This window comes from Hemicordylus capensis, chromosome 1 (assembly GCF_027244095.1).
Source record: "Hemicordylus capensis ecotype Gifberg chromosome 1, rHemCap1.1.pri, whole genome shotgun sequence".
In the NCBI taxonomy this organism is placed as follows: domain Eukaryota; kingdom Metazoa; phylum Chordata; class Lepidosauria; order Squamata; family Cordylidae; genus Hemicordylus; species Hemicordylus capensis.
Genome location: NC_069657.1, coordinates 275,946,292 through 276,018,380, shown reverse-complemented (window position 1 = coordinate 276,018,380; position 72,089 = coordinate 275,946,292). Strand labels below are relative to the sequence as shown.

At 43.3% G+C, this 72,089-nt stretch overlaps 1 long non-coding RNA gene across 3 annotated transcripts; it reads right to left on the bottom strand.

Moving 5' to 3' along the window:
- Window positions 1–29,498: 29,498 nt before the first annotated feature.
- On the bottom strand, window positions 29,499–44,282 carry LOC128339807 (uncharacterized). Of its 3 annotated transcripts, none has more exons than XR_008313226.1 (3): window positions 44,154–44,282; window positions 33,171–33,339; window positions 29,499–29,711 (listed from the first exon to the last, which is right to left on the bottom strand). It is a non-coding gene; the product is annotated as an uncharacterized LOC128339807 (long non-coding RNA). The 3 variants fall into 3 exon arrangements; XR_008313225.1 differs by lacking the exon at window positions 44,154–44,282 and adding an exon at window positions 37,107–37,148; XR_008313224.1 differs by lacking the exon at window positions 44,154–44,282 and adding an exon at window positions 36,686–37,096.
- Between the last annotated feature and the right edge of the window lie 27,807 nt (window positions 44,283–72,089).

Below are 72,089 nucleotides of genomic sequence, written 5' to 3'. Positions count from 1 at the left end.
GCAGTAATCCTTTCAAGGACCCCCATCAGAAGAGTGTTGAGGCCCTAGCACAGTAGTGTAAGGAAGACCTCTTGGAAATTAACTACCACAAAACTAAAATCATGGTCTTCGCCAAAAGGCCCCAAATCCACTCTTAGTGGCTAGATAGCAGACTATCCTGTCACCCATTGTTCTTGCTCCATTAACCTTATGTGATGACTACCCTAGTCTGACCTCCTGCATGCTACAATGCTTTCATCCAACACAGCACACCATCCAAAAGACATGTGCTCCCCCTGCACATTTTTGCGCTATAGTTTTGCCTTTTTATATATAGTTATATAGTCTTGCTGTATTTACCACTTAGGCTTTTGTGCATTTATGCCTTTTTGTGTCTTTTATCCCTTTTTATGCCTTTTATACCTTTATGTCTTATATGCCTTTTAATGTTATTTTATCCCCTTTTATGCGTTTAAATGCTTTTTAATGTTTCCTAGGTCTTTTAACATATCATTATGCATTGTACATTTTACTGTGAAATCTCAACCCCTGTATTTTATGCGGGTCTATGACCATAATAAAGATGATTGATTGATTGATTGTTTGATTGATTGATTGATTGACATCATTACCAACCATGCCCTTGAGCTATCCCTATGTGTCCCTACACCTGTAGCAAATTTGGTCCAAATCAGTTAGGCAGTCCACAAGTTAGCCCACTTACACCTCAAACGTTTATGTGTCTACCATCTTGAATTGGGGTGGATGACATCATCACAAACTATGCCCTTGAGGCGTCCCTATGTGTCCCTACAACTGTACCTGATTTGGTTAATATTGGTCCGGGCATTGTGAAGTTGATAGGGTCACACACACACAGCCAGGTGCTCTCATAAGCCTACTGGAAAATAAGCTAAAAAGTGATAAGCTGTCTTCTCTGCCAAGTTTAGCAGATATGACAAAATAAATCCTATGATTTGAGCACAAAATTCATAATTGACCTAGCAAATAGTTAAGCCAAGGCTGTTAAACCATATACCATCACCTAGGGATTAATGAATGGCTAGGAAAGTTGATGGTCTGAAACAAAGCTTTAGACCATTAACTCCAGCTATGTAATTAACATCTGAGCAAAGGTCTTGTCCTTGCTTCATTATTACTTTTGTACCTCATAGGACACAATTATGTTACATTTTTGTATTTTTTTGCTCTGAAGTATCACCAGCATATTGAGATAGATGGCACTGAAACTGAACAATGCTGCCATGGTACTTAGTATTCCTGACTTACCTACTATCAGCAGTAGCTAATCAGAATGATCTTTTTCATCTTCAGCAATAATAACATTTTAAAAGCTTCTGAAATAGAAAACCATGAAGTGTTTGCTTTACCTCTAATATTGATTCTGCACTTGGACCCTTCAGTGCTGCTGAGGCACTATGCTTCCACAATCAGCTGGAAGTAGAACGAAAACAGTAGTTCCATGCAGCACTTAATATAGCACTATATCAGGGCTGCTCAACTTCAGCCCTCCTGCAGATGTTGGCCCACAACTCCCATACCCCCTGGCTATTGGCCATGGTGGCTGTGGATTATGTGAGCTGTAGTCCCAAAACAGCTGGGGGAGGGCAAAGTTGAGTAGGCCTGCACTATATTCTTATTAAAATCCTATGCACTATATTCTTATTAAAATCTCACAGATAACATTTTAGTGGCAAATGTGCTGACCAAAGGTGCATATGTGCTTCTAACAAAACCATGTGAACAGCCAGGGGCAGAGTTACCAGTGTTCCAAGCGGTCCTTGAAACCCGAGTCACTCCACCTCTTAGGGCCACTTCACTCAGCTCCCCCTCCAGCCAGCTGCTTTTCCTCCTCTTCCTCCTGCTCACCCCCTATAATTGCCACTGTCTATCCACCCACCCACCCACCTGTCTCATTCTTCACCACCAATCGGCCTGCTTCTCCTCCTACACCCACCACTGCCGCTTGCCAGCCCATCCTGCTTCCGGCTCCCAGAAGCAGGCAGCTCAAAGTGGACAGGAGGCTGGAGCAAGGGTCATGTGCCCGGGGTGTGTGTGTGTGAATGCAGACCCCCCTCCCCTAGCTACAGCTCTGTGCACAGCACTAGACTCCCTGCTTCTGAAGCATGAGTGCCCTTGCACATGAGTGCAACTATTTCCACCACATTGCCACCTGTGGAAATGCATTCTTGAGGGCTGTGCAACTGAGGGGCATGTTTCTCCTGTCAACAAGCACTTCCAAAGCAAGGGGGAAATGTAAAAAATAATCTCATCTGTAGCGGATTAAAGCCGTTGTCTCAGAGCAAGCTCATGTGAGGGAAAGAAGTGCTGAATCATCCCTGCTGAGCTGCCTGGCTAGGCTTCTCCTAAAACTATTCTGTAATATCAGGAGGTTCAAAATGCTACCCCTACCACCCCTTTTATCTACAGAAACTCTCTGGGCTTGGGGTGGAATAACCCAGAAAACCCCCCTCTTAATTTGGTTCTTGGACAAGTATAAAATCTTCCTTGTGCAAGCCTACACATAGTGAGAAAACTGATAGCTGCTGAACATTTGAGGATTTGTTTGCACAGAAATCCCGCTTCACCCCCCACCCCTTTCTGAGTTAAAAACCAACTCAGAGAGGCTTGTAAAAAGAAAATAATAAAATAATAAAATAAAGTAATTTAATAAAAAAACTGTTTTATTCAATTACTACAGACTGCTTCCATCTTAGGCTTTCTCAGCTTTTAGATACAGTTAAGAATACTTGGTAGGATTACAAAAATAGGTTTTCTTAATGCATGCTTAAATGTTTATAGAGTCTTTTGCAATGCCCTAGGTAGGGTGGACATGGGCTAGTGTTTCTTATTTCAATTATGTTGCAGGTAAACTATAATAGAACAGTATCCAGAATCCACACACACAAAGCAATATAACATCCCTAACACACAGTCTAACTAGACAAACTGTTCCCTGTGCTAAACTTCCCGAAGTCATAAGCCCTGGCTCCTTGCCTTGAACTCACCAAACTCCAGATGAGAATTCAAGCTTCCTGCCATCCTGTCTTTCATGGATCTGCAGAGTTATTCTCCTGCAGCCAACTTCCATGGCCACATATCCTCCTGCGCACCTCCAGCCTAGCTTCTTCTAACAAAAAACGACCTGGCAAAAGCTCTCTAGGTCCCACCCACTTGCTGTGCTGATTGGCTGAGCCCTGGAGTTCACCAGCCTGTCAGTCAAGAAAGGGTTATCTTCCAGTTAACTCTTTAGAAGGAGGGGAGACTGGTTACTACATCATCTCTTCAGTTCATTTCATCAATGCCCACACTTCAGAAGCAAGAAGACTAGCATGCTTTTGTTACCAACATGCATGCCCCATTGGTCAAGATGTTGGCTAATATGTTTCCTCAAGAGTGATATGGGACTCACCTCTCAGAAAGTAGTGATGGGGTAAACTCAACCAACTGGGCTTTCAATTTGGCTCTGAAAACCTAGTCCCTCCCTCAATATTCCTCACTCCTCCTTCCCAATCTTTCTCCCCTGTTGAGCATCCAAATCCTTCCACTGATGTGCGTATTCCCTCCCAATCCCATCTTCTCTCCTTCTCCAACTGCCCGCTTAACTGGCTTGGTACTCTGGTGAAAGCAGTGGAATCAAGAAAGGTCTCTCTGGGCAACATACCAGGAGCACCAGGAAAGAAGAGTTTTCCTAGGTCTACTGACTGCAGTCTTTAATCAGCATCCCTGTTTCATGTGTTTTACAGTGGCTCCCTCTCTCAGCTACCAGCAGCCCCTTTGTTTGTCAATTCCTCTTTCTTTGTCACCAGAATTATAAATATTACCCTCTTCCTGTTCTTTCCAAGAGACTTTAATGCATTCACTTTAATTTTTATTAACACAATTGTGCTCTATCAAAACCATGAAAAAACATTTTCTTTCTGATCATGCCAATAGGGGAAACCCACATAGGGCACACCTGGAAATTCACACATGTCAACAGGGAAGCATAGGATCACCATGCTTGCCAAGACAGAACCTTAGGATCATGACACTTGCCAATATGTAACATCCTTTGTCATGGAGCATACAGGAAAATACCACCCAGACAAAACACTACCTAGACCTTATTAGGAGCAGTAATTCTGGAAGTCATCAGAAAAACTCCTGGAGGGGATCATCTGCCAGGTTCCCCCTTGCCTCAGGACATGTTTTTGCCTATAAGAACCTCCTTAAAACATGGGATCATGCTCTTGCCATTGCATCTGTCACTGCCTGGGTGTGCCAATGAGTTTGCCTTGTGTGAGTGCATTGGCACCCAGCGAGATCTAGGTTTCCTCTTTCTCTCTCGCTTACACCCCCAAATCTCTATCCCTGTTCCTAGTATAGCAACTTGGTAATGGGCCTAACCTGTTGAGGGGTGTGAGAAGAAACATTAACGTTCTCACACAGCAGAGTATCCTCTGGTGGTAATGAAGTTTAGCCCAAGAAATTATCTGAAGACAGTAGGTTGAGTTAAAGAAAACAAAGTTTAATTAAGAAACTAAATAGCACATACTGAGAGAGAGAGATAGGACCACATGCCCAAACAGGCACTAGCATTCATCATCATCATCATCATCATCATCATCATCATCATCATCAACAACTGAACAGTTCTAACTGACTCTTACCAAAAGAGACCTATTAACATGACTCATCATGCTTCTAGTGGCCAGAAGAGGTTACTGCGATGCTAAGAACAATGCTTTAGAATTCTCACTTCTAACATAACCAACCACTTATTCATTTCCTGTACCCTTATTACCCCACAAAAAAGCCTTTGCTTTCAAAGTCACGTCTTCATCCTCTTTCTTTCCCTTCCAAGTGTGTCCATATCACAGCCGCCTCCTGCACAGTTCTTAAAGGTATTTTTATTGCTGTTCATAGGTCTGCACTCTTTTGACGCTAATTTCCCCCACTTGAGCCAAAACATAGTCAAAGAGGGTGGTAGCTGACATGCCTCCCACAGACCTCATAACTGAGACCTCATCACAGATTCATATAAAGGCATTAAATAGTAGTAGCAGTAGTATTTTCAACCCCGTTCATAAGATCCATAACTTGGCATTTACCCTTTTCATAGCCAACATATGCTGTGTCAATATTTTCACTGAGCTATCCACCATAACCCCCATATCCCTTTCCTGTTTAGTCACCAACATCTTAGACCCCAGCAGCATATACATGAAGCTGAGATATTCCATCAGACAGACGGTCCTAACAACTGAGATCATGGATTGGTGGATGACTGCCTGGAATCCATCAGCCCTCAACAATGGTAGGTGCAGTCAATTTTGATAGCACCAGTCACTTGTCTGATGGTAAGTGTGTGGTGAAGGAGCACATCTGGGTGTCAGCTGCAGTCTTTCTTTCTTATGTAAAACCACTTCCTCTCTCCTCCATGGACAAACTTGACCCAGAAGGCAATCTATATGCAGATCACCCTTGCTGGATTGAGGCATTTATTTATTAATCAAACACATGTTTTATAAATGTACTTTAAATGAAATTGATAAAAAGAGCTATTCTCATCTGGGAAAGAGGTTTGCATTCAAAAAGCCTTGAGATCTTCAAAGATTTTGCATGCCCTTCAGAAGCAGTAGGAGCAGAATGGCTGAAAAACTGAGGTATAAAAGAAGTCAAGGAAACAGTGGAATATCATCACTGGCATTGCTCTGCATTTGATTTATCAAAACATGTTGTTTAGTTGAGCAGGTAAGATATGACATGCTACTAGAGAACTCTGCAAAGCCGCATATTGTACAATGTCATCTGTCTGGCCTTCTGGTCTTGTGTTTATTCTCCATGTTAAACACGTTTTATGTATCTTGTTTACAGAATATCTATGATAACTTTCTACTGCTGACACTGTCATAATCTAGATGTATTTTCTATCTGCACAAGATGACTAGATATGTGGGATTTGCTCTGCATGGAAATTTGACCTCTGAATTTGTCATTGATTGGAAAACCCATTGCTTTTTGCCTAACTAATGGAGCTATCAATGCACATTAAATAAGCAAGTCATGCCTTTAAAAACAGGGGAAATAGTAGAACTGTCTGGACAGATTGGAGCTTGGGGAGTGAAATCACAGCAGGTCCCTTTCCCCAACAAACTCCATTTCCCCAAATTTTATATTTATATAAAAAGTTTATATTTAAAAATGGAGGGGTTACAAACAGCCTGCAGATGGGAAATCGAGACAAGAGAAGGCTGCTAGGCAGCCTTCTCCCCTCCTTAGAGAAAGAGAATCCATAGTGAGTGGGTTCTCCTGATTCTCACATTTTGCATCTGCAGTCCCTTTATACACCCCCCCTGCATCTAAAGAAGAGTGTTAGGCTGGGAAGACAGCAAACATATTTTGAAGAACAGCTTCAATCTCAGAAGCTTCAAGTCTACTTCTGCAAAGTGTACAAAGTGTGACAGAAGTTAATCTTCTATTAAAATAAGGGACTTCAAAGACTAATAACTGGAAAACTATGCAATGATCCTCCCCCCCCCCACAAACCAAGTACCACTGAATTGACCTAATTTTGAATTCACTGGAAGGAAGGAAGGAGTTTAAAGGGATGAGGCAGGCAGGAGAGGGAGGGGGGAGGGAAGCAGAGAGAGAGAGAGAAAGAAAAAGTGAAATCAGAATCAATTTTCAAATTGCTGTATCTGCAAGATATTTTGAAGGGTGCTGGAGATTGTTACCTAATTATCCTATGCCAGATTTAAAACAGATTTGGAAAAACAGTTTTGATGTTATGCCCAATAGAACATTTAGGGCTTGTAATAGTAGAATGCTGCTTTTCTTCTCATCTTAACGATACAGGCCACTTCATGCTTGTATTATAACACAATAAATAAATCCAAGACAAATAGGAAATGAGGTACTCTATACCACCAGTAAATGAGAATGTCCGTCAAGAATATCAGAGGGATAAACAATTCCTTTGGGTTACAGCTGTTCTGAATACAGTGTGCTCTTACTACTGCATGGGAGGCAAATTGGCATTTATTTCCCTTAAGTCTTTCTTCAAGTATTCTTTTGATAATGACAGAATGTGCTCTGGTGCATTGATCTGATGTAAAACTAATTCAGTTTATATACACTTTTCATCTCCACCATGCATAAATGAAAATACTACATTAACAGTTTCTACAGAAAATAATTTCGAACAAGGTTTCCCCAGGTAATTGTTATTAATTCAGATCAAACTTATTTAAACTAATCAATTTAATCATCTGTTGATGGATTGCGTTAGTTGATCAGTTGTTCAGTGATAAATGCTTGGGAAAATATCTACAAAATATCTGCTTTAGAAACATGATTTCTAAACTGGCACTTCATAATATATGGGAACGCAGTACACAGAACATAGATACAATGAGCATAGTTCTACTGGATTCCACCCCTTATAGGAAACACCCCCCCCCCCAGATTTTAGTAATTTTATACCACCTTTCATTAAAACAACCTCAAGGTGGTTTACAAAACATTTAAAACAATATATGACTATAAAACAGTTACAAAACAACACTCATATAAAAGCCAGGGTAAAAAGCCAAGATTGCACTTGCTTTCTAAAAACTGTGATGGAGATTGAGGAGCAGATGACCACCAGGAGAGCATTCCAAAGTCTGGGGGCAATAACTAAGAAGACCCTTTCCCACGTGCATGACAGCTGAGCCTCCCTCATTGTCGGCATGCAGAGCAGAGCCCCCCCCCCCGATAACCTCTTCAAGTGGGCAGAAACCCTTGGGAGCAGGCAGTCCCTCCGGTACCCAGGGCCCAAATCATTAAAGGCTTTAAAGGTGAAAACCAACACCTTGAATTGGGCCCAGAAACAAATGGGCAGCCAATGTAGCTTTTTCAAAATGGGTGTAATATAGCAATAGCAATAGCAATAGCACTTACATTTATATACCGCTCTATAGCCGGAGCTCTCTAAGTGGTTTACAATGATTTAGCATATTGCCCCCAACATTCTGGGTACTCATTTTATCGACCTCGGAAGGATGGAAGGCTGAGTCAACCTTGAGCCTTGGAAGGATGGAAGGCTGAGTCAACCTTGAACCTATGATCCCAGAGGGCAGCTCTGGATAAATCCCTAGCAGTTGCCTTTTGCACTAGCTGCAGTTTCTGAATATTCTTCAAGGGCAGCCCCATGTAGAGTGTGTTAAAGTAATTTTGCCGTGATGTGACTAAAGCGTGGGTAACCGTGCCCAGATCTGCCTTCTCAAGAAAGGGACGCAGCTGGCATACTAGTTGAAGCTGTGCAAAGACACCCTTGGCCACTGCCTCCACCTATCATCCAAGACCCTCTGAAGCCAGGACACCATCACGCACTCTATTACCTTGCCCAAAAAGGGAAGATTAGAAACAGGTCTGCAGTTGTCCGGGTTGGAGGGATCAGTGCCTCCTCGAGGCATGCTGGTATCTTGCCCTCCCTTAATGAATCTTGATTATAGCCTCCAACCATCTGCCTGTTCCCTCCTTGGCAGGTTTCATTAGCCATGAAGGGCAAGGGTCAAGAGCGAACAATGCTGCCCGCAGCCTGCCTGGGATCTCATCCACATCCTCAGGCTGCACTAACGGAAAAGAATTCAAAATAATAGGACCAGATGGTACCCAAGGCACGTCTTCTGGAACTAGAAACTCATGTAATAATAGGCTGCCAACAATTCAGAATGTACCTGGAAATGAGTATATTAATATAATTTACAAGTGCTACATAGAACAAGTACACACATTTTAAAATCATACCATAAAAACATCCATGTGCAGACAACAATATAATACAAAATCACATAAAGGAATATATTAAAAAATATTGTTATTTTTACGTTTATAGCCCGCTCTTCCTCCAAGGAGCCCAGAGCGGTGTACTACATACTTGAGTTCCTCTTTTCACCACAACCCTGTGAAGTAGGTTAGGCTGAGAGAGAAGTGACTGGCTCAGAGTCACCCCAGCTAGTTTCATGGCTGAATGGGGATTTGAACTCGGGTCTCCCCAGTCCTAGTCCAGCACTGTAACCACTACACCACACTGGCTCTGGGAAAATGTCCCTGAATAGTCAAAGTAGGCTCACAGTGAGCCAAAATACTTATGAAGACAGAACGTTTTTCCACCAAAGAATAAGTCTTTTCAAAGTGTAAGAGTCCTTTTCAATGGGTCATTTCCAACAGGTCAAACACATTTCAACGTATGTCTTCCCAACCAAATTATATGAAAGTTGCTATGATCCCCATATAATCTCTATCCTCATCACCAAGTGGAAAGAATAAAACAAGCTTACTGATTATCTTGACTCACACATTGGTACACTGTTCCTCCTGTGCATAAGGCCCCCTTTCTTTCTCTATAGAAAAGATTTTACAAAAGAAAAGTTAAAAAGTGTCAACCTGATACATAGGTGCCATCCAATCAATCGCTTCATTGAGACCATGGGGCATAACAGTTTTGATTTGGTGTATCCAATACACTTCTCTTTGTAATTTTTAGAGAGGTTATTTTCAGGGGCCCATATCTTCTCTATGGACCAGAATTTCAAATCCTTTTCATTATATCCATATTCGTTAAAGTGGTCAACCAGGGGTGCCAGAGCTTTTCCTCTTCTAATACAGTTTTATGTTCTCCTATACACTTCTTGATAGGAGAACTGGTCTCCTTCTTGAGGAAAGCTTCTTCTTCTTCTTGAGGAGAGCTGGTCTGGGAGAGGAGAGCTGGTCTTGTGGTAGCAAGCATGTCCCCTTAGCTAAGCAGGGTCTGCCCTGGTTGCATATGAATGGGAGACTTTATGTGTGGGAACTGTAATATATTCTCCTTAGGGGATGCAGTCACTCTGGGAAGAGCAGAGGGTTTCAAGTTCCCTCCCTGGCATCTCCAAGATAGGGCTGAGAGAGATTCCTGCCTGCAATCTTAGAGAAGCTGCTGCAAGTCTCTGAAGACAATACTGAACTAGATAGACCAATGGTCTGATTCATTATATGGCAGCTTCCTATGTTCCTATGATCATCCTGGTTGTCATCCCAACATACAGAAGTTTGCATGGACATTGAATGAGGTAGAAACCACCTTTACTGCTACAAGTGAATAAGTCATAGATCTTATAGAGTCTCTCATTATGCAGATTCTGAAATTCCTCTAATTCCATGTAGTTTGAACAAACATTGCACCTGCCATGGCAGCTATGTAGTAGGTTTTACATGTGTTAATTATATCTATCTTGGTTTCCTTGTCATTGTAATTTTAGAAACCTTGGACCGGGTCTCATGATCAGTGAGACCTGGTTTTTATTGGTGAGCAGGAAGAGTGGGCTAAGCCTGCTCTCCCCGCTCACGAGCTGGCAGGGAGCCCTGGGTGGCTGGATCGGCCACCCACACGATGGCTGGCCCTGAGATGGAGCCACTGGGGGCTGGGGAGCTTGGGGGCTGCGTGGTCCCCAGAAGCCCCAGTATGCCCTGCGCGAGCACGCAGGGCATAGTGGGGAGACCCCTGAGCCGGGAGGCTGCTTTTAAGCCTCCCGGCCGGGGGTCTACTCACGAGCCTAAAAAGCAGGTTTTCTGGAGTGCTTGCTCTGCAAACCTACTTTTTAGCAGGGGTTCTCAAGCGGGTTACCCACTCAAGAACCACCGGGCTCGGCTGCGAGCCCGGTAGTTCTTACAACCAACAAAAATTGGGCTAGGCTCTCCTAGCCCGATTTTTGTTGGTCGTGAGAATTGCCGCCTTGCCTGTTTTTTAGTAACGTGGCTGTTAATTCTATTGATGTGTATTATATATGTGGTGAAATGGGTAGTTTTACAAAATAGTATTTGATCCTTTTAATATTTTGTTTCTAGCATGTGTATTGATGTCAACATTGTAATTTAGTAGTTATTGAGTAGATATATATTGGTTTCTTATAATGTAGTACACATTTTTATACTTTTATAGGCTATTCCCCTTTTAGTGAAAATCATAAGAGAAGGTTACATTTTGAGGCACTTCACATGACATGTGTGAAGCGCCTGAGGGGGTTCTGTGGGGAGAGTGGGCATAGCCCACTCTCCCCACAGATGAGTAGCTGCTCGTAGCTGGGCAGCCGGATCAGCTGCCCACACGACTGCCAGCTCCAACACAGAGCCGGCAGGGGCTGTGGGGATTGGGGGCCATGCAGCCCCCAGAAGTTCCAGGATGCCCCACGTGGGTATGTGGGGCATCCTGGAGAAACCCCCAAGCCCAGGAGGCTGCTTGCAGCCTCCTGGCCGGGGGTCTACTCATATGTCACCATGCACCGCAGCGACACACAAGCAACGAAATGAGGTTAACGGAGCACTCGCTCCATTAACCTCATTTAAGGGGAGGGGGAATTAGGCAGGCTAGCTGCCTTGGGGGCACCAGGCACACCTGAGAGCCTGGTGGTTCCCACGACCACTGGAAAGCAGGCTGAGCTCCCTTAGCCCACTTTCCAGTGATTGTGGGAATAGTTTCTTTAAGTTGATGAAGAGTCACTTTTTAACTTTTCTATTATAAAATCTTTTCTAAAGAGAAAAAAAAGAGGTCTTATACACAGGAGGAACAGTGTACCAATGTGTGAGTCAAGATAATCAGTAAGCCTGTTTTATTCTTTCCACTCGGTGATGATGATAGGGGTTGTGTGGGGATCATAGCAACTTTCATTTAATTTGGTTGTTTTGATGTTTTTATGAAGGTACGGGTCACTGAGGAAGACATAAGTTGAAATATGTCTGACCTGTTGGAAATGACCCACTGAAAAGGAGTCTTACACTTTGAAGACTTATTATTTGGTGGAAAGGCATTTGGTCTTCATAAGGATTTTGGTTCACTGTGAGCCTTTTTGACTACTCAGGGATATATGTGTGTGTGTGTGTGTGTGTGTGTGTGTGTGTGTGTGTGTGTATGTGTGTATATATATATATATATATATATATATATATATATATATATATATAACACATACACATACACATACACATACATACATACATATACATATACATATATATATAATTTATTTATTTTCTCTAAGGCAAGTCCGTGGTTAATCCCATGCATGGCAGCTCTTGTGAGAGTTCGTGAGCAGAACCACCATGATGATTGTGCAGTGGAGATTCCATATGCAGATAAGGGAGAGAATCCTGCGGCACTGTGGTGATTGGGCAGTGAGGATTCCATATGCAGATAGGGGGGAGGAGCCTATGAAGATTAAGGACAGTTGGAATGCAACTGTTACTCACTGGAAGATGTTCTTTATTGTAGAGGAGAGGAAGATAGATAGATAGATAGATAGATAGATAGATAGATAGATAGATAGATAGATAGAGGGCAGGGTTCTGCAAAGAGGGGTTATGAGGGAGGAAAGAGCCCCTTCAGGAGGAGGCGGCTGCCATTGTGTGAATTAGATGAGGAAACAAGATGAACAAGATCTGTTAACTCAGGAAGGGAGAGAGAGAGACACAGAGACAGAGATAAAAAGAAGGGAAAGGATGAGAGAAAGAAGAAAGGGTGAGGGACGGGCCTGAGCCTGTCAGCGGCCTGAGGGGAACGAGCAGCCATGGTGGCCCCTGCTGGCAGCAAGGAAGGGCCCAGTCAACCACTGCTGTTGTTTGGGGCTACTGAGGCCACTGGAGGGAGGCAGGGAGTCAAGGGACAGGACCGGGCCTGTCAGTGTCCTGAGGGCAATGAGCGGCCATGACAGTGGTGGCAATGAGGAAGGGCCCAGTCAACTGCTGCTGCTCTTGTGGGGAGGAGCAGGAGTGGGGCTTGGGTGAGGGTGGAGAGGTCTCTTGGGATAGGGGGCTGCAGCTTGGCCAATAGGCGCCAGCAACACTGCAGATGTGACCAAGAGGTGTGAGGGGGATGGGAGCAATGAGATAGAGGAGGAGGAGCAGGAGTGTGGCTTGAGTGAGAGTGGAGAGATCTCTGAGGTGAGGGGGGCTGTGGCAGCGGGTGAGGAGAGCAATCAAGTACTAGTGTACAGATGCTCTGTGCAGGTTAAGCTAGTTTTTATATATTCCTCTGTGATTTTGTATTGTATTGTTGTCTGCACAGGAATGTTTTTATGGGATGACTTTAAATGTGTGTAGTTCTATGTAGCACTTGTAAATTATATTAATATACCCATTTTCAGGTACATTCTGAATTTTTGGCAGCCTATTACATTAGTTTCTCTTTCTTTCTTTCTTTCTTTCTTTCTTTCTTTCTTTCTTTCTTTCTTTCTTTCTTTCTTTCTTGGCATCTACAATCTTTTTTGGATCAGCAATACACCCTATTTTGTGCTGTGATTACGTCTGCTGGAACTGCCAAAACCCTGTAGTTCAAATCAACACGGATGCGGGAGACCTCCTCTGCAAAGTTACATGCAAACTGATCACAGCGGGCTGTAGATGGTTCCTCTCCCATTAACTGGGTGTGTGTGTGGAGCAATGCCTTTGCTACACAAAACAGCTCTGCTGAGCTTCATGGAGCAGATGAAATGGAGGTGGAGAAAAAGCATTTCTTCACCACCCCCACCACCATGGAGTAGTCCCTAAAATGGGCTCTAGCCAGTTTTCAGTCGGATTCATCCCAACTGTTCATCCAGCATTGTTCCAGCCATCGTCCAAACTGTTTCATTGCCCTAAGCTCTGAGAAAAACCAAGCAGCAGAATGGGCTCTACCAAGTTGGAGAGGGAGTGTAGGAACAATCATTTCAGCAGCCCAAGCTGTCTCCCCTTTTCAAAGATTTGCCAGGGCCTCAACAGAATCACCAGCTCTGGACTGGAAACTCCCCAAGGGCTGTCTGGAAACCAAGCGGATCCATCAGCCTCTGGGGGTGTACCATTCTAATTGGTCCACCACCCTGCAGAGGGTAGATGGAGCAGTCATAAACCCTACCAGATGATCTGTCCATGACAAGAGAATTATCTCAAACTCCCCCATCTGTAGATCATTTATCCCCTGGTCAGCAAAAACTAGATCCAGAGTTGTCCTGCTACATGGCCAAATACCAATTGAGATAGGCCCATGGTTGTGATGGAGGCAGGGCTGGCTCCAGGCATTGGCCAGATTGGCACTGACAAGGGACATCAAGGGTTAATGGGTGCCAAAAAGAGCCACAACATGCCCACAGTCAAGGCGCCCAGATGAGTGGGCCAGGAGACAATGCAGGAGGAGACGGATCACCGGCCCAGTCTCCGAGGAAAGGACAGAAGCAGGGTGCTTTGTGGTGGCAGGCGGGCACAGGAAGAAGCTGCAGCACCCTGCCTTATGTCTCTGCCTCCTCTCCAGTTAAAAAAGAAACCAGGGCAAGAAATTTGCCTTGCTAATTGGCTTAGCCCATCAGGGTGGTAGATCTTTTGTGCTGGTTTTTGACAGGGAGGCGGAGGAGAGGGCTGGCAGGGAAAGGAGTGGAGGAGAGAATGGCATGGGGAGTCCCAGGCTCCAGCACCAGAGGACAGGGAATGTGTGAGTGGTTCCTAGCCCCTGGAGGTCTCCTTGGTCCCTAGCCCCTGCACAGATTGGAGGCTGAGCTCTGCCTCCACTCTGCTCCCAGCATTCCTCTGACAATCTGCAATGTTCTTTGCTTCCATTCCATTCCATTCCCTCCCTCCAAGTCAAGCCACCTCGATGCCTCTTTGAGTTGTTTCATGATTTATTTACCTTGGCTTCCCCTTGCTGATTGACCATGGCTGGCCCCAATGGGTAGGAAGGTGCTGCTGTGCGGGAGGGGGTGGGCGAGCAAGGAGATGAAGGTGATTGGGGTGGGGGTTGAGTGGAGGTAAATCAAGGGAGAGAGAAGGGACAGTTGCTTCTGCCTGGAGTGGACCGCAGTGAAGGGAGAGACACCCATTGAGGAAGGATATATGAGCGTGTAATTAGTTATACTTTGGGTGTTTTTTGTTTTTTTTAAGTGGAAACTTCTTTAAGGAAAGAAAAAGAGGTGAGCAGCCCAGCTTTGATACTGCAGTTTTTTCCCTGCCCATGCATCTTATTCATGTCTACTCAGAAGTAAGCCCCATTGTACTCAATAGGACTTAATCCAAGGTAAGTGAACCAACACTTGAGAGGCAGTGTGGTTGAGTGCCTCTTGAGTGCCTCAGTGCCTCAGTGTGGTTGAGTGCCTCTCAACACTTGAGAGGCAGTGTGGCTAGAGTGTTGGGTTAGGATTGGGAATGTCTGTGTTCAGGTCCCTCCCTGCTCAGGCATGAAGCTCACTGGGTAACCTTATACTCTCTTTCTCACCCCAACCTACCTCACATAAAGGAGGTGGGGGGGCGTGTCAAGGAACCCCGAACTCCTTAGAGGAAAGGCAGAATATGAATGTCATAGATAGTAAAATATCCACATGTTTGTATATTTAGGATTGTCTTTAGATTTTGTGAGTCTAAACACTGTATCTGTTCATTCACTAACAGTATTTGGCAATTGTGGGAGATGGATAGTCAAGGATTGGCTGCCTTGACTCCCCCTGAACATGGAGGCACTGCATATGTTAGGAGCAACAGTGGGGAGAAGCCTCTTGCCTTACTGCCCTGATCTGCAATCTTCTAGAGGCTGGCAGCCTGTTCTTGAAAAGAGGATGCTAGATTTCATAAACATATGAAGTCTGAACCATCAACTCTCTAGTCTTTGTCCATCTAGCTGTGCATTTTCTGCATTGACTGCAGAAATGCATTTATAAAAATATAGTAATTGGAATGTTGGTTCTTTTCTTTGTTTGCAAAAGAAATAACTGTCATAACATGTTCAGGAACACATGTTTTCCTTACTTCAAAATACTTTACTTATATGCAAAGTGTTCATATAACTTTTAGAAGAGCAATTAAACTTCTCCTTCCTTGAAAGAAGTCTGTGCTTCAATTAGTGCCCTCCTAACTGAGCAAAGAGGAGCCTGTTTAAAGTGGTGACTCCCTTATATTTAGCGGGGGGGGGGAGCAACTGGCCATTAGAGAATCCAACTCCAGAGAATCAACATGTGTTGTATTCTTTGAAGTCACATAGATGCTACATAAGGATTCACCATGTGGAATATATGTGACATCAAAAAATCTAATGCCCATAATTCTCTATAGGAAGAATAATAAAAAACTTTAAAAATCAATAAAAATCACCCCTTTGACTGATTGCTTTGGGGCTGGGTGGGAGTTGACACCCATGGGAGCCTCAGGTTAATCAGACTGTATAAAAATGTTTGTTCATTTTTATGTAAATATTTTTTAAAACTTAAAATACAACTACTTGCTGCTGTTGGAAGTCCAAGGTCACTTGAGAGAAGTCTCTGGCATGCCTTCTTCCCCAGTGCCATTTCTCCAAGGTACTGCAGCAACACTGGCATGGGAAGAAGCTGTGGGATGCACTCCTGCTCCTTTATAACCTTGGAATTCCAAACCTACTGAGCAGTATAGGAAGGAAGTATGTTGAAATGGTTTTTTCAGGCCTGCTTTTTCATACCTGCCCTGATCCCACTGGTCCAAACTGAATATGGCCCAAGGGCAAGGGAAGGGAGTCAAATTGTGTCCAGCATGATGTCTGAGAAAGCAATGGTCCATATTCCTCTTCTGAACCTGAATCCTGCAGGGTTGGGGTGGAGTGGTCTGAGACACCCACTTTTGATATAGTCTTTTGGACAAACTATATCTGAAGTGGTGGTGGGGTCACCAGAGCAAAATTGGCCAAGGGGGCCACAACCCCTTGAGCTGGACCTGCATAGAGGCTATGAAATCCTGAGCTGCTCCTACAAAGGGGAGCCTCAGCACAGATGCTGAATTCCCCAAGGACAATAAGATTGGGGAAATATAAAGCCACCTCTGAGACAACCCCTGCCAGCTCAGGTAGGGAGACTGAGGTGCAGTGGGTTGGTCGGTATACCAACAGAATCTCCAGCCTATCTCGGAGGCCCACCATCAAAGACAAATACTCAGTATTCTGAAATTGCCTAACTGGGCACCTGGAAAGGGCGAAGGTCTCATGATAGCTGACCGCAATGCCCCCTTACCGAACCTCAAGGCGGGGCTGTTGCAGGATCAGAAAACCTGTAGGACAACGCTGAGAGAGACCAACCCCACCCAGCACATTCAACCAGATCTCCATCACACATCAGGCCAGCATGCTCATGCACAATCAAATTGTGGATAAGAGATGTTTTCGCATATACCAACCTGCATCTCATTCCAGCAGTCATCCAAGTTGTTTCATTGCCCTAAGCTCCAAGGAAAACCAAGGAGTAGAATGGGCTCCACCAAGCCGGAGAGGATGTTTTGGAGTAACCATGTCAATAGCCTGGACTGTCTCCATGTTCCAGAGATTCACCAGGGCCTCATCAGAGTCTCTCTGGACAATGGAAACTCCTCGAGGGCTATCTGGAAACCAAGCAGATCTCTGGGGGCGGACTATTCTAATTGGTCCACCACCACTGCAGAGGGTAGACAGAGCAGTCAAACTAAATCCTACCAGATGGCGATCTGTCCATGACAAGGGAGTAATCTCAAACTCCCCCACCTCCAGATCATTTATTCCCTGGTCAGCAAAAAACAGTTCCAAAGTATAGCTCGCCATGTGGGTAGGGCCCAATACCAACTGAGATAGGCCCATGGTTGCCATGGAGGCCATGGGCCTATCCTGAGCCTCTCCTACAAGGGGGGCCTCAGCATGAACGTTGAAGTGCCCCAAGACAGTAAGCTTGGGGGAACCCAAAGCCACCTCTGAGTCACCCTCGCCAGCTTAGGTGGGGAGACAGAAGTGCAGTGGAGTGGTTGGTACAACAACAGAATCCCCAGCTTATCTTGGAGGCCCACCTTCAAGGACACACACTTGAAATTCTGAAATTGCCTAACCAGGCACCTGTAAAGGAGAAAGGCCTCATGACAGATGACCGCAACACCTCTGACCCAACCCTCAAGGCAGAGCTGCTGCAGGATCAGAAAACCTGAGAGATACTAACCCCACCCAGTTCATCCAACCAGGTTTCCGTCACACATATCAGTTCAGCATGCTCAGTGGATGAGAGATGTTTTAGCACTTACTGACCTGCCTTTCAACAACAGCACCCTAATCCTAGAGGGAGTGTTTCCAGAGCTCCCTGGGGCTGCAGGGTTAGGAGAAGAGTTGGAAAAAGGGACAGGTCTCAATTGCCTGGATCGTTTCCCCCTCTAACGGCCTGCCCAACTCCCACTGCCACATCTCCCTCTGCCTGCCACCCATGAAATCACCGCACCCAGACCATCCCCACTCTTCTGCTTTCCCAGACACATCTCCCCAGCCCAACCACCCCCAGCTCCTCTGTTTCAATAACACCAGGCCCACAACTTCATCTCAGTCAGGCAGAAAAGCTCTGTGTTGCACTTGCTAGCTCCTTGTTGAAAGTAAGGGGTGTTCTCTCTCTCTCTCTCTCTCTCTCTCTCTCTCTCTCTCTCTCTCTCTCTCTGCTTCACCTGGTGGGGGTGCAGCAGAGGCAAACAGTCAGGGCCCCACCCAAAATAAGAGTTAGAACCATAACATTTTACATTTAAAAATTATTAATAATTGCATATAATGTTATAAAAGAGTACATAGGGTATATATTTTGTCCTTTCCTCTGGCGTGGAAATTTAATTGTGTGCTCCTTGCATTGCATTACATGCTACCCCTGTTCTTCACAACAGATCTCTCATCTCCCTCACCCTCGACTATTTCAAATGTTCCCTCTTTGCAACCACTCCTGGCATTGCCCAAGTCAGACACCACATCAGCTGCCAGATCAATTCCCCTCTCATACACATGTATGGGTATGAAGGCTAATTAGTCCAGCACTCTTTCAAGCACAGCTCCAAAGCAGCCAGAGACTGAAGCAAGGAAGCTGTACGACTAGTCTGGGAGTTATTCACACTTGCCTTCATGCCATGGGGTATCTGAAGAGTGAATCTGCTTTGCAGCCGATTTGCAAGATGTTTAATTAGGGGGATTAAATGGACAGTTCACAGAGGGTCGGCTCCTCTCTTCAATCCCTGGCAGATCTTTTTCCTGTGTGTTCCCAATGGCTTACTCTGGGTTTTTCCTCCAACCAATCACAAATCACATCAGAGAGGAAGAGAGTGAGAGAGCTTTTTCATTGTTGGTTTGACTGCTAAGAATGGAATGATGGCATGATGAGTTGCCAAACAGGCAGATCAAACAGCAGAACGCTTAACCCGAGCCTGCCGAATCTGACCCAGATCTTTGCTGACTTTTATAATGAACTTGTCTTTGTGAGTGAATGCCTTCATCACTTCATGTTCCCCCCACCCCCGACACACACACACACACACACACACACACACACACACACACACACACACACAACCCATAGATCATCTAAGAGGCAGGGAAGTTTCAGGCGAATCAGCTCAGACAAAAAGGTCTCCGGTTACATCAAGCTGTAGCCTCCATTCTGCATATCTAAAGCCTATGTTAAGACCTACATTCTGTAGTTCATGCTTGCGTTTAGCTCAGGAATTTCTCCCTCCCCCTCCCCTTCTGGACTCCCTTCACAGAATTTCACCAATCTGCTAAAACCCTCCCCGCCCCATCGCTTGCAATTACAAATACTCAGAGCAGACCATACCCAACACAGCTGTCAAACTTCCCTTCATTGAGTTTTGAAAAACACCATGGCCACTCCACACATTAAGGGAGAAGCGGCAGGGCATAACAGAAGCCACAGGGCTTCCCCCCAAAAAAGCTGCTGAAACAAGAGATTTTTTTGTAAAGCCGGACATGCTTCGGGCTAAGCCAGAATATGCAGCCTTGATTCAGGGGGAAACAGAGTCATATCTGTACTGATCCCTGGTAGCCTGCAGGGACTTCAGGAAAAAAGCAGCTAATATGTGGACTGGAACACTCCATTCTGGAAGAGATTTGAAGTAAAAGCCATGTGTGTAAAGCCTCCTGGTGAGCTGAATCAGAAATAAGTTGCCCACTGTAGGGAAACAGCCAGATTTTGTGAAGCCTTGCCATTCAATTCAGGATCTACCTCAATGCTTTTAAGGGACCACAATGCAGTTTGGTACCTTGGGCAAGTCTCTCATACTTTGAGCCTCATCTGCTAAATGGAAATATTAATAACATATTCCACAAGAGCAGGACAAAAAATATAATAAAAAGTTGGCCACTGTGGGACAGAGGATACGGGACTATTTTTATTTATTTATTTACATTTTATATCCTCCTCTTCCTCCAAGGAGCCCAGAGTGGTGTACTACATACTTAAGTTTCTCCTCACAACAACCCTGTGAAGTAGGTTAGGCTGAGAGAGAAGTGACTGGCCCAGAGTCACCCAGCTAGTTTCATGGCTGAATGGGGATTTGAACTCGGGTCTCCCCGGTCCTAGTCCAGCACTCTAACCACTACACCACACTGACTAGATAGGTCTTGGGCCTGATCCAGAAAGGCTGCTCTTATATACTAAAGTGTTTTGCACACATAATAATGAATGAGAGGATACATTTTCCTGAGGGCTTATAAGCTAAAAGATATAATAAGAGCTCCTGCTGTTTATTGCATAGATTGTATACACACATCTTTGATATGTGCTTCTGGCCGGCTGCAATAGGAAACATTTTCCTGGAGCTATAGAAAAAAATGTTCAAAGCATCCAATAATCAAATGAAGGAAAGTGAAAGGCAGCCTAATGCAGGTGAACATATTTTCCACAAAAAGAAAGCAAGGTTAAGAGCAAAAGCAATTGTGTTAGTGTGTTTACATCAGAATGCCAATTTTGAACATTACTTTGCTTTGTCACGTAAGGGCAGGGTTGAGGGTGTGTGTGTGTGTAACCAGCAGGACACAGAGAATAAAACACTGACATTTTAAAGAGCAGTAACCCAAAATTAGCCAGGAACATAAAACACAGAAAAAATATAGACAATGCCAGTTCTTAATAACTTCAATTCATCCTTTGTAATAGCCTATAAAGGAAAAGTACAAACCCATTTGGAAGTGGAAGCACTGGCAAAGAACAGTCAAATTACCTGAACATTGTTAGCCCTTCAAATTTCTTGGTACAACCTGATACTTGAACTTTATTCCTCACCATGGAAGGTTTTGTCACATAGCTCCTATTTCCTCTGCAAAATGGGTTGTAGCACAATATTCCACAACTTATTCCACAACCTGGAACACTTCACTTGTGGGAGTGATTTTTGCCAGTCTCCTTCCCTCTACAGTCCCCTGAAAAAATATGTTCCTGAAGGTTGGAGGACCCTCAAGAGCAGATTTTGAGGAAGCTCAGGGGGCTGCAGCGGGAAGAGAGGATTGGTGAAAATAACTTCCCGGTCCTTGTGTTAACAGAAACATATCTGTTCATGGAAGCAACCCAAGATTATCATTCGCTTCTTAGAATGGATTCAGATCACAATTCTCACCCAACAAGCAAAATCTCTGAAGGTCACTGTGGCTGTAGAATTACTGGAATCTGCACGGTGCACTGTAGGATACCCAGAGACTGGGATAACGAGTCCTGGCCTCAGAGCACTCCACCCAGTGCTCAGATTTCTGGACCCAATGCTGTTCTTGGAGACATAGGTGGCGGCGGTGTACAGAGGTGCTTTCTAGTTGCTATGGCTGGTAAGCCAGTTGTGAACCTATTTTGAAGTCAGACCTGAATTCAGTCACTCATGCTTTGGTAACATCCAGATTGGACTACTGCAATGTGCTCTATGTGGGGCTGCCCTTAATGATGGTTCGGAAGCTTCAGGTGGTCCAGAACGCTACTGCAAGGATGCTCATTGGCACAGGTCACTTCATGAGTGTTACACCCATCCTGCGGCAGCTTCATCTGTTACCAGTCCACTTCCAGGCTAGATTCGAGGTGCTGGTCTTGACTTTTAAAGCTCTACAAAATACTGAGCTAGATGGACCAATGGTCTGACTTGGTATAAGGCAACTTCCTAAGTTCCTATGACTGCATTCACCCATATGAACCTCTCAGACCCTGATCATGGCCCCGCCACTAAGAGAGACCTGGTTGGCTGGGACTAGAGACAGGGCTTTTTTGGTTGTGACCCCTTGGCTTTGGAATGCCCTCCCCGAAGAGCTTTGTAATGCTCCCTTCTTCAGTGTTTATTTTTTTAAAAAAATCTTTTAAAGGAGGCTTTTAAATGTTTTATCTGCTCATATGTGGTAGGTTCTTTAGTTTTTATATCCTTAGGTTTTAGCTTTTTATTTTTTAATTTGAAACTTTTTTTAAAATGTAATTTTAAATGTAGTTTTAAACTGGCCTTTTAACTTTAACTTTATCTTTTATTTTACATTGTATCTATTTAATTAATGTTGTGAGCCACCCCAAGCAGTAGTTAACTGTAGGGACAGGGTAGAAATGTTTTAGATAAACAAATAAATAAAATATCAACCCACATACAATCAATTAATATATGAAGAACAGGATTACACCCACTGGCCCAACCCCAGACTTCCACATATTGATCTGAAGGGATGAACATAGTCTACATATATACACTGTGTTTATACACATATAGTTCTATATGAACCCAAATGGTTGGTTCAGACCTTCAGTTTAACATGTGGAAATCAGGGCAGAACCAGCAGAGGAGATCCTGCTCCCTCCACCACATGTGGATCGTATACAGAATTAGTGAGTGGAAAGCTGTACTTGTTAAGCTTGGCTTAGCTGTGATTATTGTTCGATAAACACAGAGCATGGTAGATTGTGCAGCTTGGTCAAATTGTAGTAAAAACCATATCGACCACATCACAAAAAGGGCTTATCTAATATAGGATCCCTTTATGTAGTCTTGTTCCAGAAGGATTCTCTGGGTGATGGTGGTCATCTCATGAAGTATTATCTTCATTGATTGGTGCGAATGGTTGCTTGACTGCAACTATTAACTCATGCTGTATACACAACAGCTGACATTAGACTACCAGCTATTGATCATAGGCAAACGTTTTTACAAAGTCTATAACTGAAATTCCTTCTGGAATTCACCATACTATGAAAAGGAAAATACCAATCAAATTAGCTTCTGATCAAACTAACAATTTGGGGTGAAGTGTGGGGTGGGGTGAGCACAGTCTCCATTCTCAGCAGTCTCTAAATTTGACCCATTTTCTGAGAGTAAGACTCCAATCCTATGCATTAGTGGATTAACAAGCTCTGAAGGGGCCTCTGTGCAAGAATTGAACATGGGCCCCATAAGTTTATTTCCCCATAGGGATCAACAGGAAACTCAAAGGGATTAATATAACTCCTGAATGGCTGGGCAGAAAGCTAGAATTTCCAGCATAGGGCTGATATAATACTGGTTTGCAGTATAGATAGGTGCCCACAAGCTACATCTTTCCCAAGTGCTAACTTGGCAAAGTTAGACTTGGACTCTCCCAAGTTAGACTTGGACTCTCCCAACTTGGACTCTCCCAAGTCCCCTGCTAACTTGGCAAAGAGGCATCTTTTAACACGGCGATTCTCTTTATTTAGCAGGGAGAGAGTAACTGGCCCTATCTACCCCCAGCACAGTACCTCCAGTGACTGTTGCTGGTGTCTGTCTTATGTTTCTTTTAGATTGTGAGCCATTTGGGGACAGGGAGCCATCTCATTTATTTATTTGTCATTCTTCTGTGTAAACGGCCCTGAGCCATTTTTGGATGGGTGGTATAGAAATCGAATTAATAATAATAATGATGAGGCACTACCTTGGCATGGTTGTGGGGCTTGTGTGCTCTGAGGAAGGTGAGAGCTATACCAGAGGTCCAACCATACTGGACAGGTCTCACCAGAGGAGCCAGACAAAGAGTGCCTCTCCCATCAACAATATGGTGAGACGTAACTTTAATAAATCTATACCAGATCGGTCGTCGCCCGGGTCAACAAGGACTGCGCCAGGTGCTGGAGTCCCTGGACATCTGGTGGCAATGGGCAACAGGACTTAGGATCTCCAGTTGAGCAACCAGGGCTGGAGACTGCAAAGTTACTGGAAGAAACGTCGCTTAACCAAAAAAAATATATGAAAACTGCCAACAAGGAAATAATGATCTGCTATTACAAGTCTAGTCCAACTAGAAGAGGTTATTTTAAAAGAATGTACCAAATCTGGAAAGAGAAGCATCCAGATACAGAAATAACAGAACAAAGGCTAGCAGACAAGAGAAGATACATAATAAGAAATAAAGTATTCACAGGAGTTGAGCTGGAAGAACTGCAAAGAGCAACACAGGTTCAAGATATGGAAGAAGAATTACCACCAACTGAAGAAGTTGCTCAGGCGCAGGTGGAGGAGGTGTTGGAAATAGAGGATGCCACTGTTGCTGAATTATTTCAAAATCAAAACCAGGCAACCTCCCCTTTGCCTTTACCTCAAAAACGCAAATGCCATTTAACAGAAAAGAAACAAGAACTAAAGCAAAAAATAACTGAGCACACCACCAGGGTTCGACTTCCAGCTCGAAAAACAGTTGCCAAAAACAACTTGCTCAGGCATTAAAAGATGTCAATGCTGCACTTGCAGAAATAACCAATAATTTGCAAGAAACAAACCAACTAATGTACAGTGCAGCAACAATAACAACACAAGAGCTCAGATATAAGATCAGTGGACCTGTAAAAAAAGAAAGCAGTACATCACCTAAATGGAAGATTAGATTAGAAAATTAAATCTCCAGGCTTAGATCAGATACTAGTAAATTGAAAGATATGAAAGACAAGAAGCTGAAGAATGAAAACACCAAACAGTATCTGATCCAAAAATACCACCTAGATTCAAGGAACATTAGAGATGTCCTGGAAATAATCAAGCAGCAAATAACAGCAGTGTCAAAGAAGATTAGCAGATATGAAGCTAGTATTACACAACACAGGAAGAATCTCCAATTCCAGTCGAATCAGAGATGTTTCTACCAAAGCATAGAAGGAGAAACTGCAAGAAACCTAGAAACACCAAATAAAGAAGAAACAGTGCAATTCTGGGGGAAACTATGGGACAATCCAATAGATTATAATAAAAAAGCAGGATGAATGAAAGAGGTCGAAAAATGTAACCAACAAATGCAAGATCTAATAATAACACCATAATTAATAAGTGAAAGAGCAAAGAAAATTAAAAATTGGACTGCGCCAGGCGACGATGAACTGCATGGCTTTTGGCTTAAACACCTAACAAGCCTTCATACACAACTATCAAAACAGTTCAATCACATTTTGCTAGGACGTGATATTGAACAATGGCTAACAACTGGGAAAACTCATCTCATCATGAAAGACCCAGCAAAAGGTGCAGTGCCAAGTAATTATAGACCGATAATCTGCCTGCCAACTATGTTCAAATTATTAACTGGAATAATAGCAGATGAAGTGATGCAACACTTATTAACTAACAAACAGCTTCCAGTTGAACAGAAAGGAAATTGCCCGAACACCAGAGGCACAAAAGACCAGCTGCTGATTGACAAAATGATTTTAGAAAACTGCAAGAGAAGAAAAACAAATCTAAGTGTTGCATGGATTGACTACAAAAAAGACTTCGACTCATTGCCTCACACATGGATACTAAAATGTTTAGAAACAACTAGTGTCAGCAAAAACATTCAGATATTTATAAAAAATAAGCAATGAGCATGTGGAGTACACAGTTAACAATCAATGGCGAGACACTTAGACAGGTTAGCATTAGAAGAGGCATTTTCCAAGGGGACTCACTATCCCCTCTGTTGTTTGTAATCGCCATGACCCCACTTTCACAAATGCTAAACAAAACAGGCTTCGGATACCAAACATCTAAAACATCAAGTCAAATCAACCATCTGCTGTACATGGACGATCTGAAGTAGTATGGAAAGTCCCAGTCAGAAATTGAATCACTGCTAAGCACTGTCCGTATATTCAGTAGCGATATAGCAATGGAGTTTGGACTAGACAAGTGTGCTGCATTAATAATGAACAGAGGGAAAATAAGAAAAACAGAAGGAATATAACTGTCCAATAGAAGCAACATAAAGAACCTGGAAGAGAAAGAACATTACAAATACTTGGGCATTCTCTAGGCTGATAACATCGCACACAATGAAGTTAAAAGAAAAATTGGAAGTGAATACATCAGGAGAATTAGAAAAATCCTCAAGTCCAAACTCAATGGCGGGAACACCATACAAGCCATAAACACCTGGGCTATACCTGTTATCAGATACACTGCAGGAATAATAGACTGGACCAGGCAGAGCTAGAGACGCTAGAAATCAGTGTTTCTCAAACTTTTTGGAGTCAAGGACCGCTAAATTCTTCGTGCAGAGTTTCAAGGACCGCTACATTCTTCATGCGCAGTTTCCCGGACCAGCAGTTAGTAAAGGGGTTTCAAGTCTGTCTATCTATCTCTCTATCAGACTTCTATACTGCCCCAAACATGCATCTCTGGGCAGTTTAGAATGAAAATAATATAAGCATTAAAATAATTAAATTTGGAATCTTTTGCAAACATGGAATATTAGGGGTTCTTAACCTTGGGTCTCTCAGTTAAACTCCCATAACCCCCAACAACAATGGCATTTGGCCATTATGGCTGGGGATTATGGGAGTAGAAGTCCACCAATGTCTGGGTACCCAAGGTTGAGAACCCCTGAATCTAAAAGCCTGGGTGAACAAATTTGTCTCCAGTATGTCTTCAGTATGTGCGTGGTGGGGGCGGAGGTGCTTCTGATTACTTAGTGGAGAGGGTATGTTGGGCCATTAGAAAAATTCAAAAGCTACATGGGGCCAATGAAAACAACATACAAGCAAGCCCCACTGATGCAAGAGGGAAACAGCGTTCCCTCTCAAGGCACCTTGACCACAACAGGCAGCTGGGTTTCAATCAACCAACCTTTGGCTGCAAATAATGAGCATGCAAGAACCAGCAGCCCTTCAAGTGGCGCCCACTGCCATACTTTTTCCTCCATGCCCCCGCACCGCATACAGTTTGAAGCTGTAAAGATAGGGAATAAGGTAGCTGTAGGAAGATCTCAGCAGCACATGGAGGCAAGGCACAAGAAGGGTCCCATGCCTCTGTGATACTCTTCCTCTTCCGTGCCATGTGCAAAATTGAGGAAGTGAGTGCCTTGATTTCAGTTTGGGGGGGTTGACTCCCAGTCAGGGACCGGCACTCAAGCCTTCGGGGACCGGCAGCGGTCCAGGGACCGGTGGTTGAGAAACACTGCGCTAGATCGTAAGACCAGGAAAATCATGACCATCAATCATGCTCTGCACCCCCGCAGTGATGTCGATAGGCTATACCTCCCTCGCAGCTCAGGTGGAAGAGGAATGCTGCAAGTCCATCAAACAGTAGAGGAGGAGAAAAGAGGCCTCGAAGAATATATCAAGGACAGTGAAGAAGATGCACTTAAAATGGTCAATAATGAGAAATTATTCAACACCAATGAAAGAAAGCAGGCCTACAAGAAAGAACAAGTCAAGGACCGAGCAGAAAAATGGAAAAAGCAGCCCCTGCATGGTCAATATTTGCAAAATATAAGTGGAAAATCAGACATCACCAAGACCTGGCAATGGCTTAAGAATGGCAACTTGAAGAAAGAAACTGAGGGTTTAATACTGGCTGCACAAGAACAGGCACTAAGAACAAATGCAATAAGAGCAAAAGTTGAAAAGTCAACAACAAACAGCAAGTGCCGCCTCTGTAAAGAAGCAGATGAAACTGTGGACCACCTAATCAGCTGTTGTAAAAAAATCGCACAGACTGACTACAAACAAAGGCATGACAAGGTAGTAGGGTTGATACACTGAAACATCTGCAAAAAATACAAGCTACCTGTATCCAAAAATTGGTGGGACCATAAAATTGAAAAAGTTGAAGAAAATGAAGATGCAAAAGTATTATGGGACTTTCGACTACAAACAGACAAACATCTGCCACACAATACACCAGATATAACTGTAGTCAAGAAGAAAGAAAAACAAATTAAAATAATCCACATAGCAATACCAGGGGATAGCAGAATAGAAGAAAAAGAAATAGAAAAAAATCACAAAATACAAAGATCTACAAATTGAAATTGAGAGGCTGTGGCAGAAAAAGACCAAAATAACCCCAGTGGTAATTGGCACCCTAGGTGCAATCCAAAACAACTTGAAAAGCACCTCAACACCATAGGGGCCACAGAAATCACCACCAGCCAATTACAAAAAGCAACTTTACTGCAAACAGCCTATATTTTGCGATGATATCTATAATAAACAACAGTATTGATGATAAAATTCAGCCATCCCAGGTCCTTGGGAAGGACTCGATGTCTGGAGAAAACAAACCAGTCAATAACACCTGTCTGACTGTGTAAACAAGAAATAATAAGTGCTGGATCATTCTGTGACCCCACCTCTGCAGGTGTCAATTATGACATTGCCTCTGGTTTACACAGGAACATAGGAAACTGCCATATACTGAGTCAGATCATTGGTCTATCTAGCTCAGTATTGTCTTCACAGACTGGCAGCGGCTTCTCCTAGGTTGCAGGCAGGAATCTCTCTCAGCCCTATCTTGGAGAAGCCAGAGAGGGAACTTGAAACCTTCTGCTCTTCCCAGAGCGGCTTCGTCCCCTGAGGGGAATATCTTGCAATGCTCAAACATCAACTCTCCCAATCATATGCATCCAGGGCAGACCCTGCTTAGCTATGGGGACAAGTCATGCTTGCTACCACAAGACCAGCTCTCCTCTCCTAGTTTCTCTATTATGTGCTCATTGTCTCCTTAGTGATGGCTAAAGCTCAACAGTCAGCCTAAGTGTTGTGGAGGATGCAGGAAAAGAAGAAACATATCACAGGATCAGCTTGGTTCTCCTCCTATTATCCTGAGAATAGATGGGATAATCATGGCAAAGCAGTTGTGCTCCTATTAAATATACAAATGAGTAGTAAGAAGCTGCCTGGTAAGAAGTATATTTCTGTTCTAGAATAGGAATTTGGTGGATGGAGGTGGTTTGAAACCAAGCAATCCAGCAGATGAAGCAAGTATTTCAGCATCTCTAAATGCCAGATTCTTTTACGTCCTTTCTTTGTTTGGCTCTGTTATTAGCTTTTGCCAAGGCTTAATTCTAGAGACGGTAGAGGAAAAGATACTATATTGCCTGGATAACAGACCAACTTGAAAAGGAAACTACAGAAAAATGGAGAGCAATAAGGCAACTTTCATTTTGGGAATCATCTGGAAAAGCTTAAAATAATATTAATAATAGATTCCAGCAAGTTTAACAGAACAAACTCACAACAACAATTGTGACACAAGGTAAGGAATGATGCAAGGTAAGGAACATAAGTTGTTGCACTGTTTTAGAAAAAGGGAAGTGAAAAACTTCAGATATTAATATCACCAACACAGAAGCAAGTGCTTTATTGCTAAAGAAAGCAGCCATTTGGTTTATTTCATACAGAATGAGAGACAACACCATCACAATGTGCTTTATTAGCAGGAAATGGCTTGGCTTGAAATGGATGGTTTTCAGTCAGTTTAAGAAAGCAACTAACTCATAACAAAGTCCAGTGATACACATCATTGGGTCACTTGTTTTTTAATGAATTTTTGTAAAAGTTTCTAAAACTATTTTAAAATGCCATAAATGCTTTACTTCATGGAAGAGGATTACAAAATATTCTGGAGTTTAATTCTCCACTCTGTCCATCATTCAAGCCTCATTTGGCGGAAACTGCTCCCTGCCTTGATATAAAAGGAGTAGTACCCAATTTTTTGTACCCTATGTCATAACTCCAGAATTCCTGGAAAACAAAATTTCAAAATTAATAAGGGAGTAGCTTTGTGGGTGCCAGGAGTTGTAATCGACTTGACAGCACACTTTACCTTTAGTGCATGATGGTAGCATTAAATGTGTGGAAGTTCAAGGACATCAGTCTATCCATTGATTTGTAATTTTTAAAAAATATATATTGAAAATCAATTGATGGATTTATCTCCTGAATGTCCACACATTTCATGTAGGAACACCATATGAAATTTCAGGGTTTTCTTCTGAGCCATTCAGAAGTTATTAATATTTTTGTGTTTCCCATTGATTCCCCTGACAAAATTATCATTTAAGTCAGAATTTGGGTGCCCTAGTGGTAGCCTGTGTTCACTGCACACATTTGCTCAACTGTAATTCCATCCCTGCTATCCATGTTTACTTGGAACTAAGCTCCATTAAACGCAATGGCCAGGAGTGGCTCACCTCACCTGCCTTGCTGCTTGCCACTCCCTGCCACCACCCGTCACCATTTCCCAGTGGCTAGCTCAGCGCTAGGTGGTTGGATGGGTTCTTTTCTTTCTTATTCACTCAGTTTTGTTTTGTTTTGTACGTAGGAGAAAATTTGGGGTGTGCAATTCGGATTTTCTGTGTTCCGATTTGTAACCGAATCGAAACAGCCCTGATTTGATTTGGATCCGAATCTGACCCATCCGAATCACCCCAAATTCAATTCGAATCCGAATCGCGGCTCATCCGAATCGAATCGATTCGGGTTTTGGATCTGTCTTATAAATTTTCCCAGATTCCCAGCTTTCATTTTTTTAAAAAGCTAAGCTCTAGCCCTTATAGTAGTGGAGTTATGGAGCAAAAAGTGTGGTCATTATTTTTTAAGTGTTCGGATTCTTTGGTGTATAATAACTTTCACTCAATGAATCCTTATGAGGATTCATTACACACCTTCATTTCTTCTATTCATTTTGACTGTCTTTTAGACAGTGCCAATTGTCAACTGCCATATGCCAACTACACCCCACTCCCACCCACAAAGCAGTGAGGTACTACTCAGTTAAGTTAAGTGCCTAATGGGTGGAGGCTACCACCCAAATTGCAGAGGAATCGGACAAAGGGCTGATTTTTGGTGAATTGTTGAAGGTTTGGTGTCTTTGAGGCAGATTTGGGGCATAAAGTGGGATCTGGGGTGGAAGAGTGTGGTGAGGTGGTAGTGCCTAATGAGTATTGATGATAAAATTCAGCCATCCCAGGTCCTTGGGAAGGACTCGACGTCTGGATAAAACAAACCAGTCAATAACACCTGTCTGACTGTGTAAACAAGAAATAAATAAATAACAACAGAATAGAAGAAAAAGAAATAGAAAAAATCACCAAATACAAAGATCTACAAATTGAAATTGAAAGGCTGTGGCAGAAAAAGACCAAAATAATCCCAGTGGTAATTGGCGCCCTGGGTGCAGTTCCAAAAGACTCTGAAGAGCACCTCAACCCCATAGGGGCCACAGAAATCACCATCAGCCAATTACAAAAAGCAGCTTTACTGGGAATAGCCTATATTCTGCGACAATATCTATAACAACAGCAACAACATTGACAATAAAATTCTGGCATCCCAGGTCCTTGGGAAGGACTCGATGTCTGGATAAAACAAACCAGTCAATAACACCTGTCTGACTGTGTAAAATAATAAATATTATTATTATTATCACATTTAAATCCCACTCTTCCTCCAAGGAGCCCAGAGTGGTGTACTACATACTTGAGTTTCTCTTTCACAACAACTCTGTGAAGTAGGTTAGGCTTTGAGAGAAGTGACTGGCCCAGAGTCACCCAGCTAGTTTCATGGCTGAATGGGGATTTGAACCCGGGTCTTCCTGGTCCTAGTCCAGCACTCTAACCACTACACCACGCTGGCTCTCTAATTGCAAAGGGATTGGTCAAAGGGCTAGTTTTTGATGAATAGTTGAAGGTTTAGTGTCTTTGAGGCAGATTTGGGGCATAAAGTGGGATCTGGGGTGGAAGAGTGTGGTGAGGTGGTAGTGCCTAATGGGTGGAGGCTACCACCCAAATTGCAGAGGGATTGGGCAAAGGGCTGGTATTTGGTGAATAGTTGGTTTACTCATCTTTAAGGTTTTCCCCTATAAGGTATAATGGAGGTTTCAGCAGCCCCATAAGTGCACTTGGAGGGTGCTGGGGTGGCCCAGAGTGAGTGGTGATGTAGTGCACATAGGGTGCCAGCCACTCCCCTGGGGTTGCTAACCCATGGGGTACAGGGTTCTGTTGTTTCTGAGGTGGTCTGAGTGTAGATTCTATAGTAGCAAATGAGAGTGGATTCATGGTTTGTATTTGAAATCTCATTTGCTACCAGAGAATCTACACTCAGAACACCTCAGAAACAACAGAACCCTGAACCCCATGGGCTAGAAACCCATGGGGGTGGCTGGCACTCTCTGTTCACTACACCACCACTCACTCTGGGCCACCCCAGCACCTCCCAAGTGCAGTTATGGGGCTGCTGAAGCCTACATGATTTCCTATGGAAAATTTCAACAATTCACTAAATACCAGCCCTTTGCCCAATCTCTCTGCAATTTGGGTGGTAGCCTCTACCCATTAGGCACTTAACTTAAACTGAGTAGTACCTCACTGCCTTGTGGGTGGGAGTGGGGTGTAGTTGGCACATGGCAGTTGACAATTGGCACTGTCTAAAAGACAGTCAAAATGAATAGAAAAAATGAAGGTGTGTAATGAATCCTCATAAGGATTCATTGAGTGAACCACCAAAGAATCTGAACACTTGAAAAATAGTGACCACACATTTTGCTCCATAACTCCACTTCTATAAGGGCTAGAGCTTAGGTTTTTTTTTTAAATGAAAGCTGGGAATCTGCGGAAATTAACAGGACAGATCCAAAACCCGAATCGATTCGAATCGAATCGGCCGCGATTCGATTTGTACCCGAATCTAGCCAATGGACCACAGGGGTGATTCGTTTTGTCTCCGAATCACCCGAATCAGCTAGATTCGGGTACAAATTGATTTGTATCTGAAAATGTAGTCCCACAACATAATAAAGGGAAAGTCAGGATTCAACCATGTTCACTAAATCAATCGGAGAGAGGTGTTATTTCTTTGCAGCGTATTCAGTCTTAAAAAAGCAAGGAAAGAGAATAGATGATGAGTCTAGTTTTGGGTTAGGGTAAGTAAGGAGATGGAGCAGTATCGAGACTGGTGGCTCATGCGGTGTCCATGGGATAGGGCTACTATAAGGGAGAGAGCTCCTAGGCCACTTGCCCAGGGTAAGTAGTGCTAACTTTATGTTACAATAGTATCCCACTGAGGAGCATCGCTCCCATTGTGCCAGAAGTTACAGCCTTGGAACCCAATCCAACTCCTCATGTTTATTCCTTATTTAATGAGCACCGAGTAGTGGTTCAAAAGGCTAAGGATTGTTCACGCCAGTTGGATCATATAACTTACTTTCTATAAAACAGAAGTTTTGGTTTAAATCCAAATTCTCTTGGTGCCATCTGGCCTCATCAAACTATAATTTTGCAAAGTTTGATTTATGTTGCATTCTATCATTTCTCAGCAGGGACATATTCTGGGAGTCACTCTGTATAGCTCAGGCACTGAAATCACAGTCCCACTGAGTGGCAAAGAAAGAAAATGAGAGGATCAGATACCTTGAACAGCCTGAAATAATCTCTGCCTCAGACCTTCCTTAAGGGTATTCACTATCAGGCTGCACAGTTGCACGTCCCTTATGGATAATTAGCAATGATATTCAACCAACAAAAAGCACACACATATATAGCTTTAAAATATGAGATGGGAGCACCAAATTATGCTACCTTCTCTCTACAGGCACAATTGAAGCACAACCTGGATCTCCTCTCCCCAAGGAAAGGGGGAGAGAACCCAGCGGCCATTTGTGTCAAGAACAGGAAGCTGGGAGTGAAGGATGGTTGATTGGAGGTGGAGGGAGACAGTTGGAAAGGAAAAGGATTTCTAGTGCAGGGAATTATCTCTTCCTCCCCACTAATATTCTTCCCGGAGTTCACACTCAGCTCACTTATGCAACTGATCCACAGTGGACAGCTGTGTGAGTGTGATAATGAGGGAATTGGCCAATTCCTTTCCTTTCCAGCATGTTCTCTTTATTCCCAGCTTGGGAATTGATTCCTGGCTTTCCACCGTCCGTGTGTGTGTGTGTTAGGGGGGTGGGCTGATGTCTGGGAGTGCCTAAAGCCAAAGATGGACATCCTAGTATGCAGTCCCTAAGACGAGAGGAAATGGTGCCATAGTTCAGTGCTACAGCATTTACTTTGCATGCAGAAGGCACTAGGTTAAATCTCTGGCAGCATTTCCAGATAGGGCCTGGAAAGAATCTTGCTTGAAAGCTTGGAAGGCCATTGCCAGTCAGCATAGAGGATACTGAACTAGATGTGCCAATGGTCTGACTCAATATAAGGCAGCTTCCTATGCTCTTATGTAACTGTTTGGATAAAGCACTCTGCACAGTCCATAACTTTCAGTGAAAGTGACTGTGAGGAGCAGGAAATGCAGGCATAAGCCTGCCAATGAGAGGATGTCTCTTGCATGCCTTCAACTCCTTTGATCCCTGTCTCCATGGATCTTTCAAAAATATGTCATGCTTTCAGATTATTGATGTAATTACCCCTGCTAACTGGGCAAAGAAGCACTTTTTAAAGGTGGTGATTCTCTTTATTTAGCAGGGGGGTGGGATAACTGGCCCTATCCACCCCCAGCACAGGACCTCCAGTGACAGTTGCTGGGGTCTATCATGTTTCTTTTTAGATTGTGAGCCCTTTGGGGACCATCTTATTTATCAATTATTTCTCCATGTAAACCACTTTGGAACCTTTTGTTCAAAAGAGGTATATAAATATTTGTTGTTGCTGTAACTAGACAGCATAGATGCACAGCTGAATATGCGCCATCAAACAGAAATGGTGAGGAGAAGGAGCTGATGGCAGAAACAAGAGCACCTACATTTGTTGCCTTCAGGCTTAGAAAATCAAGCTTTTATTACACAGCTTTTTCTGCAGGGTCAACCTTTCATGAGGCTAGGGGAGGTGGTAACCTCAGATGGCAAATTGTTGGGACACCAGCAGGCTGGCATGGTGCCCCCTGACATCACCATTGGAGGAGAGGAGAGACTACTGGAATCCTTCCCTTTTCCCTCCCCGCTTCCGCCACTTTCAAAGCTTTCAAGAATAGGTTGTGAAAGGAAGCTAGCCCCCACCAAAGGCAGGGGCAAGGCAGTAGTTGGCACCTCAGCTCAGGTGCTGCAATACTTTGGGCCATCCCTATACCTTTGCACCAGAAAGCTAAGCATCTCCATGAGTTTCTTTACCTTTAAAAAAAAAAAACCTCTGTGGATGAACTTCTGTCTTTCTATTTGTCATGTACTGCAAGGGATTGCTGCTACCAATTCTAAGTTAAAAGTCACCAGCTCTCATTGACAAACAGTCTTTGCAGTCACCAGGGGCATAGCTCAGGGAGAGGGGGGGCTATGTTTGCCCCTCTTCCCGGTGGCCCCGCGGAGTGAGGGAGATAATGGAAAAAATAGGGAGGGGTGTTGCTGGGAGGGGGGCTTGCTCAGGAGCTGGAAGCCCGGGTTCTTTGAACCCATCCACTCAATTATAGCTACATCCCTGACAGTCACATTATCAGTCATTGCTCAAAGATATTAGACTAAGGGTGGAGAGTCACATCTCTGAAAAGACGACGACAAGCCGGAGTTGTGCTCTGTAAGCACATCACACCCCAAAGTCAAAGACACATAAAAGATTGTTAGTTTGAGGATAAGGTAATTAGCAGTGCTAACAAGTCTAATCCCATTAAATGATACATTTGTATTACTCTTGAATATAATGAGATGAGAACTATCCACTGAAAAAAAGGAACTGTCTGTTTTCCACTTAACTAAAGGGGCTTCAGAGGCAAGCCTTTGAAGCAGTGGCATCACACTGGCTTTTGAAGCCATGGCACATTGCATTGAAGTCATGGCTGTACATTGGCATTTATAGCCTTATGCGGAGAGTAAGCAATTTGCAGTAAATTTCTCACACAGGCCTACTCTTCCAAAGGTTTCTTTATGGCAGAGAGTGCAATGAATACTGATGATCAAACATGCAGGGTTTCAAATGTCTGGCTGGAAATATTGTCACCCCCCCCCCGGATAATCAAGATAAATAACATGAGAGGAGGAGGTGGAGAAATCTCTACTTGAGCGGGGGGGGGAGTCATCAGCCAGACACTGAATGGTAACTTTATAGAAAATTAAACACTAGATATGCTCATTTTCTTCTATGCTTTGCAAATCTTATTTCACATCTCACAGATCTCCAGTATCAGGTTCTGTAAAACTGCGGAAGGGAAAGCATAGCAGTCATGGGGCTCTGAGCTTGGACCTTGGGACATACAAGCCACTATCATGTCTCTGACTGTAGCTGAATCAATATGCTTTGGGTATTTTTAATAGAACAGGATGTTAACAAAATACTCTAATTCTTGATTAATTCCCAGCCTCCTGCAGAATAATGGCCAGAACATATGTTACAGCCACCATGGGGATGCTGCCAAGAACAGTGCCCCAGTGGCAAGTGATCTCATTCTCCGTTGGGCTATAACATTTCCAAGTACTCATCACAAGATGCAGCCTTCCACACTGTGGATTTACAGAGCGAGATAGAGATGGGAAGATGGAACAGCATCCCCATGGGAGCTGTAATGTGCTCCAGCCCTAAGACAACCTAATGGTCTGAGATGAGTAGCCCAGGGAGGGAGCATCTCTGCTTATCAGGCCTATCTCACACAGACTTTGTGGAAGATTTTTTTAAAAATCCATGGGCTATTAGAAAATTAGCTATTAGTGTAGGACAGCAGTCTTCTAACTGGCATTAGAACCAAGAGTCTCTAAAGTCTCAATAGTTGACATATAGCCTCTACTCTTGATGTTCACTCACCTCTTAGGATAGATGCATTTCAGGTGCAACCTTGTTCTTGGTTCCTAAACAAACTGAATTTGTTAAAATATCCTACCCTTCTGTTTTTGGCCTTCTGGAAAAGAGGGACATCTTTTTCTCTCCTGATGTCTGTATTTAATTTAATTAATAAGCTGTTGGCACTCTAACTTATATCTGTGTTTAATTTTAGATTTATTTTAGCTAGGGAAATAACTGCCATCTCGGGGGTTATCGGGTGTCTGAATACTGCTACACACGGCAGAGACACTGCAGTGCAAACACAAATATTGATTTGTCATATCTCATTTTAAAGAAGTAACATATGTCTGTGAAAGGTGTCAGCAGAGCCATGACTTTGCCATAGAGAAAAAGCTCTAGCTTCACAATAACAAGGATTCTGCAAGAAGGAAAAGACTCATACCAAATGTCTTGATTTACATTTCTGAGAATTGTTGGGGGGGGGGGGAGTTGGACAGCAGATGGCGCTGCAACCAAGATTGTTGTGGATGCTTCCATGGATACAAAGTTCTAACTGTGAGGTTTCTTTCTTGTCTATGAGGTCATTTTCATATGTGACTGTTTTCAACTGAGCTTCTAATGTGGATATAAACATTGCAATGGCTGAGATGTACTTTTGATTTTTCTTCATAGTGTTATGCCTGAACACTTCCAGAGTGTGGTTTTAGGCCTGCCAGGCAAATAACTGTACCTAATGATGGGGCAAGCAATGTGGAGCAAAATGGATCTCTCCAGACATTTTCACACACGATGTGGCATAAAGCAGCTCTTGCTTCATCCACTTAGTAATGTGAAGACAAAACCTGCATTGACCAGAATGCACATTCACATTAAAGACACCTTTCTTCCACATTTATAGCATTTGGAGATTAACATAAAATAGCACAAGAGAGTTCCAAAGGCAATTTAAGCCTCTACATGGGGCAGTTGGAAATAAGTAGTATTTCACATGGTGTGCATGTACATTCCTTTTGTTCTACTGTTGCCTCCAGTCTCTCTCTCTCTCTCTCTCTCTCTCACACACACACACACACACGTACGTACATATAGAGCCTGTACAGACTATAAATACATATGTATGTATAAAACCTGCACAGACTACTTGCTAAGGATGAAAATGAGGTAAGTGTACACTCTGTAGCTGCTATCTCCACCTTCAACTTTCTAGAGGAAAATGCCTTCTTTATCTTCAGACTGCTTTATTTCAGGTAGAAAATTCTGGAGGCTGAGTGTTGTTGGAGACAAGATCAACTGCCTGTCTCTCTTAGCCTTTCCACACTGACTCTTTGCCCAGTAGCAACTGGCTGCTACATCCCTTTTGACCAAACACATTTTGAGCCAACGAAATATGACATAGTGACCAAATTGCCCTCCAGAGTGGTATTTGCTGCAAAGAGGAGAACTCTTTTTGGTAGGAAAATTGTGCAGGAGAAAAGGGTGCCATGGTCATGAGCCAGACGGGGCCTTGACAGCTGCATTTGGACAAAAAGAGGAAATGTTGGTGCACTTCCTATTTAGAAGACATTGGATTATACCCCATCTGAGAAATTTAAAATAATAATTCAACGTTGTACTTAACTGCAACTCCATCTTCCAAGTTAGGATCAACCTTAATGAGGCTATGTGCCCTGTGGTGTTCATCCTCCACTCCCTCATAATATTGTCTAAAACTGCCCTTTTTATTAATAAGGATATTGGGGTATTGACAACCTCTATTGGATTACACTGTAAAATGAAAGTACTATGCCTTTAGAGAATTAGGGACAAAGAGACCAAACACTGTAAGTATGTTTTATGTTTGTAGATGCTTAGATCAGAACGTGTTCTTTCCAGGTCTTGTGGGACAGGAACATAGAGACTGCACACACAATGTCTTCACTGTATTAGTAATGCCAATAGCACTGTGGGGTGACATTCATCCCAGTGCCTTCCTTGTGGCACTCCTTTCCTAAACAGTTAAATAGTAAATAAGATGATTTTTTTTTTTTTTTTTACTGTGGACTTGGTGTTATGCTTAATGCTCTTCAACAAATAATGGCATAGCTTCCCTAAATGCCATTTAGGTGGTAATGGGCTGGATGAGGGATAACAAACTGAAATTGAATACTAATAAAATGGAGGTACTGACTGTGGGTGTTCAGAAGAACTCGAGAGATGGTTTAGATCTGCCTGTTCTGGGTGGGGTCACACTCCCCCAGAAAGAACAAATATGAAGCTTGGGAGTGCTCCTGGATCCCAAACTCTCTCTGGTCTTCAGGTTGAAGCAACAACCAGGGGCACTTTTTATCAGTTTCTGCTGATAGGTTAGCTATGCCCATTTCTGGAGGAAAATGACCTCAAAGCAGTGGTACATATGTTGGTTACCTCTAGGCTTGACTACTGTAATGCACTCTACATGGGGTTGCCTTTGTACATAGTCTGGAAACTCTAGCTGGTGCAGAAAGTGGCAGCCAGACTGGTTTCCGGAATAACCTGAAGAGACCATATAACACAAATAAATGCACTGGCTGCTACTATATTTCATTTCCAAGCAAAATACAAAATGCTAGTTATTACCTATAAAGCCCTTAACAGCTTGGGTCCAGGGTATTTAAGAGAGCACATCCTTTGTCATGAACCCTCCTACCTATTAAGATAATCTGCGGAGGTCCAGCTACAACCAACTCATTTGGTGGCTACTCAGGACTGGGCCTTCTCTGTGGCTGCCCCAGGATTGTGGAATGCACTTCCTGTTAAAATCAGAGTTTCTCTATCTCTGGTTAATTTTAAAACAAAAAGACCCTTAAGATGCAACTGTTTTCTTAGCTTTTAATTAATTTTAATTGGTTTTATATTATATTTGTGTTAATAATTTTATCATGGATTTATATTTGTGTTATATTTATTATTTATATTTAAACTAGGGATGCACATGTCAGGTGGTATAGAAATATGATAACTAGATAGCTAGCTAGCTAGCTAGCTAGATAGATAGATAGACAGATAGACAGACAAAATAATGCAACTCCCAGGTTTTTAAAGTACAATTTGGGGTACTTGTTATCCCAATACTGGACTGATACAGTACATTTGTAGTATCCACGGGGTACTGTGCTTGAGAAGAGTGATCATTTATTACTTTAGGAAAGATCTTGTGTGTTCAGCCTCTGTTCTCCTTTCCCACATGGAAGGGACAGATTCTGGTCTACGCATCTGAGAACATGAAACATGCTTACAGTACTTTGACAGTATTTGTGGGGTCTCTTTGATCCCTAGTTTGTTATGTGGGGAACTTGTTATTCCTTGTGGACCTTGTAAGCACATTTATGAAACAGGCAGTTTCCCAAGAAGGTCACAACCACAGGACTGAAGGTCCAAATAGAACTATGGTTTATAGAATATAGAACAAGAAGCTTGACCTGGGTGTTTAACGAGGGAGTTCCAATGTTACACAGGCATGGAAGGTGTGCACGTTTCTGGGCTACTTGCTTTACCTGTGCTATAGATGTGTAGGAACATAGGAAGCTGCCATATACTGAGTCAGACCTGTTGGGAGCTGCTTATAGGAAAACGGTGGAGAAGGAAGAATCCCCCTCCCCTTCGCCTCGTGCGGGGGGAGGGAGCTTGTCCCAGCCTGATCTCCACGAGGCCCAAGAAGGGCTCCGATTGGTCGATCGGCTGGGTGGGGGCGTGGCTCAGGCTGCAAACGGCCGAGCCACGCCAGAATCCGCAGTTCGCTTTCAGCGTCCCCGCCCTCCCTCCCTTGATGCAGAGCGGGTCTAGGGACTGGTCGCCTCTGGGGCCGAGTAGGAATTTTTTGCTCCCAACGCATTGGCCTCTGTTGGGTTTTTTTTTGCCTACTCCGTTCTGTATTCAGCGCTTAGTTAGGATTTAGGTTGGCCACGTTAGCATGAACAGTGCGGGCTGATGGGTAAGGGAAGTTTAGATTATCGGTGAGCACCCTTGGACATTTAAAGGTGGATTGGTCAATTGCTCCTTTGTTGCCTGTGCGGCACGGGGAGAAGTTAATTGCCATGAAACCTGCTTCAGGACTTCACCAACCTTTGGGCTGTGCGGTCCGGGGGGTTGAAGACCTGTAGCTGTCCAGGTCCCCTCTTCTAAAGGGGGTGGTTGGCTTTGAAGGAATGGGGCGGGATCTACCTGCCTCTTTCCTGAGCCAGGGTGTGTCGCCCTGTGAGGCACTGGGTTGGATAGGATTATCCTAGCCCACACCTAGGTGCCCGCACTGTTTTATTAGGTGACTATTCACCTGGTTCAGTCAGCCAGGCATGCTGTTCTGTTAAATAAAGCGTGGCCCTTATATCCCAAAACTTTGTCTCCGTGTCTTCTTGGGCCTGGGTCTGGGAACAAAGAGATGTGCAAACAAGGTCACCTGAACTGAAAGAGACACCCAATGGATGCCCCTAGCTAGAAAAAGCAGCTAGAAGCTATCTTCCTTGGGCTTTGCCCTCTGCACTCATGGGAAGGCATACTCTAGAGTGTGAAATCCTGACATGGGTGAACCATGTCTGAGCACAGTTTCAATCTGAAAGAAACTGCAGTCCATTGAGATAGATCCCATGGGATCAGTGATCCCCATAGGGGGCTACTTTTTTAACCAGAGGAGATTGAGCACCCTCTCCACCTTTACTGGTGGAAAGTATTTATCTAATAATTTTAAAAATCTTCTAGTCTAACCTGGTGGTCTCCAAGCATTCACACACACTCATACCCAGGGAAGGGGAATTGGGGAGAGAAGAGGAAATTCCTGGGACCAGAGGGATTCCCTGTACTACCTGTCAGGCATGAAGGATGGGGAAGCCAGATTCTCAGCTGAGAAAATGGGGGTGGATGGTGGAAGAGAAGAGGGTCACAATCTCCAGAATGAATCCCAGAGACTGTGTGGTTTGAAGGACTTTTGGCTAGCTATTTTTATAGGGTAAAAAGATATCTTGTGTGCTTAAGGCTATGTGTTAAAACATTGCCGCTCAAGATTTATTGGTTGCTGGAAGTGTTTTATCTGGGAAAACAATGGTTTTTGGGATGGTTAGACCTCTAGATGGAATTTCTTCAGGATGGAGGTTAACTTGTTGACTTTAACAATGGCTTTGGGGATGGTTAGACATCTAGATGGAATTTTCTCAGGATGGAGGTTAAAATGTAGACTACAGATATTGGCTTTATTGATGGTTGATGTGGATAAGCTGAGAGGCATGAATGGGTGGCGTTAGAGGAGTGCAACAATATGAGCGGATGAAAGAGGAGTTATGGCTGCCTTGCCCTCAGAAGCACCACATTTTCCATAAGGGAAAGCCTTTCCAGGGTGCCCAGGTTGGGCTTCCATAAGCAGTGAACTGCAGCTGCACTCCCTCCTTGGCTTTTCTCCCTATGATACTTATGGCTGCAATGGTAAGCACTGAAACTCCCGAACCCTTCTGGGAGCATGCAGGTCCAGACTGTATACCTTTCTAAGGCACAGGACAGGGGAGGTGGTGTACACAGATGTACACCAATTCTGGACCTCCTAATAAGTCCAATAGGACTTGCCTATACCCCAGTATCCATAATAATAAAATGGGCACATTTAGACAGTATTACGAGGAGGTGGTGGATGAAACACCATAGGGCACAACCTTATTAAGGTTGATCCTGGCCTGGAAGATGGAGTTACAGAACATTGACCACAGAGTTTTATTATTTTTAAACTCCGTAAATGGGATACAATCAACCCCGTTTTCCACCAAGGGTTAAGTCCATCAGTAAATGACAGGTTTAGTGTAGCTTGCTTCCTGCTTTAAGAGACTAGAGCCTTCTGCCTATAATAACTGGACAGTCATCCCCCTGACCATGTCACTGTTGCAGCATAGATGACACACTTGGTATTAAATGATTAATACCTGCTAACTGGGCAATTAACCTGCTAACTGGCCCCTGCTAACTGGGCAAAGAGGCACCTTTTTAATGTGGTGATTCTCTTTATTTAGCAGGGGGAGAGTAACTGGCCCTATCTATCCCCAGCACAGTACCTCCAGTGACTGTTGCTGGTGTCTGTCTTATGTTTCTTTTTAGATTGTGAGCCCTTTGGGGACAGGGATCCATCTTATTTATTTGTTATTTCCCTGTGTAAGCCACTTTGGAACCTTTTGTTGAAAAGTTTTATGTAAATGTTGTTGTTGTAATCAGATCAAGGAAGAAATAAATATGATATGAAAACAGTCACCTGAGTCTGAGCTCTCTCTCCTGCCTGCCATCAAGGTAACATGAGACTACCCAGATGAACTGAGCCAAGGAGGTAATTCACACAATCAAAAACTATGTTCTACTCAGGTCTGGGAGCTGTGTGCGCTCCCAATTTTTGATTTTGTGGAAGCAAGGTAGGAGGAAACCTGGATAAAAGTGATTGTGTGGAAGAAAGTGATTGTGTGGCAGAAACCTTGCTGCCACATAATCACTTCTACCCAGGTTTTCCTCTCACCTTGCTTCCACATAACTGAAAATTGGGAGCACTCACAGCTCCCAAACCTGGGTAGAACATAGTTTTTGATTGTGTGAATGACCTCATTGTGTAGTTTGCCATTAATTACAGGTGCAAAAGCCAATGAAAGTAAACGAAAGTAAACATATGTTCAGTGACATGTTAAATCAGGAAGACCAGTTGCTAAAGCTACTTAAGAAAACCCTAAAATGGGGCAAGTCAGTGTTATGAATTATTGATTCAGCATAGCTGTATTACCGACAGCTAACTCATTCATCAGTGCAATTTTTATGTGAGCATTTTACCTCCACTGCAATGACTTTGAAATGATATCCATGGAATGATGTGTGGGGTGGGTGGGGGGGTTATGTTGGAATCAGTGCAAACTCCATAGATTTTCAAGAAACAGGAGAAGGATTCTGGAAAACCCACATGGATAATTAGTTTTTCCACATATATAAATCCTCTTCCCAAAAAACACCCTAATAAAGGCAAACCACATCTGAAATTCACCTTAACCTTTCTTGATGGTTTAGAAGTTTTCCAGTTTTACATCAGTATACACGCTTCTTTAAAAAAGGAAACGGGGGGGGGGGAGAAAAGCACTCACTATTTGGCAAGTTTCATATAATCATATTGCAACCACAGTGTTCTGAAATGGTAAACATCCATAGCAAGACACCTGCTTCCTCCCAATATTGGCTTAAGAGCCATCCAAGATCATATTTTTAACTGACAACATTGCTATGGTCATAAAGAAAGAACATTTTGCAGAACGGAAACAGCTGTACTACTTTAAATATTGATTATACGGCCTAATGTAATGAAAATATCCTAATTTCAGCTGTCTACCCAAAGATGAAACTACTAAGAAAAAAAGTCTTCCCATACCCAATTTTTCTCACACCCAGTTATTTAAAGATTCATGTTATTCAAATGGCTTGTACCACCTTATAGAGAATTGCCAAAATTTGGTCAATACTGGCATTCACATACCATGTCGACCATCCCAGATGAATTTTGTGAAAAGATTCACTGGTTTAAGTCACCATTTGTCTTGAGACAAACACTGGTGAATTCTGAGATGTTTCCTTTTTTGTAGCTGTTCTGGCTGCTACATTGGAACCCCTCCCCACTTTGCTTTTCCTTTCCCCCAGGTTATCAGACATCACACAGTTAATAGGATTGCATGATAATGTCATCTGTCCAATTAGAGCTGGCTACATTATGACATCACAAAGCACATTTAGAGTGAGGACAATGCAAGCCTGCAGCCCTTTCACAGGGAGGGACTTTTCACAGCTGACAAAAGCTTCACTGAAACCCAGCCCCATATATTTTTAGCTCACTGATCATCTTAATATTATAGCTCTCTTTAAGCTAGTGCAGATAAATGAATTCATGAACATGATTCAGTTCTATAGCAGAAAGATACAAAATATAGTAGTTCTGTTTTCCCCATCCACCTCCAATTTCTCCTGGTGTCCTTTCTGGCTCTATTTTTTTAAAAAAAATTCATTCTAATGTGTAGAAAACATTTTCCCTAGCAATATCTTCTACTATTCTTTTCAGATCCTTAAACATTTACCGGCCTTAAAGCTTAGACTAGGGGACAACTACAGATCAATGCAAATAAGTGCTCTGGTTATTACCTTTAAAAGTGCTGGTTATTACCTTTAAAGCTCTGAATGGCTTGGGTCTGGGCTACCTTAGAGAGCACCTTCTTTGGTATGATCCCCATCGCTTGTTGAGGTCATCTGGAGAGGTCCGTCTCCAGTCGCCACTGGTACGTCTGGTGGCAACTCTGAACCAGGCCTTTTCTGTAGCTGCTTCTGGCCTATAGAATGCACTACCAGCAGATATCCGCAGTTTAGGCTTGCTGTTGACCTTTAAGAGAGCCCTAAAAACTTACTTGTTTGGCCTGGCCTTCAAAGGTTTATAAATTGTTTTTCAAAGTATTTTAATTAGTTTTAAATTGTTTTTAAAATGGTTTTTGAATGGTTTTTATATTGTTTTTAGAACTGTGTTTTAAATGGTGCGTGTTTTTAGGTCTTTTTAAATTTGTTGTACATCGCCCAGAGCCTTTGGATGGGGTAGTTTATAAATTAATTAATGAAAAAGAAAGAAAGAAAGAAAGAAAGAAAGAAAGAAAGAAAGAAAGAAAGAAAGAAAGAAAGAAAGTGCTGATATCACTCTGTGATGATACTCCACTATTACCAGCATAGACTTATGTCTGGGGATCATTGAGAAATTTCTTCAGAAAGAATAAAAACCCCCACAATCATTCCTAATCAATACTATATCTATGTTGTGTGGAGAAAGACCTCCTGTGATATTAGAACTGACAGCGGCTGCATAAGTGACAAATTGAAATGAACACCAGTAACGAAGTAGTGGAGAAAACCTATTAACTCTCAAGCTCTGGAAAAGGAAAGTGACTAATTGATTTGGAAATATTTAGGAATCTATGTATTAAGCTTGATATTTTGACAAGAATGGCTGACATTCTCTGGAATAATGGCAACTACTGCCCCCTGAAATGTGGCTCATCATTTAATTAGATCCTAGACATGCCCATGCTCACTGACAAGTCAATTTAAAAGATATTCACAAAAAGACTAGTAACAAACTACCTTGCCCAGGTACGGTCAACAACAGCAGAGCTGAGTCAACTCAGGTTCCTTCTGCTGTTCTTTGAGTTAGTATTTTTTCTAACCATTCCAAACTTCCTGTCCTGTCTTCTAGATTCTTGGCTCGGTTAGGATGTTGGATAACAGCTATCTTTATATGCAAATGGGATTTGCTCTCCTTCTGATTGTTATTATTGTTATTTTATGTATTCTTTTTATCCAGACTGTTCTGTAAAGTCTTAAATTGTATTGCTGATCTTTGATCATTGATAGTAATAAACTAAAACTAAACTAAACCATTCCAAATAACTCACTGCAGAAAAAACTCAATTCATCTTTGTAGTTGATGTTTCATCAGATCCTCGATCCTGTTAAAAAACAAACAAAATTTTTATAAAAGATTTCCTGCTACTTGCAACATTAATGATGGGTGCTCCTCTTCTTCCTGTGCAATGAGGAGTCCAGAGTCAACAGTACAGTGTTGTTTCTTTGAATGAGAGACAGCACTGGAGATTTCAGGTTGTAAATACCCATTTATTTACAAACCTGCAAGCACATAACAGCATAGTGGAAGCAAAATGGCTCCTACAGCAGACAGCATAACCACTAGTCCTGTATAAGATTCCAAGCATGCCAAGGATGCTTCAGATCCAGCCAGATCCAGCTCAACATCCTCCCCTGCCAGCCCTCCCCCACTCGCTGGTAGGCTACAGAGACATTCCAGGCCATTCAGCTCCTTTCCCAGCTATTTTTACTAAACTATTGAACATCCTATCATTTGGTCAGGCAATACCATAACAAAAGCTCAATTTGTGATAATCCAGACAGCCAAAATGAAAATATCGTGTGCTATTATGAGCAGTTTCTGACCCAACAGAGCACACCGCTTAAAATAATAAGCACAGAAGAATCAGGGGAGTACTGGTCTTAAGACAAAGGGAGACAGGCCCATAGCTTCTGTGGGGCCCACCAAGGTTCTCTGTGTCTCCCGATTTCTCTTCTGTCAGTTGGGAGGAGAGAGGCTGCAGCAGCAGAGAAAGGAAACAGCCCTGTCTTTCTCCAGCAGCAGCCGTCTCTGATTGGTCCTCCTCATCTTGAGTTCCTCCCTCGCTTGGCAACAAGTTGCTGAACTAAGGACGGAGCTCCACTGCCTGGGAGCTAGCTGTTCAAGTGAAAAGGAAAGCCAAACAAACAACCCTATCTGTGTTGTTTTTGTGTGTCCTTGAAAAGCTTGGGCCCATTCAACCTTGTACACCCCTAAGAAGAATCAAACAAATAAAACATCCAATAAAATATCAAATAAGATACCAGCAAAGCATTAACTTTATGCTCTTCTCTACCTTAATCCGCCCCCAAATTTCAACTTGCTACCAAAAGGGTGCACCAAAAAGGGTGGATGCAAGATCAATATCTCTTAGAATGGAATCCCTCAGACTAAGCACCACCCAAGAAAGTCTGGAAATACCTGCTTGCTTTTGGCCTTCTCTTACCAATACAGAGGACTTCACCTAGTCAATTTTCATGTGATAGGTGCCATATCTAACAGTGCCACCCCATAAAATCAATCTCACATACACAGGGACAAAATTTAACTTTCTGAGCTTATACATTTTGATGCAGAGAACAACTCAATGCAAGAGGAGTATACAGGTATTACCTCAGCAGTGCTCATTTGAACTGGCCTCAAGATGGCATTATTATTTCTTGTTTGCACAGTCAAACAGGTGTTATTGACTGGTTTGTTTTATCCAGACATTGGGTCCTTCCTAAGGACCTGAGATGCTAGAATTTTGTTATCAATATTGTTATAGGTATCGCCACAAAATGTAGGCTGCTCCCAGTAAAGTTGTTTTTTGTAGTTGGCTGATGGTGATTTCTGTGGCCCCTATGTTGTTGAGGTGCTCTTCAAGATGTATTGGAATTGCACCTAGGGCGCCAATTACTACTGGGATTATTTTGGTCTTCTGCCACAGCCTTTCAATTTCAATTTGTAGATCTTTGTATTTTGTTCTTTTTCTATTCCTTTTTCTTCTATTTTGCTATCACCTGGTATTGCTATGTCGATTATTTTGACTTGTTTTTCTTTCTTCTCGACTACAGTTATATCTGGTGTGCTGTATGGCAGATATTTGTCTGTTTGTAGTCGGAAGTCCCATAATATTTCACTTACTTACTTACTTTATTTATTTATTTATTTATTCAATTTCTATACTGCCCTTCCAAAAATGGTCAGGGCAGTTTACACAGAGAAATAATAAATAAGATGGATCCCTGTCCCCAAAAGGCTCACAGTCTAAAAAAGAAACATAAGATAGACACCAGCAACAGTCACTGGAGGTACTGTGCTGCGGGTGGCCCTTTCAAAACTGACCCATGCAGGGGCTGGAGGGAAAATGAAAGGTTGTGAAGAGCTTTCTGTTCTCTCCTTCTGCTTATTGCAAGCTTTTCAAGGAGTGTGAGAAGAAGTGTTCCTTGCAAAGCCCACAAGGGTCAGGTTGGTCCCAAATAACTGCTCAGATGGCAGCTGTGGGAGCTATCTTGCCAACCTGCTAACACCCCAATAACCTGCTGCCTGAGGCAACCACCTCACTTTGCCTCGTGAAAGGGCAGCCCATTTAACATCCACCACCTGTCACCCACCCACTTCATGGAAACACTTAGGACCATGTGGAGTCACCTACAAAAATGCCATGATGGGGCAAAAGACACTCACTGATTTTGCCTATCATACAGCTTTTAAAGGTGCAAGTGCCCTTCAAAAAAGGTAATGCAGCACCAAGATCTTCCCCTAGAATGTTCCATGCTACATTGATCTCATTTGAGCATGTAATACATACATGGAAGTCAGAGCCCAAATGCTTTGGCTTCATTCTGTACTCCATTTGTTTCGCAACAATCTTGTTTTGTTTTGTTTTAAAAAATCAACCCTGAATTGCAGCCAAATCCTTCCTTATTTCAAGTCTCTCCAGTGAAGCCAATATTATTACTTAGATGAATTTGGCAAAGGCTGCACCTGAACACTGGCCGGTTTTTGTTGTTTTTGTTTTGCTGTTTTATTTTTATAGCTTCGGTTACTCTGCACAGACATTTGCTAGCCGCCCCCCCCCCCCCCCTGCAAAGCAGGTCATGGATTTAGAAGCACTGCAGGAATCTGAAATCTGCTATATTGCCCTAGGTTACATGCAGGGAAAGCAGCTGTGAATCCAAATGGTATGTACCATTTCTGCTAGGCCAAGCCTAGAGAGGGAGAGAATCATTTGCTTCAATAGTGATGGCATACCAATCACTATATACTGCTGAAAGCCATCCCTTCCTGACAATAGGCTATAAATGAGAGGAGACACAACCACTTAATTTTTTCTGATCCTGAACACAGTACAGAACACGACACCTTTCTCCCCTCTCATTTCTTATCTCACAGAATGAAATTTCCATGTCGTCAAGTTTTGACCCCAGGGTGGGAGGAGGGGTGGGGAGTGAGAAATGTTCAGGTCAAAAGTCAAGTTTTGGTTTAAAAAAACACCCTTCGGTACAAAAAACCCAGTCGCTGCAGTGAAACCTAGTAGAATCTTTCATGGATACCTGGCCAGGTCTAGCCTAAGAAAAATCTGGCTCAGAGCTGATCCAGATTGTAGAACTAGTAGTAGACCCCTAAGCATTGTGCCTGTGCATGAAGAGAAATGCTACCAGAGAGGCAAAGCTTGTCTTGCTTCTGCTTCTTCTGCAGCAACGTTTTTTACTACACAACATATTGCCTCCCATTCCTCGTTCATGTTAAGCTTCTAATGATTTGCACCTGATGGCATAAATGCCTAATTAATTAGAGTGCTAGCACTGGAAAAGGGCAGATGAATCTAGAAGAAAAAGTCAGAGCCTAGTTGAAATATGCCAGTAATGGTTTCATGAAAGGAGCTTCAGGTTTCTGTGTCTTTAAGAGTTGTGAGAAGAGGGAATTTTGGCAGATGCAGCTTTTCTTTTCTTTTCTTATATGACAAGGTACACTTGCCAAACGTCCCTCCTCTACACAATTGAAGGTTTTCTTGCAGGCACATAAGACCAACTTTCTTTAGGAGAGCACACATCCAGTACTAATATTCGGGGGGGGGGAACCACCTTGCTATATTCCAACTGACTTAACTGAGGCCCATGTATTTCCTGACTAAACGGAGGCCCTTCATGTAACATCACTGATAGACTACACAAATATTAAAGGCCCTGCCATCCTTTGTGGCTCCAATGCTGATATAGCATAATGGCTAGACGACCAGAATTATGAACTACAAAGCCCCTCCTCCAGTTCCAAACCTGCCTCTGTTATGAACCCACGACATGATTTCTCAGTCTCAGCATCCCCATCTGTAATATGGGAATAACAATATTGACCTATCTTACCGGATTGCTATAAAGGACTTTTGAAAGCACTATACAAATGCTTATGATTATTAATTATTAATTATTATTCCTCCACAGTTTGCAGTCTACAAGGCCCATCAGTGATAACAGCATTATTTTCCAGGCAGTTGCCAAGCACTGCATTTCTCAGTCCCTTGCAGGCAGCAAAAAGAGGAGGTTCATTAAGATTATGGTGGACCCTTAGCCATGGCTGCTGAGCCACTGCTGGCTTGCGGTGGGGGTCACATGTCACAATGAGGTTTTATTCTGCTATGGTAACCTGCCTCCTGGCCTATGCAAGATAAGTACCTAAATGAATTTTGCAGACTTCTTTTTCTTCACCTCTATCATTTTTGCAGCTCACTGTGGTCAGTGCTCACACAGTACGGCAGCAGAGCAACAGATCATAGCAGGGCATGCAAAGAGAACCAATTGCTTGTGAGCAATTTCAGATTCCCACACAAAAGAAGCAGGGGACGGGTGCTTTAGGAAGGCAGATATTGCAACCTCTTATATGTGTGCAGGAAGTTCACAGCTCACTGTATTGTGTACTCAGTAGTAACACAATAGGACAGGGAGAGGTTGACTTCATCTTGCACTACTGACATGTTTCCTTTTTTACTAAAATCCTCATGCTCCAACTGTGTGTTTTAAGTTTTCAAAGAAAGAATATAAATCTGAGATCTCATAACTGAAAGCATCATACATTCGTGTTAAGTAGGGATGTTCACGAACCTGTTTGGAGGCCCTTTTACAGGCCTCCAAACAGGTTTGAAAGTCCGGCAGTTCAGCCGGTTCAAAGGTGGTGGTGGGGATAACTTTAAGGACTTGGGAGGGTGCACTTCCCGCCCCCCTCACCTCCGCATTTTCCCCACCATCACACTCTTTAAAAATGGTCTGGCGGGGAAGCAACGTACCTCCCTGCCACCCCGTTGCCTCCTCGGACCAGAAGTGACCAGAAGTACCCGGCATGTGTGTACACATTGGGCTCATGCCTGCACATGTTGGGCCTGCTCTCTATCGCACCCAGTGTGTGCACGCATGCTGGGTACTTCCGATCACTTTTGGTCTGAGGAGGCAATGGGGAGGCAGGGAGGTACACTGCCACCCTGCTGGACTGTTTTAAAAGAGAGCGCCAGCGGGGGAAACGCGGCAGTGGGGAGTCCACCCTCCCCAGTCTATAAAGTTATCCCCCTTCGCCTTTGAACTGGCAGGTGCCAGTTCTATGCACACCACTCGTGTTAAGTGATCTTGATTCCTGGGGATTGCATTCTTGTTGAAGAGCACAGGAAGTGCCTTGGCTGGATTAGACCAAGTCCAGCACTCTTTGCAAGAATCCTAGTAACTAGCAGGCCCTAGGTTGTCCACAGGATACTGTTTGGTAAGCCACCCCTTTACTGATGTGAAACTGACAAGGCCTCTTCAGGAGTGTGAGTGTGTCAGGGTGTTTACAGGTGCTGCCCAACCCAAGCTAGGGCAGCACAGCAGCACCGGGTTAGGCTGTGCGTGTGAAGTGCCAGGAATGAGGTTGTTCCCAGGGCTGTACCTGTGCCAAGCCCCACTTTCAAACCCGACATTAACCGGCGATCATCTGGGTGATCACTGCTAGGTTAAACAGCTTCCTCCCAGCTCACCACCATTTCTGGCAGCAGGCCAGGGAAAGAAGCAGACATGCTCATGCCTTGGAGGCACCCTGGGATGCGGGAGAGGGATTCATGACCTCACTGAGGGAGTGAATTATTTAAAACCCTTCTGTTAAAGAAAGGATTGGTAGCCTACACATCTGTGGCATAAACTCCAAGGGCAACCATGCTGAGATGATCTACATAAAGTCAAAGGCTCAAGAAGTCTGGAACCAAACAAAAGCACACACTTCCAAGATTATAATAAAACTAGCCAATGCCATGAGCTGCGAAGCTGCAAGGTCACCAAGTTGGGAGGGAGGGCAAGAGTTGATACAACCCCACCCCCTGCCCCTTGTTTCAGGCTACAAATGATCATACCTCAGAAAACTTACATTCTGGGCTTTGAAAAAGAAGACAGAACATGGTGGTTCTGTTAGGCATGCTTGTCAGGTGTTCAATCCCACTTTAGCCTAGATTTAGCAAAGATTCTCAGATCAGGCTTCAGGTAGGGTGATTTACCCATGTATGAATGTTGCATGGGAGGGCATTCCTCAACGACTTCTTGTCATTCATTACATGGCTCACAAGTGAATGTGTGAACTGCCTGCACTGAAGAGATGGTCTTGGCAGCGTTGTCAGATGATGTGAAAGCTCTCTCTGTAGCATTTGATCTGCAATGTCTGTTTAATACATGCTGGTCTCTTGTTGTGGCAGGCATCTCCAGGTGTTAGAGCCTTCAGGAAATGAATATGCACACGTGAACTCACCTCAGTTGTCCAGCCCTGATGTTTAAGTGGAAGGAAAAGAAAAGAAGCCTGCATCTCTTGGCTGTTGTATCATTGTTTTGACAGCTAGCTTAGGGCTTTCTTTCACGTCTCCTGCAAGATTTATATTTAGTTCATGCATATGTGTACAAGATATTTGCTTTTGGGTCTCTGATCTTGTTTTGAAATTTTTCTTCCTTGCCTTCAGCACATGGCTTCTTAAACAGAAGTTAGCATTTCAGAGGACACAATACATCTTTCTCAGCCTTTGTGCTTCCGGATGCTGAGCCCCTGCTGCAGTCTTCAGCCTCCTTTCCCTTCATCTGTATGCACTGCAGCCCTTGCTCTATGTATTTGCCTCCCACTGCAGACTAGCTCTGTTGCAGCATTAGAGCAATTATTGAGTTCAGAATGTGTCTGCAGCCTTCCCCCCACTTCTCTTTGGTACTGATCATATACGAGAACTTAGGAATACATGCCTTTCCATAAAAAACATCCTTCTCAAGCAAATGCCTGAGGCAGACACACAACTATTTTTATGAGCATTTGACTGGTTTCTTTAGCAAGAGAAAGTGTTTTCTTCATTTTTTAAAAACCCAAATATTTGCATTACTCTATTTACCTGAAGAAAAGGTGACTCTGAATGTAAGACGATGCCTTAAAAGATAGAGGCTAGCTCCAAAGAAAGAGGAATCTGGATCTAAGATGACCCCCCATATTTAAAAGGCAATAACAGAGGGGAGGATCTTATCTTAGATTTAAATACAGTAATATTTATTAATGCAGTGTATTGAAGAAGAAAATAAATTTCATGTCCTAACATTTTAAAATAGGAGCAAACAGACAGGTTTGTAGATCTGCTTTGGGGTTTTTTTAATAGAACCGTTGTCAATCTACTGAAAAAAAAAATCCCTCAAATATCTACCTGATCTGCCCATCCCTATTTTATGAGCACATTTGTTCATCCTGGCACAGCTGATCAGCATTAAAGAAACTAATGAAAGGTGCCCCATTATTAACTAAGATCTCAAGTGGCAGGTAAAGAGAAAGATCTCTGCTTGAAACCCGAAAGAGTGGCTACCAATCAGAATAGATAATACTGTACTGACCTAGATTACCCAATGATCTAATTCAATATAAAGCAACTCTGTATATTCATAGGCCACTTCTCTGGCTTTCAATGCATGCTGTGGGCGGGTGTCAGCTGTTCTCTTTGGGGCAGATATGTACGCATATGAAGCAAAGCACAAAGCTGAGGTTTACACTGGCCCCTGGTGGTGCAGTGGTAAAACTGCCGCCCTGTAACCAGAAGGTTACAAGTTCAATCCTGACCAGGGGCTCAAGGTTGACTCAGCCTTCCATCCTTACGAGGTCGGTAAAATGAGTACCCAGAATGTTGGGGGGCAATATGCTAAATCATTGTAAACCGCTTTGAGAGCTCCGGCTATAGAGCAGTATATAAATGTAAGTGCTATTGCTATTGCTATTTGCATGTAATATGGAACCGGAGTTGCAGGGACCTGCAGTTTCCTTACCATTATGTTTGAATGCACGCAACTCCTGTCCTGCCCATCGTGCAATCTGAGGTTTCACTCAGGAGACTACAAAGTGAGTAGCGTGTTTTGCTGCTCAAAACCGAGGGTTCACAGAGCCATCCAAATGCAGCAGTGGAGGCTTCATTCGGCCAGACTGGAGTTGAGGAAGGAAGCTCTTCCCTCCCTCCTTCTACGTGATGTGCGAATGTGGTCATAGTATTTAATCAATAACCCTAAGAAAGTATTTTTAATTACAACCACTTTTTGTAGAGAACATGAGGGAGAGATTAATTTCTAGCACTCCCTTTTGGCTGCAAATCACCAAGCCACAATCAAAGGTTTACTTTTAGAGCTGAATCAGGAAAACTTCACTTTACTTAGTTGGACTGCATTTTATAACCACCATAGAAGTACAAAACTGTAACGAATCACATTGCTGACTGATGTAGTTTAAAGCAAAGGCCATCTCATCTCAATGGACTGTGCAAGAATTCACGTGCAACAACTAAAGTAAACAAAATTTCTGTGCTGTTAATTGATAATGCACAATGCATCTGCACAAGGGATTGTCCTTAATGTGCATGTGGCAACACCACAATCTGTGACCAGATCCCAGAAATGCAAGTTGGCCTATTTCCGGCCATTCTTAAAATGAGTAAAATGGGTTGCAACAATCTATTGCAAATCTGATGCGGGGGGATGACGTTGGCGGTCAGCCCATCACTAGTCATATTGTATTTGATTGGATAAAAAATAAAAGGTTTGTAATGCTGGCACATAACATTACAGAACTCTTCTTACGATCTGTGAGAAGAGCTCCGGGGTGGTCCACAGGGAAGGAGGGTTTACCTTACCTGTCCAGCAGATGATCTCCTTCAGGTCCATGGGCACGCGGATCACCCCATCAGCCCAATCCCGGTGGTTCACACAAGCATGCAAAACCGGGCTGGTCTCCTTTCCCCCAGTTTTGCACGCTTGTGTGAATAGCCTCTATGAGTAATACAGGTGCTCCATATATGTATGATGGCCTAATGGGTGAAATCTTCTGTGCCCTTTTTTGAGGGGAAAGATCACGCAGATCAAGTCATGCCATAGACAGTCGGGATGTGCACAAAACTGGCTCAGCCTGTTTGGTTCAAATTCGAACCATCTTTGAACCAGAGTGGGTAAGTTTGGTTTTGGTTTTGCTCGGAAACCCACCCCCACCCCCCACGGTTCAGTTCAAATTCGAACATCGGATACTCCTATGATTATTAATGATTTTCTGAATATTTTTTCAATTTTTGCATTTCTCCCATAGGGAAAAATGGGGATTTGAGGATGCCCCATTCTCCCCTTTGGGGGGTGCCAGGGCACCCCAAAGTGGGTCTGGGGGCATGGCAGGTATGGCCTCAATTCCCCCCAGGCAGTCCCAAGTTTGTAGGATTTATTTTTTAAAAAAATAATTTTTAAAATAAATTTTTTCCTTTCATTGCAATGCATAGGAATATCTCCCCATTCATAACCTTAATTGCTGTGAACTCTGAGTTCAGAGTTCACAGCAATTAGGGTCACTCTCATCTGCTAACGTCTTCTCCATTGGGCAGTACCACCAGACCTTTTCCTTGGACATAATGTACATCGTGGTATTTTGTGTCAATATACTTTGTTCTGGATTTTGTCTTCTCCATCTGTGAAAGCAAAATACAACTTTGATTGTCCTCAGACAATTCAGTTGGCTTTGGTTCATCAGTTCCACCTTCACAAAAGATCAAGTATTCACTTGTGGATTTATTATCTGTTCTGTCTTCTGCCCAGTCTGCTTCCACCTAACACACTAGTCTACTTGCTAGCAATTTAAGTTTTAGATGAGCTGTAACTTTAAGGTACCTAACCAATCTTTTAACTGCAACCCAGACATTGTTGGTGGGTGTACTAACTTTCCTGCTAAAAATTCCCAGAGCTCCAGCAATGTCTGGTCTTGTTACTGTGGCCATATATAGAGGTTTCCCAGTTTGTTTTCCTATATTGTCCATTGTTATTGTCCAGGGCCCATAACCCTGTTGAGGAGGTGGGAAGAAACATTACAGTCTGCACACAGTAGAGTATGCTCTGGTGTTATAGAGGTTTAGCCAAATAAATTATCTGGGGACAGTTGGCTGAGTTAAAAAACACACAAATAAATATTTATTAAGAAACTAAACCCAAACAGGCACTAGCCTTCAACAACAACAGTTCTAAATGACTCTAAATAACGTAGGCAGACCTATTAACATCTCATCATGCCTCTAATGGCCAGAAGAGGTTACTGTGGTGCTAAGAGCAATGCTTTAGGAATTGTCACTTCGGATGGTTTACTCACACTTCTCCATCATGTGAACTACAGTAACAGTCTGGCAGGTATCTGAACCAAGCCAAGATGGTCTCGGTGCCTTTAGGATGTGTCTGGGAAATTTCCCAGCCCATAATTAGTCTGCATCTGCTTCAAAGGCCTTGTAGATGCAATTTGTAATGCATTTACTCCAGGCCAGCCTGACTAGTTTGCAATGGAACTGTCCCAGAAAAAGAGGTGAAATTTGCCTAAAAGATGCCCCATTTCAGAGGCAAATTTTGGAACGGTGTCTAAGATTATTTCATTTTCATTTTTATATTCTACTTATTTAACAATTGTATTTTGCAATTAATCTTTTATATGTCTGGGCTTAATGTTTTCTAATAAGAATTTTTGGTTGAAATTTGGGATAGGTTGACCTCAGGCTAGGTAGGTTAATAACCCAAATGAAAAAAATAACAATGATTTAAAATAGAATTGTTTGTTATTAAATCTGCAAAGTATTCAGTTGGCTATAGTTTCCCTTCTTACATGGTTAAAAGGCCAAGACTGGGTAATGTTGCAGCCACAATTCCTTTCAGTTTGTTCATCACAATCCGAACATACAGCCAAATGCAGGGATGCAAAATTTATCACTGGAAGGGTATACAAGGCTAGGAAATCCCCACGGATAGATCTTTTTTCCACACTGATGGCCTGTAACAATTTTCATCACATAATGCCAAAGCACTTCATAGCTTGAAGAAAAAAAAACAGTTTCCCCAAAACTAGACCATCCTCCTCATTTCTTCAGCTAAGTTTTTATTTTAGGAGTATAAATGCTTAACTCAGATTTATTTGGCAGGGTGGTTACAATGGCTCACATGCTGCATAGCATTGCATGGGCATTTCTGAGTGGTCTGCACTGCAGCAAGCATCAATGGAAGCACTGTGGCCTGCATAAGATCCTATCAGTGGAGGCTGTCTCTCCCAATGTCAAGAGTAAGGAATAAGCTTTATGGGACTTTATTGGGACAGGGACTAAGCCTGCGCTCCACCTCAACAGGATGCTGGACTAGATAGGCCTCGGGCCTGATCCAGCGGGGTGGTTGTTATGTTCTTATGTCATTCACACGACCGGTTTACCTTGACATGGCTTGAGAGAGAGGCAGGCTTCTACCTACCTCCACGCAGACAAGCAGGAAGTTCCTCAAAATTCTGTTGCCTGCACGCCCACATGAGTGTGGGGTGGCGAGCAGCAGAGTGCTGGTGGAAGGGGTAAAACATGTGTGGGGTCCTCCAGGAGCCCAGAGTGCAATGTGCGAGCAGTGGAGTGGCTGCTCTCAGTATTGCAGCTGCTCTGCTCTATGCAGCCACTCCTTCCCCCAGCTCACAGCCTAAAATGGCAGTGAACTGGTTGGGAGCCCAGCTACCTAGGGCAATCACGCACATGATTGCCTATCAAGGTAGAACAAATGGTAAGTTTGTACTACCTCGGTAAAGACTTGGGTACAGGAGCTGGGCTACAAGTTGGAGACACAAGTTGGGTTACCCCAGGCACTTGTGTCATGTGGATAGGTTCATTATCTCCTATTTGATCATTGTTATCATCACCTTGTCTAGTATGTTATCCTGATAGATGTTGTGGCTGACAAAACATTTTAGAGGTTTCATCAATTAAAATCTGAAGCGTTGGATCTATTACCCTTTTACATGCACAACTGAAAAGTGCAAATAAATAAATAACCACAGTGATGCAGGAGTATATGAGGACCTTAACTGGCAGTTAGTACAGACGTTTCTGTTTTGCATATGAAACTCACTTTTAAGGTAAACTCTGCCCTGAGTTAGAAAAGTCATTGTTTAATTAAAGAATACATTTATTTTATAAAAAAAATATTGCAGCAAGAGCATGCAGAACAATGTGGGGGGGGGGGACAAGAAAAAATACACTGTAGACTTGGTGGCTTCCATACAGCTCAGTACTCTGCCCTTGGAAGGAAGATGCACCCACATGGCTTCCACTGCAGCCAAGAGCCCATCCCAGCTGTTAGTGGAGATGGGGGCTGCTGCATGTGCACTAAGTGCTCCTGCGCCACTCCTGCCATTGGGAGTGATGATGCACAGCTTAGTAGTGCACCCACAGCAGTCCCCATCCTTGCTAGCAATGGGAACAGGCTCTCAACTGCTGTAGGAGCCAGGTGGGTGCATTCTCCTTCCCGGGGTGACACACTGCACTATTTGTAAACCAGTGACTTTGACTATGGCAAAGATTCTGCCTCAATGAGACAATCAAGCTGTACTGGCCCTCCAGGATTTGGGAGGCACTTGAGCAAGGCACCCTTACTGGGTCCCTGGAAGAGATGAGGTGTGCAGACAAAGAATTCTTTCTTGACACCTCTGAAGATCTTGGGTGCTCTGTGCAGAGTGAAAATGGTGACACTGTTGTGACTGTGGGTCCCTTAGAATTTGTATCCTTGGCAAACACTCAGTCTTCTTGTGCATGGTGTTGATCCTATAGGAAAATGGACCCAGTCCTGCAATAGCAATAATCTTAGCCCACTGTGGATTCTGATGTGGATAAACGGCACTGAATTCACTGTGAAGCACATCATAGTAAATTGTCTCCTTCTGCAAACGGCAGCCCATATGAAAATCTATATGCAATTCTACAATGACGCTTTCCCTGTAAACCATATTCAAACCACAATGAGACTTACACAATGTGTGAGACTTACACTATGTGCATAAGCTGAACATAGACATACCAGATCAACATTCTAACAATCAAGGACAAGCTGGAGCCATGGTATCTGAAATTAAGGTCTATAGTCATTGTTATAGTCCACAGTAGTAATAAGGCCTGGGGATAAAACAGCATGTTCTTGCATGTAAGGGGCACTTGGCATTTCTATTTATATGACTGTATTTAGAAGGGCCAGAACTGCTGCTCACATATTGCCTTGTTGAGAATAGCAGTTCTGTGCTTTAGGCACAGAAATGTTTCGCACTTGACCTTTAGTTTCCCTAAAACCCAACACACTGTTTTAAGCTGTTCTTGTGGTAGCATCTTTTAACCTCCTGTCTCCTAGCTCCACTGTTCCTTCTCCACTCTGTGCTATATAGCCAAGCCCTCCAGCTCTTCTTCAAACATGTCATAAACTGCAGTCCTCTTGTGGTACCCATGGCCATGCCACAGGTTGCCCATCTGTGTACTATGCCATTCAACAAAGCAAATGCATAGTCCTTGCATAACTAGCAAACATTGGTGACTGACACAATGCACAGTGATATAGCATCACTGCACATCACACCGGGGCTGTTGGGGAATCCGAAGGCAGCCCTGACACTGCAGGAAACGAGAAGTTGTACAGTCAGCACTACCACAGTTACTGCCATCGTCATGGAGTAACTGCAGTAGCACAACTGCTCATTCCCTGCAGCATCAGGATTGCCTTATGCATCTGCAATAGCCCTGACATGGTGTGCAGTGGCATCATACCACTATGCATCATGTCAGCCGTAAGGATCAAAATAAAATAGATTTAGCTCAGTCAGGGTTGCCACCTTTTCTCCAATCACTGAAGCTGCATGCTAGAAAAAGCTTTGCCTACTGAACGTAGCAGGGAAATGACTTGACTAGCAAGCCAGAGGTTGCCTTGGTATGTTTCCCAGACTATGGGAAACACTTATATTGGGCAGCAGTGATATAGGAAGATGCTGAAAGGCATCATCTCATACTACACGGGAGATATCAACGGTAAAGGTAAAGTGTGCCCTTGAGTCGGTGTTGACCCCTGGTGACCACAAAGCCCTGTGGTTTTTCTTTGATAGGAGGGGTTTACCACTGCCATCTCCCACGCAGTATGAGATGATGCCTTTCAGCATCTTCCAATGGTAAACCCCTCCTGTATTCTACCAAAGGCAACCACAGGGTTCTGTGGTCGCCTGGAGTCGATACCTACTCGACGGCTCACTTTACTGACTATCCTGTCACATACCATACTAAGCATTCCTGATCCCTGCCAGAAAAAAAGAGGCAACCCTCTCTTTGAAATATTTTGATATGGTGCAACACTTCAGTATGATTCTGATTTGAACACATCTTCTCATCTGTTCAAACAAGAAATACAGACCGGCAATTTATAATCTAAATTGCAAGTATAATACATTTTGTGACTTGGAGATTTTCTTTGCTATTAAGAAGAAATCTCACCACTCAATCTAACTCTGGTTCATTGTAATTCTAATAATTCTTATACTGACACACACTGTTCTGCTGATTGCAGGTACATATATTTAGCTCCATTTTATCACAATCTCAAATGGTTTCTGAAATGTCAGTATCAAGACTGTTTATAAAATCATCATTATTCAACTCAAATTGGCTTTCCATGTAATTATTATGAGCCAGGATGCTCCTACACATGGCAGGACTCAGGAGGTCTATTACCAGAAGCACATTAATAAAAGACCAAATTGATAGGGTATTAGACACACAACCACAGTGTCTGTAGCAAGCAATGTATGGATAGAACTAGATCCTCCATATTTGACACATTCTCCTCTCTACTAAGATAACTGATAATACAGTATACTGATCTAATGAAACTAGGCTTCACAAACTGACTTTTTAGATTTAGAAAAATCTATCTTACACTGAATGAGATCAATTAGCATTTTTCTGCATCACTTTCTACATAGCAGTCCTGAGATTTTTTAAAAAAATGTTTATCACATTATAATCCTATCTTTGTCCTACAGAGATCTGTCTAGAAATCTTCTGATTTGTTCCCTAAAAGGTAGAGTTCAAAACAGTGACTGCACATTAATTATAAACTTATATCCGTTACAGTTTTGATGCTGGCTATCACTGGAAGAATAAGGAGCAACATTTATTTAAATTGATATTTTATGTATGAGGTGAGGCAGGTATGATCATGTTGACCATCTTCATTAGGCTTAGAGAGAGTAAATTGGCAGAAAGGTTTGAAAGGAAATGCTATCTTGTGGTTCAAAAGGAAGAGATTGCCATCTTTTGTATAACATGCTTGCTTGCTATTTGTCAGGAATTGTTAGTTTATATTTTTTAGAGAGAGCTGAGGCTTTTTCCTCAATGAGCATTATTTGTTGTATGTTTTCAGTGGCTAGATCACCTGATACTCCTTGGAGTCATCCCTGAATACCTACCAATATGTTGAGGTGTAGGTTGGAGATAAATGTTTTGGAACGGCAGTGTAGTCAGTAAAAGAAGAAAGAAGTCTGAGATTTCCTAACAGTTGATCTGCAAAAAGCTGGTATTTGGGAGCTTCATGGGCATGCTGTTTGCTCAGAGGAACAGATGCAGTTTTTTGTGGGTTTGTTTTTTTTAAAATAGTAGTTTACTAAACGTTTTCCTCATTTATAATGTATTCAGTTCCCCGCTATCATTGTATCCCACCCTCACCCACTCCCACATTCATCCAATGAATGAGGGAAGGAGAAGGAAGAAGAGGAAAACAAAAGAGAGAAAGAAAGTAGAAAAGAAATTACTTTAGCATATGGGTGCCTAGGTGGGTTAATAAGAAGAAAATTAGAAAATGTACAGTTGTCTTCTAATGTACATATAGTTATAGGAAGTTGTGCCAGATTCTTAACCATTTTTCTGTTTTGGCCATTGGCCGTAAATAAAGTATCTATCTATCTATCGATCTATCTATCTTAACCATTTTTCTGATTTATCATCCTTGGTTAAGGTCCATTTTTTGTGTGAAGCTACAGCAAGTAAATCTTGTACTCAGTCCTCCACTTTAGAAACATAAGTCACCTTCCAGTGTTGCAAATTTAACTGTTTTGCCATTAATAAACCTCTCAGTAGCCATTGTCTCCATTCTCAGTTCCATGTATTTGGGATATATTCCAGAAATTCATTTCGTGTTGTTCAGTTTGAAATTTGTGTTTGATGTCATGTTTATTCTGATAATATCATTCCAGAAACTTTGTATAATGGGGCAATCCTGGAACATATGGACTAGTCTGTATGCGTACTTGACATTAGGGATGAGCCCGGACCGGTCCGGAGGCCATTTTAAAGGCCTCCGAACTGGTCCGGACTTGAGGGCGGTCCAGCGGTCCGGCACTGCTGTGGGGGGCTTTTTAAGGGTGGGGGAGGGTGTACTTACCCCTCCCCCGCTGCATTTTCCCCACTGGCGCCTTCGTTTAGTAAAGTTTTTTGAGCGGCAGGATACCTCCCTGTCGCCCCTTCCCCCAGTTGTTGGCAAAAGGCTTCACAAAGCCTTTTGCGCATGTGCACATCACGTCTCTGTGTCACGTGCGCACGCGTCGCAGATACGTGATGTGCGCGCGCAATGTGCACACGCACAAAAGGCTTTGTGAAGCCTTTTGCCGACGACTGGGGGAAGGGGCGGCAGGGAGGTATCCTGCCGCCCCAAAAGCTTTACTAAATGAAGGCGCCAGAGGGGGAAACGCGGCGGGCGGATAAGTACACCCTCCCCCACCCTTAAAGAGCCCTCCACAGCAGTGCCGGACCGCTGGACCGCGGTTCCGTGCACATCCCTACTTGACATCTCCAATAATCACTATTTGGGATAAGCTTTAATCACTCAAGGTGTGCCAGGGTCCAGTATGCCCTATGAATTATCTTTTGCTGCATACGTCATCGCCCAATGTCCAATGCACTAAGTTTAACAGCAATAATTATTTCCCAATAATGCACTGATTCCAGCTTAGTAGTGAATTCTAGATTCCCTTTGTCCCAAGTTATATCTAGGTTTGGAATAAGGGCATTGTGCAGGAACTGATGAAGCTTTAAAAACTAGCACTGGGTACAATTTCTGGACACTGGACTGGTCTGTTTTCTTACACACAGCTTTGTTGCTTATAGCAGACAGTACCTTGGGACTGTTTCATACATACGGTGTAAAGGATTTAACGCTAACTGGAGTTAAAAATCCTAACTCCTAGCTGGAAATATACAGAAAACAGCTCCAGTTAGCCTAACTGGAGTTGAAGGAGAGAGGAGCCCCTTCAAGCCTGAAACGTCAAGATAAGATCCAAAACAGGTTGTGTCTGAGAAGGGCATGGGCATAATGAAATAGTAGCTGGTTTTTTGAGTTTTGAGAACAGTTTGCAGGCTTACTGGTAAATAATTCAGTTCAATGGGCTTCCTCTTAAGTGACAGTTCTCTCACCCTGCTCTGGACTGCTCTGTTGCCTTGAAGTAAACAAATGGGATTGCACAGAAGTAAATGATTCAGTTCAATGGGCTTCCTCTTAAGTAAAAGTGCAGAGGATTGCAGTTGTAGAAGTGTGGCTTGCTTTTGATTTTACTTTACTGGGAAACAAAAGACTTTATAGTGCCTTGAAGCAGAAATTAGTAGAAGGTTTGTATTTGTGTCTCTTTAAATTTCACGGCACATGTCACTGCTGCCGGACAGAACAGGGAAGACAAGGAAGGATGTTGCAGTTGGTGGGGGGGGGGCGGGCGGTGAATCTCTGAGAGGTGATTGCTGTCAGACAGAAGTGCTTAACTCCAGTTCTGGGCTCAGGCATACAGCTTCGATGGCATAATCACTGTTATTGGTGGTGAAGCATAGGAAAGATCTCAGGTACAAACTGGGGTTAGTCGGGAAGATTGGAGTTAACTTTTGAGACTTAACAGTGGTTTTTCGCATTCGGACATACTGCTGTTACAATCACTGTTAGCGTTAAATACAATTAAGCTGTACTTGTGAACTGGCTCTTGGTGTTAGAATAGGCATCTTAAGCGCTTTGTAATTCTTGTTTGGCTCAAAATGAAGGACAGGTTTTAAGATGGAAGTCATATTAAAGAGGCAAAGATGGAAAGTTTTGCTTAGTGATACAGATTAAGCTACCAAACTGCATTAGAGCTAGAGTTAAGGTGGTTAAAGTGGTACAGTTAATGTGGTTCAGTTAAGCTGGTCGATGTGTATTTCCACCCTACCATCTGCGGTAGGGGCAAATTGGCTAAGGACCCATTTATGAACTGAGGAAGACTTCTAATGTCAAAACCCTGTGACCTTCAAACTCATAAGTTAATGTTCTGCTCCTTTAGAGTCTGTCTCCCTGGTTAGGGCTTCTTTCTTCTTCCTAGAATGGTCCCATCCAATCAGGAACCATGTAGCAAACATGAGGACCACAACACTGTGTAGATGTTCATCTTGGCTGTGTGCTTATATCACTGAGGGGCGGGTGGAGGGTGTTCAGTTAGAGCTAGGACAATTCTTCCTGCAGGAGTGAAGCATTTGATTCCCTTTATAAAGCAGCTAGTGAAACATTGCTGAAAGGTAACAGGTGATCTTCAACATGAATGCATTTGTTGTTGTTGCAATAATCATACTGGTATCAGTCCTAGGAGCTATTCACATGACGGGGGGGGGGGGTGTCATGTCGTTCAAAGGCTGCTGCAGTTTCTAACCAGAGTTGAGGGTAGGAAGCTCCTCCCTCTCAATGTCTCTGTTTGGCTGCCATGACTGTCCATGAGAAGGAGGAAACCTGTGCAGCCATTTCCCACCCACCCCACTCTCAGTCTCCCAGACTCAAGATCGGGCCACTTGGGAGCGCATTGGGGGGAATGGGGACAAAACATTCTCGTTATGTGCAAAGTAGGCCAGAGACAGAAGGTTCTGGCTGCCTGAGGGCAGAAACTTCCCTCAGCCTTAGTACAGAAGGCTAGCAACTTTGCTTGTTTGTACTCTTGCCAACCTAATCTTTTATCTACTGTTCCTGTACTGTTTCTGCATTTTTAAACCTTTTACCACAAGTAAACCTGTTCTTGTTTTTACTATAATTTATTTCTCTCTCCATCAGTTTAGTCCCACCTCACACCCACCTGCCCTTTTCCCCACACTACTATGTTTTGGTCTTGCTTTTTTATTTTATTTATTTTACATGTATATCCCGCTCTTCCTCCAAGGAGCCCAGAGCAGTGTACTAAATACTTGAGTTTCTCCTCACAACAACCCTGTGAAGTTGGTTAGGCTGAGAGATGTGTGACTGGCCCAGAGTCACCCAGCAAGTCTCATGGCTGAATGGGGATTTGAACTCGGGTCTCCCCGGTCCTAGTCCAGCACTCTAACCATTACACCATGCTGGCTCTCTTTTAAGGGACAGAGGTTCAGTGACTGCAAGTTACACAGTCACACAGGTTCAAAAGTCTTTCTGGTGGCAGTGGATGGTTAGGGACAACGATTAACAGGAATGGGTACCAGCAAACCTTTGCAAATTGGGACAATTGGAGTGTAAGGGATTCCCATCATAAATAAGGTACATTTAAGAAATATGTCATGTGGACAGGCAGAGAAACAGAATGAATGGCACTATGTGTCAGTGGCATAGCCACCATTGGATAATACAATAATATTAATATTAATATTAATATTAATAATAAAAACAACATTAGCCGCCCCATAACAAATTGTTCTCTGGGCAGCTCACAAGAGAGGATTAAAACATGCAATAAAAACACATAACACCTTAAATCATAACAGACCAAAAAAAAGTAAATACAAAATAAAACAGCTTAAAAACTTATTTTAAAATTAGTTAGAAATCAGAACAAATCTAAAAACCCAAATTAAAAAACCCACATTTAAAAGGCCTGTGTGAACAAAAAAGGCCTTTACCTGGCACCTAAAAGAACAAAGTGATGAAGCCAGGCGAACCTCACTGGGATAACGGGTCAAATGTCTCCGGGCCTTGAGGGAGGGGCCGAGCCTTGAGGGAAGAGCTACAATACCCCCTCACCCCTCCCTCAAGGCACCTCTTTGTCCTCCTCCCATTCCCAGCCAATAAATAAAGCGCTCACCAGCTGAGAGCATGAGGTGCAGCCCCACTACTTCCCAGCCAGTGAACAAAGCGCTGGCTGGGGGCTTTCTGTCTCTCCTATGCTCACAGTGAGAGAAAGAAAGAAAACACTCAGCCAGAGAACAAAGCACTGCCTGGGAAGAAGGAAGAGATGGGCCATGCAGCCCCTTTCTGGGTGCTGGCAGTGGCCACACCCCCTGCACCTGATGTCAACACAGAGGACGTGACTGTCATGTGTGTGTGGGCAGCAGTGGGGGAGGGGCTAGGGCTGGCGGCAAACTCCCAGTGTGGTACATGTGTGTCATATACAGTAATCCCTCGACCTACGAACTACTCGACTTACGTTGTTTTCGAGTTACGAGCGACAAAAAAGACCGGAAGTAGTTGCCGGTTTAGATTCAGCTTACTCGACCTACAAATTTTTAGATGCGGCTTCCTCGAATTACAAATGTTTTCAGACTTCCGTGGTGCGCTCCACGACTTACGAAAATTTCGACCTCCGAACGTACGTTCGGAATGGATTATTTACGTAAGTCGAGGGACCACTGTACCGCCAACTCAAATGGTTCTAGACAGTTTAACCAAAAAGAAAAAAAAAACCCCACCAATTTAAAAATTAAGAATTTAAAACCACTAGACAAAAAAAAAAGTGCCTAATGTTGGAAGTGAAGTACTCTGTGCTGCCTCATGCCTCAATGACAGAGGGGGACAGACTAGTGAGTCAGAGGACTGGAGGGGTCAAGACATTAGTCATTCGTCCTCTCTACTGCTCTGACACTTTCCCTTTGATATGTAGATTGCTACTCTCAGGGACTTCCTTCCTTCCTGCCTCCCTTCCTTCTTCTTCCCTCTAACACACACGCTTGCCTCTCTCTGCACCGTGTGTGCACAGAGATGCAGACAGCATCTGTCTGCATCCAGCTAGCTAGCTAGTTTAGATATTCTGTCTCTCCACTTTCCTATCTAGAATGGAGTTCTTCAATAAAGACTCCTTATATTGATTTGAAACTATGAACTGGCTCCAAGTTTCTTTTGCTCTCAGCATACATGCATGCCTAGGCAGACTCCGCTGTGTTTTGCCTCTGTGCACTCTGCTGTAATAGAAAGATATCTCTTACCAGAAAGAATTCCCAACACCTAATATACAGCTAATAACACCTAATATATAATACAGGTGTTAGTATTTGTAAAGGTAGTGATATTTATAGGGAAGATATTAGGCCTTGAATTTCTCTAGGGAGCTCGTTCTGCGCTTCAGGAGCAGCTACAGAGAACGTCCAACCCCAAGTTACTGCCAAATGAACCAGTGCAGCTGGAGACAGACCTCTCCTGATTACCTTAATGCTTGGTGGGGATCATGTAAGGCATGGTGCTCTCTTAGGTCATTCAGTCCTAAACCATATTTTGTCTGGAAATTATATATTTCCAGGCAAAAAATATATCCAGAGTCCAGACATCCAATGCCACTGTTTTAAAACAGACATAATTTGGTTTCTCCAGAAAACATAGCATATGGATCTTTAAAAATGAGTCAGAAGTTTCTGCAGAGTAATTTCCTTGCCCATTATTCAGAGTAAAGTACAAAACTTGAAGTTCATGGGTCGATTCTTAAACAGTATTTCCACTTAGAAGCCATGTGTTAATCTTCCTAGGACATCAAGACCTAGAACTGAAGAAGTCCACCTACTATGTTACACACACTGATAAAAGCCCCTGCTCCAATTCTTTTTCTGTTAGAAAAAGATTAACAGCAATTATCTGAAATTGGTGAAGTCGTGTACTGATTAAAGCACTGCTTGCTATAGCATTAGTGAAAGCATGCTTCAGCAAATTGATTTAAGCTCTCTTCAGCCCCCCCCCCCCCGCATTTAATACTGCAAACAATTAGGTAAATCTCTCAGTGGAGCCTTTCCCATTAAAACTCATTTACCTGCAATATAAATAACTTGCAGAGAAATGACTACATGACATAGTTCCTATTACATTTCTTTTCAGATGTATATTTAGCAGTTTGTATATTTGGGAGAAGCTAGATATTTGTATAAAACAAGTTTACCATACCATCCCAGATACATAAATACTGTCAGTACTTGTTGATTTGCATTCACATTGATACTTTTAATATTCTCCTCTGGAGATGTGTGTGTGTGTGTGTGTGTGTGTGTGTGTGTGTGTGTGTGTGTACACACGCACACTAACATGTGCACATACAAAACCAATTCCAGAAGTTATGTATGTATGTGTGTGTGTGTGTGTGTGTGTGTGTGTGTGTGTGTATATATATATATATATATATATATATATATATATATATATATATATACACACACACACACACACACATACACACACACACACACACACACACACACACACACACACCACTTTGGAAACTTAAGTGGTATATAAATATTTGTCGTAATGTTTCTAGTGGTGTGCACCGGACCGCGGAGCTGCGGTTCGGAGCTGGGGTGGGGGGTTCCATTAAGGGCGGGGGGGGCTTTACTTACCCCTCCCGCCCTTTCCCACCTTGGTGCCGTAAATATTGCAAAAAATCCGGGCGGCAGGATCCCTCACCGCCCGCTTCTATTATGTATTATGGCTCTGCTCCTCCTTATTTTAAAAATCGGGGGGCGGCAGGGTGCTTCCCTGCCGCCCCCTCGAAGCCCCCTGCTGCCGCTGAAGCCCCCTTAAATCTCGCCCGGACCGGGGAAACCGCGCTCGGGCAGGCGGCAGCGAGACATCCGCCCGCCCGCCCGCTCCCTTCCTTGCCGAGTGCGAAGTGCAGGGAGCCGGTCCGTGCACACCCCTAAATGTTTCTAGCATTATCAATTAAAACAACCCAGGACCAATACAGAGCGGGGGGTGGGGCTAAACAGATAAGATCAATTCTAAATGGTTTGCAAGATGTCTGTAGGCCAGCATGACACATGACATTGGACCAGATCAGACAATACTTTGTCCAACTGTCCTATGTGATAAAGATGTCAGCATTCCATGAGTGTGCACATCCTTCCCCACTCCTGGCGCATTGACACACCATTTCTTAATTGTGCAGGGGGTAGTTTGTCCAACCTGCTTCGCTACATGTGCTCCAAATACTAGTGATATTTGGAGTGCATGCAAAGGGGTAGTTGGTGTGGTAGGAAAGGGATTTCAATGATCCCAATTGTGATTTCAATGATCTCAGTTATAACAGAGCAGGCGTGTGTGAGAAGAAACTCATTAAGAGCATCTTGAGACAGACATTTAAGGTCCAAAAACTTGTAAAGATTTATTATGGAAGTTGCATACGTGGATAGAAAGCTTGTGTCTGCTTTGTGTCTTCATAGTGCAGGACCAGAACAAGGAAAGAGGGAAGGTAAAATGCAACAAGCAGATAGGAAGAAAAGGGGAAGACCTGAGAGTATTAGTCTACCAATCAGAAGCCAGAGCAGAGAGAGAGAGAGAAGGAAACAAAGAGGAAAACCGTGGCTTAATATCTCTGTTCCAAGTGCCCCTAGTTGTCAATAGGATAGAAGGTCTAAAGAGTCAATGCTCCTGGAACTGTCTCCAACCGTTTGGAGGAACCATGTCCCCATGCAATTAACTAATCATGCCTCAATACACCAGAAGAGAGGAGGGACATGAGCACTCATGGCATGCTCACATCTTTATTACATGGGACAGAGCTGGTTGGACGAAGTATCATCCAAACTGGCCCACTTAAGTCCTCTTCAGACATGATTGTAAAGGATGGTGTACTCATGTATACCATCCAAAGCAGGGTCAGAAGTCTCACCCCTGCCTCCATGTTAATCATTCCCTGCACTCCCCTTCCTGTGCCACTCATGCTGACAGCCTTCATCTGAAGCAGCAAAGGCTGTAAGTGTGACGGCTGCCATTACCATGATGTTTATGATAACTTCTGAAGAGGGCTATAGATGTGTTGCAATCCCTCATGGGGTCCTCATAATATTCATACCCTCTCTCCACACACCCCTGCCCATTGTAATGATAGGCCTTCCATTAATAGAAAGTAAAACCAATGCCATAAACTTGAGGAAAGGAGAAACACTGCTCCATATACTGCTCTGTGGGGAAACAAGAAAAACAATACATTTGATATTCTTTCAACACCGGAGACAAGCAGTTTTCAAGAGCTAGCTTGCTTCCCACCTGCTTGGTCTGAAGAAAGCACAGCATTGCAAACACAAAAGCCATGGGTCCAAAGCTAATACAATGGCCTACCAAAAGAACCTGTGACTCATGTAGAATATTTATTAATCGTTTGCTGTATTTATAGACAGCCTCTCAGATACGATAGCTGCCCAAACCAAAAAAGTAAGTGCCTCTTTGTTGCGTACAAGACACATGCACTGCATATCCTAACTCTAACTTCCTACTTCAAGTTCAAGATGGCTGTTTTACTGCCTGTATTGCCCACCACAGCTCAGCCATCTTTTGGTTCAAGGCTCAGAGGCTGTCATGTCACACCAGCTTTGCAGAGGCGTCTGAAAAGCGTATCAGTCTGAAAACACTTGTCACAAGGCAGCTTGCAGAGAAGTGCAGCAGTGCTTTCATAATTGCATTTATAATTCTAGTACCTCTTCAATGAGGCACTAAAGGAAGTAGAACACTAATGAGTATGAAGAACATTTGATGAAAAAAAAAATACAAACATATGGAGTTGCTTTATAATTGAGTCAGATCAGATGACTGATTCATTTGGCAGCAAGCAACCCTCAGGCAGAGAGGTCTTCCCCAGTCTTATCAGCTAAGATTCTTTTAACTGGAGGTGCCAGAGCTTGAGCTTAGGGCTTTCTGCTTGCAAAGGATGTGCTCTGTACTTAGCTATGGCCTCTTCCAATAAATGCGACAGAGTGTGAACTGGAGCAGCTCTTCACAGTATTAAGAGTGATGTGAGAATGAGCTGATGCATACTTGTCCTTTACTACTAAACTCTGTATTGTCCCAATTTAGTATACGTGCTGCCAAAGCAAGCACTGGAAGTTCTATGAAAGCCATGTGACTGTAGTTCTTTTCACATGTTATGTTCCATGCACATACAATCTATATGCAGTACACATGTAAGTTAATCATGTATATTCAGAGCACATGTAGTAGAGCACACCTATCTGAACCTTGCCTTGGTGTGTGGGTGTGTGCCTGTATGCAGATTCACCTTTAAAACGAATTCATGTACAGCCATTCACTCAAGAGCACATACATGTGTACAGACACTTGTAAACATGTACATAGTGGCTGAAATTCTCCCACAGTGCTACAAAAATAGAAGTTGCCCTGTGGACACCCCAAAAGACATGAGCTTAACTGCTCTGTAGTCTTTTCCTGCAGCCCCAGAAGGCACAGAGCAGGAGAAGGCACAATTTATACTGCTTTCTGCAGGCGGAATTTTTTAACTCCGGGCATCTATCCCAGAGCACTGTGTGACCCTCAGGGATAGATTCCTGGAGTTTAAAACTCCATCTGGAGGGAGAGCAGTGAAAACCACATCTCTCCCCCCACCCCACCCGCCCCAGAATGCCCACCAGAACTGCAGGGAAAGACTATAGAGCAGTTAAGCTCAAGTCTTTTGGGGTCTCCGCAGGGTGCCTTCCATTGGTTCTTTTCAAATTCTCCAGTGTATCACTGAGACATTTTCACCTTACTTGCAATCCTTTCCTTTTAAAACTCCCTGTAATACTTGACACCTTTTTTTTCTTGGAGGGTGCTGCAGAGGAAAAGGGGAGTTGCCCCTGCCCCTCATGCAGAAGACAACTCTGGTGTGCCCGCTCAGTGTTAGTCTGGATGTCAGTTGGTATCTTCAGCTGATTGGACAGCAGCCCCTACCTCACCTCTGAGCTCCGTCCCCAGCAGCTGACTTCAGGGT